The sequence below is a fragment of the Micromys minutus genome, assembly GCF_963924665.1.
Source record: "Micromys minutus genome assembly, chromosome: 2".
Taxonomy (NCBI): domain Eukaryota; kingdom Metazoa; phylum Chordata; class Mammalia; order Rodentia; family Muridae; genus Micromys; species Micromys minutus.
In genome coordinates, this window is record NC_137971.1 from 85,343,315 (window position 1) to 85,415,403 (window position 72,089).

Below are 72,089 nucleotides of genomic sequence, written 5' to 3' on the forward strand. Positions count from 1 at the left end.
CCATTTTGATTAAATGTGTTATGTTTCTTGTTTTTAGACACCTCAACTTGGTCTCAAAACTAATCCACCACTCATCCAGGAAAAGCCTGCCAAGACTAGCAAAAAACCACCACCATCAAAGGAAGAACTACTAAAACTGACTGTAAGTTTTAGAAAGTTATTTATGATGATTTGTAAATGAATCATCTCTGTTGTTGGAAAACATTGAGGGTAGGGAATGCTAATGGAAATTGTATTCTTAGGAAGCCGTTGTGACTGAATATCTGAACAGTGGAAATGCCAACGACGCTGTCAGTGGTGTGAGAGAAATGAGAGCTCCAAAACACTTTCTTCCTGAGATGTTAAGCAAAGTAATCATCCTGTCACTTGATAGAAGTGATGAAGATAAAGAAAAAGCAAGCTCTTTGATCAGTTTACTCAAACAGGAAGGGATAGCCACAAGTGACAACTTTATGCAGGTAGAACATTCAGTTGATAGTGTGGGAAGGTAACTTTTTTCAGTTAAGATTACTGGAAATTAATAAAGCTGTTTTGGCTATTCTTTACAAGGCTTTCCTGAATGTATTGGAGCAGTGCCCCAAACTGGAGGTTGACATCCCCTTGGTGAAATCTTACTTGGCACAGTTTGCAGCTCGTGCTATAATTTCAGAGTTGGTGAGCATTTCAGAACTAGCTCAACCACTGGAGAGTGGCACCCACTTCCCTCTCTTCTTACTTTGTCTTCAACAATTAGCTAAATTACAAGATCGAGAATGGTTAACCGAACTTTTTCAGCAAAGCAAGGTCAATATGCAGAAAATGCTGCCAGGTAAGAGCCAACTTACTTAACACTAAATGGAGATTTGGGTCCTTGAATGGGTTTTTGTTTGCTAAGAAATCATTTGTAAGGCTCTGTCTAGATAAGGCCAACCTGGTAAAATGAGAAATCGCTTTGTGTTTGCAGAAATTGATCAGAATAAGGATCGAATGTTGGAGATTTTGGAAGGAAAGGGACTGAGTTTCTTATTCCCACTCCTTAAATTGGAGAAGGAACTATTGAAGCAAATTAAGCTGGATCCATCCCCTCAAACTATATATAAATGGATTAAAGATAACATCTCTCCCAAACTTCATGTAGATAAAGGATTTGTGAACATCTTAATGACCAGGTAAAATGAGTAGTTCATTTTCTAGAAGTCTAATAGTGTGTTGAACTAGACAACTTTGGGGTTTCTAATACAACTTGCTGTTCAGCTTCTTACAGTACATTTCTAGTGAAGTTAGCCCACCCAGCGATGAAACAGATTCTTCCTCTGCTCCTTCCAAAGAACAGTTAGAGCAGGAAAAACAGCTGCTGCTCTCTTTTAAGCCAGTGATGCAGAAATTTCTTCATGATCATGTGGATCTACAGGTCAGTGCCCTGTATGCTTTGCAGGTGCACTGTTACAACAGCAGCTTCCCAAAAGGTGAGGTGACTGTTCAGGATTCAGGGATTGAGGTGCAGTCTGAATAGCACTTTGAATAATGAATTATATGCTGTGGGTTTTTTTTTTAGGCATGTTACTTCGATTTTTTGTTCATTTCTATGACATGGAAATTATTGAAGAGGAAGCTTTCTTAGCTTGGAAGGAAGACATAACTCAAGAATTTCCAGGAAAAGGCAAGGCTTTGTTCCAGGTAAGTGCTTTAACAGTTTTTTGCTGTTCACTTGGCTTGATTCATGTTTTTTTTTTTGTTTGTTTGTATTTTAAATGGCCCCTTTTCTAACTTGAGTCTGTCCAAAAGTATGCTGGTCATCACTGCTACAGTTAAGTAAACAGACAGCAAAATGAGATGGAACAAAATCATAGTGGGATGTACATAAAGGTGTTAAATTAGGTGACAATTTAGGTGGTAAAGCTATTAACATGGTTAAAGGGTTAATTAAACTTTAGGTGAAAACAGAATATTTTTATGATCTATTTTGTTTTTGTTTTTTTCTGTTATTAATGGTATTAGAGTCCTAACAGTGGAACTTGACATCAAGGTATTTGAGTTTAATAGTAGGATCTCAGTTTGGTACTAAAGGTTCTTATGTATTTAGCACAATTCAGATAGTTCTCCACTAGTCTTTTTAGGCTTTGAATTTGAGAAACCCCTGGTTTTATAGTTTCTAAGGTTTGTAGGCTACTTTGTGAAGATCATTCTTAAGAATTAATCTCTACTCCTAGTTTTGAGACTCTTAAGATAATTCTGGTGTGCATCTTGGCATGTCCTTCCTATCTATTTGGTTTAGAAGAGTTGCTGTTTTGGACTAGTTGATGACTACAGTATTCCTGAAATGCCATTGTAGAGTTGTCAAGCTGAAGTGTAAGACTAGTTTAATTAATTGAAGGGTGGTAGGTGTGGTACGTGACCTTGAAGTCTAGCATTTTGGGAGTAGGACAGTGTGTAGGTTCAGAGTTGTCCTCAATTACAGGATGATTTTAAGGAAAGCCTGGACTGGACTGTGAGGTCTTGTCTGGTAGGCAACTGGGGAAACATCTCAGCAATTCAGAGTACTTGTAGCCCTCAGTTTCCAAAGGTCCAAAGCCCCTTTCTGGCTACTGTGGGCCCTGCATACATGGTACACAGGTATGTCATATTGGTAAAACACTTGTACAGTCTTTTAGAAGGCTATGAAAAAGATTCAGAAGATAAAGACCAATGTTCTGATCCTAGAATCCACTTTCAGTGTATATCCTGAACCAAAGCTTAATTTTTTTATGCTGTACTAAGTCTTACTAAAACAAATGTAATTTACAGGTGAATCAGTGGCTAACCTGGCTAGAAACTGCTGAAGAAGAAGAATCAGAGGAAGAAGCTGACTAAAGAACCAGCCAAAGCCTTAAATTGTGCAAAACATACTGTTGCTATGATGTAACTGCATTTGACCTAACCACTGCGAAAATTCATTCCGCTGTAACGTTTTTCACAATATTTAAAGCAGAAGCACGTCAGTAAGGTTTCCTTCTGCATAAGGTTTTTGTAGTGTGATGTCTTAATCATAGTCTACCATCAAATACTTTAGGAGTATCCTTAATGTTTAGATAGAATATTAGCAGCATGCAATAATTACATCCTAAGTTCTCAAGCAGAGGCAGTCTATTGCAAGGACCTTCTTTGCTGCCAGTTACCATAGGCTGTTTTAAGTTAGAAAACTGAATAGCAACACTGAATACTGTAGAGATGCACTTTGCTCAGTAATACTTGAGTTGTTGCAATATTTGATTATCCATTTGGTTGTTACAGAAAAATTCTTAACTGTAATTGATGGTTGTTGCCGTAATAGTATATTGCCTGTATTTCTACCTCTAGTAATGGGCTTTATGTGCTAGATTTTAATATCCTTGAGCCTGGGCAAGTGCACAAGTCTTTTTAAAAGAAACATGGTTTACTTGCACAAAACTGATCAGTTTGAGAGATCATTAATGCCCTTGAAGTGGTTTTTGTGGGTGTGAAACAAATGGTGAGAATTTGAATTGGTCCCTCTTATTATAGTATTGAAATTAAGTCTACTTAATTTATCAAGTCATGTTCATGCCCTGATTTTATATACTTGTATCTATCAATAAACATTGTGATACTTGATGTAGTTGTACATGACTTCAAATAGTATCTGCAAAGTTATGGAGAATTGTTCGGTTTGTTTTAAGGTATGGCTTTATCTCAGTTTTAAGAACTTGGGAAATTTTAATTTCATATTCTTAATCAGTAGTGATTCAGCCTGTAAAGTAACATTCCTTAATTCAAATCTTAAGTTTTTTTCACCTTAGGACTGTTCCCTATTAGTCTAGTTCTAATGTGAACTATCAACTTAATCTGACCTTTACCATTAGACCTGTGTCAACTCTTTGGCTCTGCTTTCTAAGCACCTAAGGAATAACTTGCCTTATCCACCAATCTCTTTACTGAGGTACCTGTTTAGCCCTTAATCTCCATTTATTCTTCACAACAAAACAACCAGAACAAGAAACTGAAAAGCAGAACTGCTGCATGCTCTAAAACCCAACAGACTTGTAAGTCATCCTAAAATTGACTCCCTCTCACTGCTTTTCGTCGTTCTTACCCTTGTATGTTCACTTACTTCACCTGGGATAGTCAGTGGTCCCCTTACCCTTTAACCTTCAGGTGTGGTGTAAACATCAAAGAACAGCCTTTTTCTGCTGAGACAAGTTTATATCTGTCAAACTGATGCAAAAGAAAAATGTTCTTTGGCATGAAGTCCAGAGAACAGTAGACCACAGAAACAGACTGGGTGGTCAAGTCCTGTGTCCCCTGTCAAATATCTGTTATGGGGTGTCACCATCTACTGGTGACCAGAGCCCACTGTAAGAATAGAAACAGATAAACCCTGCTGCCTCCGAGCAGAACCATGGTTGACTTTGGTGGTTCTTTGTCATCAAGATTTGCAGTAGAGAGACTGGGAAGAGCTGATTGAAGTGGATAGCCGAGGAGATCCGTCCTACATGTAAGCCCAGCCTGTGGTCCACTGCACTCACCCCTTGGTGAAAGCAGAGCTCCAAGGAGTAGTGTGATGTGTCTCCAGTCATAAGGGCTGCAATAATTAAAGATTTAAGAGCAAGTCAAAATAAGGTTCAGGATCCAAATTGTTGTGGATAAAGATTGTCTCTGAGTCTGAAGCTTGATTGACTGCATGGTAACTAAGTTAGGGCTAACAACTAATTAACTGATCTGTGTATTCCCCATTCACTAGACAAACTAGTAATGAATAAATGCTTGGAGAGTGACCTGGGCTTTTCTTCTTTTGTTACACCACTTGATCTTAGCATTACATAATGCCTCCAACCCATTATTTGGCTTTCACAGTGTGGTGGTAATACATAATGTACTATATATTAAATAATTACTATATAATCTTATATGCATATTGAAAAGTGAGTACCTTGAAAGGCACACTATAACTGGACTGCTCATGGTGTGGTAAGAGTCCTTTCACATAACCCCAAAATGAGTATCCTGGTGGATGTTGTGAATCAGCTATAGCTCTCAAATGTTAAGGTAAACCAGGAGACAAAAAAAAAAAAAACAACCTGGTGGACACACTGAAGCAGTGATTAAGTGAGAATTTTGCCCCACCAACGGAATGACTATAAGGCTCAGAAGTAGCAACACCTTAAGGGTAGCTGAAACCTCTGGAATAGATTCTGGTTAACCAGAACACTTAGGGGGTAGCAAATGAAAACACTCGCAAGGATAGAAGGGAGAAAGCTGTAAGTGCTGCCACTTCAAACAGGCCAGGGAATCAAGCCACTACCTATAGGAAGAACCTTCCTTCAGGCAGAAGAAAACAAAAACCACAGGCCCTGAGGTGCTGTTGGATGTTAAACAAGGTTTGGGTGGTTGAGCAGATGAAGGTAGCCTGACACTGAAGAGTCGTTGAATCACTGCTAGAACCAATCTATTCAAAGTAGAATGGGCAGTCAGAATTATTTAGCAGTGATAATACTAAAACATCTTGTGAAATTGGTTATTCTAGTCAACAGCCAACACTCACTGATCATTTAGTATGTCAGATCAGAGTAGATGTGATTCATTTCCATCTAATCTTCCAGATACTGTCCTTTAACTGATGAGGAAACAAACTTTTTTTTTAAATATTTATTTATTATATGTAAGTACACTTTATCTGTCTTCAGACACACCAGAAGAGGGCGTCAGATCCCGTTACAGATGGTTGTGAGCCACCATGTGGTTGCTGGGATTTTGAACTCAGGACCTCTGGAAGAGCAGTCAGTGCTCTTAACCGCTGAGCCATCTCTCCAGCCCACAAACTTTTTTTTAAGTCATATACCTTGTCCAGGAACTTTACATAGTCCCCACACTTGGAGGCTCTTCAATGGTGCATTTAATGAAATTGTAAATTGTGCATTATGGTTCAAGTTACTACTCACTTCTATGTTCAGTCTGAGACACCCCAGCTCAAGGATGATGCCACCACAATCAAGTGGGTCTCCAGTTAAAACTTTCTGGAAATACCCATAGATTTACTTAGGTGGTAATTACAAACTTAATCATGTTTTGGCAAGAAAGGTTAACCATCATATCCAGAGACGATTTGTGCCTGTAGGATGAGCCCTTTTTAAGATTTTGTGGGTAAGTTGTGTGAGGAGGGAAGGTGGGGGCAGGGTATTGGGACTTTTTCAGAAGTCCTTTCTCTTGTTTGGTATTTATGAGGAAGGAGCTCTCTTGTTCTACAGCACAGCAATGAGTTTCAGTCTGATTGTCCTATGTCCACTTTGCATCTCATCGTAGGAGTGCTGGAATTGCAGACCTGAGCCACCACAGCTGGCTTTAAGGCTGGTTCTTAGGATTCAGTTCAGATCATCTGGCTTGAGCAGTGAGTGCCACGCTACCAGCCCTTTTTTCTGTACCGCGTCCTATCACGGGCAGGACTTTATACTGGCTAAGCACTCCAAGCACTCCTGTGTGACTTTTACTGGAATGGAAATGTGAACAAATGTCTGTTCACCCCAGAGAGAACCTCGACGACAAAAAATTTCATCCAAGTCTAATTTTGGGGATTTCTTTTTAAAGATTTATTTGATTATATGAGTACACTGTCACTGTCTTCAGGCACACCAGAGGAGGCATCAGATCCCATTGTTAAGGTTGTGAGCCACCATGTAGTTGCTGGGAATTGAACTCAGGACCTCTGAAGAACATTCAGCCCCTCTTAACCACTGAGCCATCTCTCCAACCTTATTGGGATTTCTTAAAAGCATGAATGAGGTTTCCAACACTTGTCTCTCTCTGCTTCCTGACTGTGTGACCAGTGACCTCACCCTGCTGCCACCATTCCTTCCCTATCATCATGGGCAGAGCATATATGCTCTTGAAGTGTATCCCAAAATTAACCCTTCCCTCCATAAATGGCTTGTTAGCTATTTTGGTCTCATTAACAAGAGTTACTGGTGGTTTGAATGGGAAATGTCCCCTGTACATATATCTGCAAACTTGGTCTCTCGGTGGATTGTATTACTTGGAGAGGTTAGGGGAGGAATTATGTCACTGGGGGCTGGACTTGGACATTTATAGCCTTAACCCACTGCTTCCTATGTGCAGCAGAAATTACATCAGCCAGCTCCCTGCTGGCCACCTGCTGTCATTCCTTCCTCACCATATGGACTTCAACCATAAACCAGAATCAACTCTTGAACGTTGGCATGTATGGTCATGGTATTTTTTCACAGCAACAGAAAAGTGAGACAGTAACTAATGCACTGGACTTGTGTAACTGGGTTGTAGTCACCTCAGGGTTGGACCCTAAGACCGGGGTGCTGCATACTTAGTCTTCTACTGCCCCTGTGAGGGGCCAGAGTGTATACCCACACCTCAGAAAGCTGGGATGTGACCTCGCTTGGGAAAAGTCTTTGCCAATGTGACCAACGAATTCCTGAGGATGACCTGTGGTTCCGTGTGATGATGTCCTCACAAAAAGAAACACAATGTCACTTAATGACAGAGACAGGAAGGATGCCACTAGACATGTAGAGGTGCCCAAGATGGAAGGCAATACTAGAAGAAAAGTGTCTCTTCCTCCGCTAGACAAAAACATTGCTTTTAAGACTCCTAATTACTGCAGCCCTGGGAGCCTATTTCCGCTGGGCTTGCCCCAGCACCTGCTCCTCTCAAGGACCATGCCTTCCAGCTCACTCCCTCCTCCTCCAACTCCAAAGCCGCTTCACTCAGATGCAAAGGGTAAGGGAACAGCAGAGACCAGTGGTAAAGCTGAGCCCCAGTACAGTTCCTCACATGATGACTTCCAACCATAAGGTTACTTTATTGCTACTTCATAATGGTGATTTTACTACTGTTATGAATCAATGCAAATGCCGAAGGGGTCCTGACCCACAACTGGGAAACTGGTGTAGACAAACCGAGAGTATGACGTGAGCACGTGGGCAATGCTGCTCTAGTCTCAAAACTCTGACGAACTTTACAGAAGTCATCCATTCTAGTGATGAAAAACTAGAAAGTAAATCAAAAAGGAGAAGAAAATAAGGTGATTTTACTAACAATTTCTATAATTTGGTGGGGAATGACTTTTTGAGTTTAGGATTTGAGGAGCTTAATGTTTATATAATTTATAATACAAAATTATAAAATCAGATGCAGGGCCTTCAAGGAGGCCTGAGTGAAAATTGTGTGAAAATCCTTAACCATAACAGGCAAATGGCAGCAGGGCAGGGGGTGGGAGGCTGCCAATATGTCTGATTCAAAATGTATAAATTAATGGCATGCTAAGAAATAAAAATCTGCGTATGCTCCTCAGGAGTTGACCACAAACAGCTCTTCAAAACCTCAGGCAGGAAAAAGAATGTTTCAAGCCCTGAGATGGAGATGTTATCTATCCCAATTCAGAAAGTAGGACGGCACAGCTGTTCAAAAGTCACGTCTCTCAAGAGCCTGAACTAAGAATTGAATAGCTCGAAAGCCTGTATTTTCTTCTAATGCAGCAGATAAATTTGGAGCTTATCCCAGGCTGTGGAGGCCCACGCTTTTAATCACAGCACTCAGGAGGCAGAGGCAGGTGGATCTCTCTGAATTAAGACCAGCTTGGTCTACAGAGCGAGTTCCAGGACTAAACAGAGAAACCCCTGCTCCAAAAAATATTGGAGTTTATTTCCAAATACACTGGGGGAACCCCAGATACAGCCATCTGTGCTGACCATTTTGTGGTATTTTGTTTGTTTCCAATGCTGGAGAGGAAACCTAGGGCCTTTCCAGGCTAGGCAAGACTTACTACTAAGATACAGTCTCCTCCTAATTACTCTTCAGAAAAGAATGAAAATCCAGCTCTCCCTGTTTCCAGCCACACAAGGCCCTTCAGTTACTTGTTTTGGACAACTTTTGGGAATGACACATTCTGAAATTGTTCCAACCACTGCTGGTCTGTGATGCTCACAAAGGCCCTTGAAAGAGTTGGTTTTTAAAGAAATTGAAAGACTTTTAAGCACTGTTCTGGGGTCTTGACTGTACAATCTCAAGAGTTATCAGAAGCCAGAACAAGCATTTTAAAGGACTACTTTTTAAATACCTACGTATTTACTTAATTGTGTGTCTGTGTTTTATGTATGATTTTATGTGCGTCATTTGCTTTCAGTACTTGTGGGGGCCAGAGAGGGCATCATCTCCTGGACCTGAAGTTACATGTGGGTATGAGCTGTTACGTGGTGCCAAGAATTGAATTCATGTCCTCTTTACCACTGAGCTATCTTTCCAGCCCAGGACATGTTTCTTTTTTGTCGTTGTTGGTCTTCTTTTTTCGAGACAGGGTCTCTGTCTGTTCTCTGTGTAGCCTTAGCTGAACTGGAATTAGTCTGTAGACCAGGCTGGCCTCAAACTCAGAGTTCACTTGCCTCTGCTTCCTGAGTGCTGGGATTAGAGACACGCACATCACCACTGCCTGGCTATTTTTATTACTTTTAATTATGTTTATATCTGTGTGGGGTTGCACGCATGGGCTAAGGTACCCATGGAGGCAAGCATTAGCAGATCTCCCTGGGGTTGGAATTACAGGAGATTGTGAGCAGCCCAGCATGGGCGCAGGGAACTGAACTTTGCTCCTTTGGAAGAGCAAACTGAGTGAGCCAGCTCCAAGTACTTTTAAAAGCAGTACATAGAATGGAAATAGTACCCACCTACTGGGTAAATGGGAAGGCCAGCCATCCTAATGTGAGGCCTAGAGCTCAGCATGTTTATAGATGTTCAGGGACAAAGATTCCCAAGGCCTGGACTTTAAGCTACACAATGGTGATGTTTGCTCAAAAACCACAGGGCAAGCTGCTCAATGGTAAAAGTTTGGTGCAGAGTTTGAATGAAATTATTTTGTGAAATGTGGACAGAAAGTACCAGTTATTGACATATATTAATGTAATATATGCTTTTAGATGTGCATTTTAACAGAACAATGGTGAGATATTAGTAACTGAACTATTCCACATACCTCTCCCAAAGGCTTACAGATTTGAGTTAATAGAATACTATGTTAATTAATAAAGCGTGCATGTTTGTGCTTATGTATGGGCTCATGCAGGCCATGGTGTGCATGTGGAGACCAGAGGACAACTCTATTCTTCCACCTCTTGAGTCCTGGGGTGAGGGGAAGGCTTGCTGGTAAGCACCTTTACCTGCTAATCCATCTTTCTGGCCCTCAAAACACTTGTGAGCAGAGAGAAGACCTTCACAGTATTACCTCATGACACATGGCTGCTGTCTCACAGTTCCCGTGCCAACGTGACTCCAAACAACTGACCAAAACAGCTAAAAAACTTCCCAGTGGGAGAGAGGATGAAAATACTACACAGACCTCAGTACAAGAGCCAAGAGTCAGATTGCTGTCCAGAGATTCCATCATTAGATAAATGTGTTTGTGTTTGAGGCTGAGTCTCACCAAATGTTTGATCCTTCTGCCTTTTGCTGATAATCCTAGGTGGCTGAGATTAGCCACCATTCCGGTCAAGAAATAGAGCAACAGCAACAACAAAAATAAGTGGGGGTTGGGGATTTAGCCTAGCAAGTGCGAGTCCTCAGCTCTGAAAAAAAAAAAAAAAAACTTTTTTTTTTTTTTGCTAAGTCTTATTAACTGAGAGACCTTGGAAAATAGATATAAGAGATATTAGGTCTATTCTTTGCTGGAGCTGGGACCCTGAAACCTGACTGGGAACAGCTACGGCTTAAGGAAAACAGACTCGAGTCAAAGCTAAGACAACTAACCTCACTTGCCTCGGGATCCCAATGTAATGTTTTTACATAGAGACTGATGCTGAGTCTTAAGATATGTACCTTCCATGCCCCTGCCCCAGTGATGCATGTGTTTGTATGTGTATTATGGTATCATTTGCTGAATGCAGCACTTGGTGCTTGAGTGTTGTCTGGGGCAGCTGGAGTCAGTGACTTAATCCCTTGTAAAACTGTTAAGATTTCTACAAAGTATACTCATTCCTTCCCCATACGATGCTTTCTGTGTATTTCAATTTTAAAAGAGAGCAGAGCCCTTTGTTAGGGACAGACACACAGACAAGGTTAGGCAGATTCAAAAGAGAGAATGTAAGAGGGCACAGATTCAGATTAATACAACAGACAGGGATGACGGAGAGAGCAAAATGGAGAATTCAATCTGGTTTCACTCTTGGTTAAATGACACCAAGTCCAAGTGTCTCAATGCAGTCTGCACTTCTGGTGACTCTGAACTTATCATCTTGTCTTCAAACTGATGAAACTCCACCTTGAAACTAACTCCACCCTGAGACTGCTCCCCTCCAGAGATGCCCTAGTGAGACTAGCTTACTCCCTTCTCTCATGCACTGAGTATGCAGGCTTCTGGCTCACTGCCATCGGAGCACAGGGTCCACCTGATCTCAGCTTTGACTTGAGTCTGTTTTCCTTAAGCAGCTGCTGTTCCCAGTCAGGTTTCAGGGCCCCAGCCCCAGCAAAGAATAGACCTAATATCTTTTCTATTTTCCAAGGTCTCCCAGTTATTAAGACAGAAAAAAGAAAGCTCATTTATTTTTGTTGTTGTTGCTGTTGTTCTTTACATTTCTTGACAGGAGTGGTGGCTAATCCCAGCCACCTAGGATTACCAGCAAAAGGCAGAAGGATCAAACATTTGGTGAGACTCAGCCTCAAACAACACAAACACGTCTATCTAGAGATGGAATCTCTGGACAGCAATCTGACTCTTGGCTCTTGTATTGAGGTCTCTTAAAGGCAGGCTAAACAGGCTGACGACACCGAGGATGTCAGTTTTATGTGACCTCACATCACATTATTAACTCTGGCTGTGGGGTCCAGCAAAAGTTTCAGTATTTTAGATGTAAGAGCTATTTTCAGAATAATCCATCGCACAGAGTGTGAGTAGGATGGGGGTCATCCAGGGTGGGGAAACTGCAGTTGGTACTTTTTAAACTGTCTGTCTTTGCTGAATGTTCATCCTTCTGCTAATATCGGGTCCAGAGGAAGGCCTGGCCATCCCTGTGGGTCTGAGCTATCGGTGCCCTTGATATGACACAAATGCTCATTAATACAGGGGTCCATGCACCCCCGAGTTTTTGAATTCTCTGTCTGCTGGGGACATTTCCATTAGCAGTGTAAGGAGCTATAGGGTCACAACAGAGAGCCCCACATACTGCCAGTGTCTTCGGTCAAATGACAATGACAGTGCCTGAGTCATAACCCTTCACTGGCCCAAGAGTCAGTTTAGGTTTATATCCTGATCACAGAAGTCTGCTGTGGGAGGGTGGTGAGATGGTAAAAGTCCTTGCCACCAAGATGACCTAAGTCTCAGGTTAGGGACTCACAGGGTGGAGGCAGAGAACTAACTTCTGCAAGTTGTCCTCTGACCTGTACATGTGCTCTGTGGTTCACAGGCAGCCTCCACCTCCAGTTCTGTGAGAAATGAGAAAATTGAAATTAAGAGAGCATGTGTGTATGCATGTGTGTGTGTGCACATGTGTGTGTGTGTGTTTGTGATGGTTCAATAGGGCAGGACACCTGCCTGCCACGGTTTTCCTCTGTTCTCTACATGTGTGCTATGGCACACACATTATCCGTCCTTCCCACAGTAGATGATGTAAAACATTTTTCGGAGGGAGTACAGGGAGTAAAAACATGGCTCAGTGATTAAGAGTGATTGCTGTTTTCCCAGAGGACCTGAGCTGGGTTCCCAGCACCCACCTGTGTTGGGTGGCTTGCAACAGCTTGTAACTTCAGCTCCAGGGTGTCTGATGTCTCGGACCCACACACACTTGGGTTCGTGTGGCATATGCCCCACAGAGAAACAGGTACAGGATCAGAAAAAACATATCTTAAAAACAATAAGGACACCTCTGGAGCAGGGCAGATGGAACTGCTTTGAATTTTGTATCATATATTGAACCCTGGGCCTTATTTGTTTAGGAAGGCTGGTTTGGTTTGGTTTGGTTTTGAGATAGAGTCTGACAGCCTACCTCAGGCTCATCTGGACTTCACTATATAAGTCCAGGCTGGCCTTAAACTGGCAGAGACAGAGATCCTTCTGCCTCAGCTCTGGAGTGTACACTCTGCCAGTACACCTAACAATTTTCCTCTCACAGAACTTCCACAAGGGCAGCTCCACTCCCCCAGCACAATTAGTTTAAGCTCTTGGTAAACACCAAAACTTTTACTAATTGTTACAGGACAATAGAAGCCAGCATTTTCACAACTTGCCTGCCAATCTTTATTTTCTTCTTGTTGTTGTTTGTTTTATATCACAAGGTGTGTGTGTGTGTGTGTAGCCATCACTGTGTCCTGGAACTAGCTCAGTAGAGCAGGCTGGTTTTGAACTCACAGAGCTCCCACCTGTCCCTGCCTCCTGAGTGCTGGGATTAAAGATTTTCATCACCATCACCCAGCAAGCAGTCTGTGGACTTCCCAAAGCAGGTTTTGTGTGCCGTGAAGAAGCTTCATTGGTTTAAAGACATTTGAAAGACAAGTCGGATGAGAAGGTGAGCTCAATTCAGCAATTAAACATCTGAAAAATCTGATTTCTGGAAGCCTCGTGCCTACTCAGTGTTCTGTCATTAGTTATTTGTGGCTTTCATGACCAAATGCAGATTAGTCCTTGGAGAGACAGGAGTAGCGAGGCTGGATCAGCTTCAGTACCCACAAGCACACAAAACAGGTACATAATTAAGATAAATTTTTTTGGTTACCTCCAACTTGAAGTCTTTCCCAAGAATTATTATTCAAAAATGGGAAATACTAACCAGAAACATTTCTTCTACAGAGCAGAAGAAAAATCAAGAAACAGAAACCAAATAATATATTTATAGGCAAAACTGTAATGTATTGATATCTATGAAATTTTAGAACTGAAATAGTAAGTACCATTTTCAACTATTTCAAAACATCCCAAACACTGCAGCTGCATTAGAGTACAAACATTTCTCTCAGTGAAAGCTGGTGTTCCCTGGAAAGTGGGTAACATCTAACCACGCCTCCTCAGGTCCTAAGGATGGAGTTCACCTTGGGAAAGTAGCCCGTTCATTGGGCTTATGCAGCATGAAGGAAGTGCTAGGGCCAGGGAGCATGGGGGTCCCCAAAGCAGTCTCACCGGAAGTCTTTACTCAGCTTGGATCGATGGCTTCCCCCTTCAGCTGGCCCTCCACAGCCGATTTACTCTAGCAGCCCCCAAGCCCCTGAGGCCATGTGCAATTAAGGCAGAACAGCCTCCAGATGGCTGAAAGGAGTGGCAATCTCCGGCAAGGGTCTAATGACCCTCTTCACAGCCTCTCTCTATGAGGCATGTTAAGAGTTTACAGGCCCAATAGTGACAGACTAGTGCAAGCAGACACAGCTCATCTGAGGAAGATGGCTGCTGTTTTGTTCAGAGCACTGAGTGGCAGAAGGAAGAAGTTTCAAAAGAATAATCTATGAAGGGGTGTGTGAACTCACCCCATTGGCCCAGACGAAGTGCACAAGAAATAGGAGCATGCACAAACATGATTTTTCTGGGGATTTACATCTTCCCTACTTAATCTGCTCAGAATCATCCCAAGTGACCTGAGAGCTTAGTGCATTCCTCTGCTGTTATGAAAGAGCTGTCTGCTTACTACACTTGACAACAGTAACGTGGGGAGGTAGTTAAGGTTTTGGATTTAGAACAACTATTTTTCTTGCATACATGGTAACAAAGTGTATTTTTCCAGCCCAGCAGTCCTAGTTTTCTAGTTGTGCCTGGTCTAATTCTGACTGACCAACAAAGACAAGGAAAATCCTTTCCTCAAATGAGGATCTCTTGGATCCCACTCTTTGAGAAATGGTTTGTCTCAGATGGGCCAAGAAGCCAGCTGGACATGACTGGGGTCACACAGCTTTTGAGCACTGGGAACCAAGACTGAACTCCTGGCTCCCATGTAACCCAGGCAAACCTTGGCCTTTATGGAGGACAGACACCTAAACTGAACAACTGCATTACATCCCCCCACCCCCACGTCTGAGCTCTTCCCTGACCGGATCTTCTCTCCAGCCTTCTGTGACACTAGTCCCACTAAGGAAGTGGAGCGATGTGTCTGGGAAGCAGGATCCAGCCCTGGGCAATGGAGACAGGCTTCTGTGAGTCAGTCATGGGTCCTGTGTCAGGCTTTCCCACTCTGGTTCACTCCTGTAGTGACTGTCCAGGCATGAAGGAAGCTGTGCCTGAGGAAACCTCACAGTGCCGTCTGAGGCAGGCAGTGTGGCCAGGGCTATAACATTGCTGTTCTGGTAGTCTGGGGACACAGAAACAGGCTGATTCAACAAAAAGCAGATGGGGAGTTACTCAGAGGCACCTCTGAGGCCAAGTCACCACAGAAACACAAATCTACTATGCTAGACACATAGGAACACAATGTCTGAATTTATTGAGTAACAATAAGTTCACAAGGTTTAGTGTTTTAAGTGATAGCAATATAATGTGTCTACTTGGTGGCCTGGCTGAGAAAAATGCAGGTTCTTTTACTTCAGTCTAACTATCATTAATGTTCATATCACATACAACGCAGGAAATGTATCTACATATCTATGTACTGTCTTCTTTTTTTATTTCTTTTCTATTGCTATGTTAAGACTTTATGACTTAGACAATTTATAGAAGAAAGCATTTAATTTGGGGGCTCACAGTTCCAGTGGACAAGTCTATGACCTTCATGGTGGGAAGCATGGCAGTAGGCAGGCAAACATGGTACTGGAGGAGTAGCCCAGAGCTTATATCTGATCACAAGCACAAGGGTGGGAGGGGAAGGAGGCATGGAGGGAGAGAGGAGACACACAGAGGAGGGAGGGAGGGAAGGAGAAGACACGAGACAGAGACACACAGACACAGAACTGAGAATGGTGTAGACTTTCAAAACTCAAAACCCATCTCCAGTGACACAGCAGAGTTTGAGAAGCATTAGGAAAGGACTGGGCACCCACAGTGACAATGACTCAGAGAGAGCCAGGGGGAGCTGCCGGACTCAGGTCTGTGAGCACAGCTGCACAACACAGCTGCTAGGTCAAAGAGGAAACCTGTCTGAAGCAGGATATGGGTCAGGATCGGGAAACAGGTGACCAGGTCCAGAGAGGTAAATGGGGATGGGTGGCAGCCAAGTAGGCCTTGTCAACAGCTGGGGACTGAGGCTAGCTGAAGCTCCAGGTATGCAAAAAATGTTGTGAAAAGATGATGTCCCGGGTTTCAGCATCAATTTTAGGAGAAGGATGAAGAGAGTGGGGGGCATATGACCCATGGAGGTGTGTCGAGGCTTGAGGACAAGGGAGATGCCTCTGGGGGGCTCATGTTGGGAATCCCTTCCCTGAAGGACCAGCCACATGATGGTATAGCACAGAATAGACTTTATTCAGGTCATGGGAGAGTTAAGAGGGTAGTAGAGGCAGGAGAGAGAAGAGGCTGACCATGAGCATGTGGAGGGCGGGGGGGGGGGGAGGGAAGGGGAAGAGAAGGGATGGGGAGAGCAAGAGAGACAAGAGAGAGAGGAGGGGGCAAGCAGCCCCTTTTATAGTGTCAGGTCACTGGGGTGGAGCATACCTGGCTATTGCCAGGTAACTGAGGGGTGGGGCTTACAGATCCCAACAAAAAGTCCTGAGTCCTTGACCCACACATCAGGTATCGGACAATAGGCTGATATGAGACCATGTTCCCTCACTTATGGGGACTGTCTCCTTGGTGTGTCCAATAGTCTTGCACCTGGTTCTTCTGAATTTGAGACGGGGTTTTGTCTTGTAGCCACCTGCCTCTGCCTCCTGATGTAATGTTTTATCCTACATATGCCCCTGCAGTCCTAATTCATGCCAATTCACTTACAGGGTGGTACCCTTTCTATTGTCTGGAGCAAGTCATTTATCAGTCTATGCTGGATGGGTGGTACCAGTCAGACGACATTTATAGGTCTATCAGAAACTGCTGTCATCTCTCCCTCAAAACGGAGTGAAGAACAGTTTATGAAGACCTGGAGAAATGGCTCAGCATTCATGAGTGTTTGCTGCTTCTCGGTTTCCTGCACTCACATAGGTAGCTCATCTCTAACTCCAGTTCAGGGGATCCATGTCTTCTGGCCTTCGCAGGCATCTGCATGGATGTGGGGCACCTATGTACACACAGACACACATACATTTTTTAAAAAGTTGTGTAAGATGGAGTCCTAGAGCAAGGAAGTTCCTGGAATACCATAACCTGACCTTAAGAGAAACCACACCACACTCTACCTGTTCTCTCTGGCTTTCCCAGAGCCTGTCTTCCGATGGGCTTCTTATTGCCTGTAGTAGAGGGAATGGATTCTTGTCACTTGGGGACAGATCTGAGTAGCTAGTGTTCTGCAAAGTGCAGATAGAAGTGACCAGAGCCCTGCCTCCTCATATACAACTCATCCAACTAGCTGTGTGACCTGCACCCATTCAGCAAACCCACTTCCCAGGGGTTACTGGCACCCTTAGCCACTGACGTGCCTCTGCCTGTAGCACCGCAGAGTTCCCCCATGAAGCAGGGCTGCCCAGTGCCTCGCAGTCTCTTTCAGGGAATCTTGACTAGTCTGCTTTCTCCTTGGTGTCGCCACAGTCTGCAGACACAACATTCCACTTCATTCCACAGGGACAAACTTCTGTTCAGTTTTTTTGGAAGAGGGCAATTTACCTCTGCATCCTCAGTTCACTGTCTTAATAATACCTGATTACTAAAGACTTCTTATAATGGTTACAAAAATAATTACTTATTAAAAATAAAAATAGGTGTGGCACATGCCTTTAATCTCAGGACTTGAAAGGCTGTTCTTTGTGAGTTCAGGGACAGCCTAATCTGCATACTGAGTTCCAGGACAGCCAGGACTATGTAAAGATCTTGCCTCAAAAAAGAAACAAAAAACAATAACAACAAAAACAACAATAACAACAAATCCATAGCCTACTTGTGCATTTTTTTTTTTTTTTTAAAGCCTCCAGAAATCTGCCATGAATTAGAAAAGGCTTGAGGAAACTCCCTTTGGTTTGGATAGTTTCCCAAATTTTTGCTTAATATATGTTATTGAGAGAAAAAAAAAAAGACACACAGGTCCCAGCATGATTGGTAAAGGGTTTATTAAGTGGCTGGGGAGGCCTTCCCACTCTAACAGAAAAGCACTTGCCACACCTTCCTCCCCAGTGTTAGCCACTCTGCTTCATGGCTGCAACCTCAGACTGTAAACACCTTCCTTTCAGTTCGGTACACAGACATCTCTTCCTCTAGAAATAAAATTTTCAGTCTCAACTCAAAAGGAAACAAAGGCATATATCGGCTTCTGCAACATTTGGTACAAGTTTGCAACAAAAACTGTACATAGCAGCATGCTGCCTACCGGAGAGGAGATGGGGCTAGCCTGGGCAAGCCTTGCGGGAATGCTTTAGCATCTGAGTTATCACTGCAGTTTTCACATATGGCAGGTGGAGCTGCACCACAATGCAGGAGTCTCACTGTTCCAGTTTCAGACACTGGACTCTCCAGCACAGGAAATGTCTCTTGGAAGTTAGTAAATATACAAGTAGAAAAAAAATTGGCTTAAGAAAAATTTCACAAATGACTAACCATCTGAAATGTTTTTATCACAGCTTTTATATATATATATAAAGCTCCTCCCACCCCCATGGAGTCTTTGATGAAATAAACCTAGTCGCTATCATCTGATCCATGTTCTGAGCCTCGGTCTGAGGCCTCATTGTTTGAGCCCTCTGGTTCTGATTCATTTCCAGAGCCTTGGCCAGAACCCTCATTGTCAGAGCCCTGCTCTGATTCGCGGTCCGACTCTGCACTTGGAGAAACCGGGCGAGAATCGTTCTCATTCTCTGAACCCCCAGAGGGGCTTCTCCCGGACTGCACAGACTCATTGTCCGACTGCTCAGAGCCGGAGCGCCTTCTCTTTCTGGACGGCTGGTCACTGTCGGAATCCTCATCTGACTCCTGTCTACCCAACCTCCGAGGGCTGCCCGCCTCGCTGCCAGACTTGTTCTGGTTGTCATCTGAGTCGCTCTCGGATGAGGCACGTCTGTTGGGCCTCTCGTCATCGTCAGAATCGCTGTTGCTATTCCTGGGATGTCTGGAGGAGAGAGGTGTGGGTGAGACACCAGGACAGCCAACAGCACTTTCTGTTCTGGGTCATGCCTGGTGTTACACAGGAGTGCCTCTGTGATACTTGTTTTGTGTGCTATTCAGTAAACATGGACCCTTCACTGTGGACCAACAATGAGAGAGCACATGATGCCCAGCAGCTAGTTTTCGCATGAACAGAAGGTGATTCGTACCCACCATGTTAGGTTCTGTTTAGCAGGCGTTTTTCAATTTCAAACTCAAAAGGGCTAAGTGTGGGGAGTCTTCAGTTGACCTTATAAAAAATCCTAGGCACGAAGGTAAAATGTGGGCCCTCTGATGGTGGCTTAGACTCAGAAGTCCCAAGACTGGAATAGCAGGACACTTCCTGTCCTAAAACATCCATGTTCATAGATAACTGAAGAAGAGTGACCTGAGTACTGTTCTGAGGTTTGTGAAGGCACCAGGTCGTCACAAGGACAAGGTTATAAGACAAGAAGCCAGGGCTAAGTAAGGGGCTTCATCTTACTAACTTCTTATCAGCTTCCTTTGGGGTCTGCTGACAAGTGTCAGGGAAAGAGAGGTGGCAGCAGCTGGGGATACTGGCCTCCTGACTCAGTAGGTTAGAACCACACCCACAGCCACTGTGAGGCTGCCTCAGACTTGTGCTGAGCAGTTTTGGTTTCTGTGACACGTTCCAACAGGACTCAGACTGGGAAGGGTGAGGGAGAAGGGGAAGCATCCTTACATACTAAAGAAAGGCTCCTCGTGTCTATGTCTGAAAGAAGGAACTACACGTGCCTGACTTAGCACAGGTCATGAGAACATGGAGATGTTACCAAAGGGACCATACAATGACATGTGCTGTGCAGATCCATTCAAAATCAGTGGGTCACTTCATTCCACTTGGCCCAATGCTTATATACATATTATGGTGATTGGGACAAAATTTAATTGATGCAAATGGCACACATAAACTTGGCCTTGGCTATAGGCAGCAGTTCAACCTCACAGACTCCTGCTTTGAAAAGTTGGCATCTCTTCCACTGGCCCTGCAGATGGCTACCAATAACCTGGGGGACACTGAGTAAAAGGCCCTTCAGAGAGAGCAATCCAGACTGTGTCAGCCAGTATCTTCAGAGAAAAAGAAAACGATACCTCTACAGATGGTTCTGTTGCTTCAAGGTCAGTACCTCAGCAGTACCACAGCCACTCAGACTAGCCAGGACTCTTCCTCCTCCCACTGCACTCAAACACCCTTCTCTTACTGAAAACAGAGCCACCACCATCAATTCTGGGGTGGGTGTGCAGAGCAGCAAATGGGAAAGTGAAGAGGACATGTATAGTCTACTGCAAGGTTGTTTGGGTCTGAGGTATTCTCATCACCTGCCAGTCTCCCAGGAGGGACATGAATGTTGGCTGAACGAAGAAGCAATGGTCACAGGGGAATCAGGGAGTGTGGTACAGAAAGTTTGATTCCCACCATCCCTGACCTCAAGCTGTATTACAGATCAATCGAGATAAAAACCATATGGTATTGGTACTGAGACAGGCAGGTAGATCAATGGAATATAATTGAAGACCCAGAAATGAATCCACACACCTATGGTCACTTATCTTTGACAAGGGAGCTGAAAACATTCAATGCAAAAAGGACAGCCTCTTCAACACTCAGTATGCAGAAGAATGCAAATAGATCCTTTCTTATCTCCTTGAACAAAGCTCAAGTGCAAGTGGATCAAAGACCTTCACATTAAACCAAGTAATACTAATCTGAAACTAATAGAACAGAAAGTGGGAAAGAGCTTAGAACACATAGGCACAGGAGAAACTTTTTCCTGAATAGAACACCAATGGCTTATGCTCTAAGATCAAGAATTGACAAATGGGACCTCATAAAATTGCAAAGCTTCTGTAAGGCAAAGGACACTGTCAATAGGACAAAACGGCAACCAACAGATTGGGAAAAGATCTTTGCCAATCCTACATCTGATAAAGGGCTAGTATCTAATATATACAGAGAACTCAAGAAGTTAAGAGTCCAGAGAATCAAATAATCTTATTAAAAAATGGGGTACAGAGCTAAACAAAGAATTCTCAACTGAGGAATAGTGAATGACCAAGAAGCACCTAAAGAAATGCTCAACATCCCTAGTCATCAGGGAAATGCAAATCAAAACAACTATTAGATTCCACCTCACACTAGTCAGAATGGCTAAGATCAAAAACTCAGATGACAATAGACACTGGCGAGGATGTGGAGAAAGAGGAATACTCCTCCATTGTTGATAGGATTGCAGGCTGGTAAAACCACTCTAGAAATCAGTCTGGTGATTCCTCAGAAAACTGGACATAGTACTATCTGACGACTTAGCTAGACCACTCCTGGGCATATTCTCAAGAGATGTTCCAACACATAACAAGGACACAAGCTCTACCATGTTCATAGCAGCCTTATTTATAATAGCCAGAAGCTGGAAAGAACCCAGATGTCTTTCAACAGAGAAATGGATACAGAAATTGTGGTACATTTACACAATTGAGTACTACTCAGCTATTAAAAACCACAACTTCATGAAATTATTAGGCAAATGGATGGAACTAAAAACTAATCATTCTGAGTGAGGTAACCCAGTTACAAAAGAACACACAATGTATGTACTCACTGATAAGCGGATACTAGTCTAAAAGCTTGGAATACCCAAGAAACAATTCACAGACCTTATGAAGCCCAAAAAGAAGTAAAGTCAGAATGTGGACGCTTCAGTCCTTCTTAGAAGGGAGAACAAAATACTCATGGGAGGAAATACAGGGACAAACAGAGGAGCAGAGACTGAAGAAAAGATCATCAGAGACTGCTTCAATTGGGGATCCATCCCATATGCAGCTACCAAACCCAGTCATTATTGCTGATGCCAAGAAGTGCTTACTGGCAGGAACCTGATATGGATGCCTCCTCAGAGGCTCTGCCAGTACCGTACTGATACAGATGAGGATGCTTGCAGCTAACCATCAGACTGAGCACAGGGACCTGGACGGAGGAGCTAGAGAAAGGACTAAAGGAGCTAAAAGGGTCTGCAACCCCAATGGAAAGAACAAAAATATCAACCAACCAAACCCACCACAATTCCCAGGGACTAAAACACCATCCAATGAGTACACATGGAGAGACCCATGGCTCCAGCTGCATGTGTAGCAGAGGACGGCCTTGTCTAGCATCAATGGGAGGAGAGGCCTTTGGTACAGTGAGGGCTTGTTTTCCCTGTGTAGGGTAATGCCAAGGCGCTGAGGTGGGAATGGGTGGTTGGAAGTGGGAGCATCTTTATGGACGCAAGGGGAGGGGGGTAGGGGATGGGAGAAGGGGAGAGGGGGAAAGGGGATAACATTTGAAATGTAAATACAGAGAATATCCAATTAAAAAAAAAAGAAAAAAGAAAAAAAAGAAAACTCGATTCCAGGAGCCTAGGGTGGGCATGTGAGCACCAGAGGCAAGCAGAGTCAGGAGTCCTTCACCAAGGCTATGATCTTAGTGTGGGTAAGCTAAGCCCAAGGAAGGCAGGTGTGTCTCCAGCCTAGCAGGGAAAAAATGAACACTAACTTTCTCATCTCCACAAGGCCAGGGCCAGGCTACTACTAGTACCCGCTGGCCAGTCAGTGTTGGGCAGCAGAATGACACTTGCTTAGGAATGAGGGTGCCATCTAGGATATTAGCCAAGCATTTCAATGACATGTCTGTGTGGTTTCTTCTGGCTATAAGACAGCGAGGCATGGAGTACAAGTCTGAGGCAGGAGGGTCACTAAGAGTGCAGGGCCAGCCTGCAGCTGGTGAGACAACAGCACAATGACTACTCCCAGTTGTCTGGTCTCCAATTTTGTTTTCTCTCTAAAGACAATGACACAGAAGAGGATCCAGATGGCTGGTTAGCAGCCACTGTTGCTTCCCATAATTAGAATGTACCCTGGGATTCCTGCTCCCTATCAAACTGGGACTTACTGACCATTAGAATTTACCAAGGGGGCTTTCTTACCCTTCATCAGCAATTTTCAGTTTATCCTCATCTGAAGAATCATCACTTGATGATATAATGGCTTTGGATTTGATTTTCCCCTTCATTGAAGGAGGCAGGCGTTCTGGCTTGGGCTAGAGAATGTCAAGCATAACCCATTAGGTGGGGTTCTCATACCGGGACATCTTGTCAGACTAGTAACAGAATCAACAACCACCAACAAAAACAAACATTTGTGCTGAAAGAAGCTGCAGAAGAGCACGATGGCACTCCGTCCTACAGGCATGTGCATGCCCACACACACACACACACACACACACACACACACACACACACACACACACACACACACACACACGGCAGGAAGACAGCTCTAGAACTTACAGCCTTCTTCTTCTCAGCTCTCGGTGGACGGCGCTTCTTTGGTTTGGGACCATTTTCTGTTTCGTCGTCATCGGATCCCTCTTCTCCCTTAGGGGGTCTTGAATAGTGAACACCAAGAGGTTGTCAGGAGGTTTACAGCTGCAGGCCTGAGGCTGCACTGTCACCACAGTATGGATACTGACTCAGCTGTACTATGAACTCAAGGGCACAGGATCTACAACCTGCAGGCCACTGGTCTGTATGACAGCTGCCATTAGCCTGTCACCATGCATCTCCCTCCTTCATCTACACTGCCACCTGCACCTGGTGCAGTGCCTGAGTGAGGAACCTATGCTTTGGATTTCCAAGTCTTTCCCCTACTTTTCCTTCTCAGTTGCTACCAAGATCCTCATTACAGCTACACAAGTGATGGTCTGAATGGATCCACAGGTTCTTTCTCAAGGACAGTAAGGGACAGGAAGGACGGGTCTGGATAAAACAGTTAAAAGAAGACTTGTAGGCAGGAAAGCGTAGGGCATCCTGGATCTGATGATAGCTGGCACTGGGTGGTTGAAGGGCATGTTCACAACCACAGCTCAGTGACGGCCAGTACTGCACATGCATGGTCAATGAAGCTGCCACCCAGGCTGCTCACTTCACATCTGTGTCCAGAATCCATCACAAGAAAACCGGCCGTGGTGGAGCACATCACTAACCCCAGTGCTCTGGAGGCAGAGATAAGTAGGTCTCTGTGAGTTTAAGGACAACCTGGGATACACAGTAAATTCAAGGCTACTATGGGAGACATAAACCCTATTTCAAGAAACAAAATGGTAAGAAGAAGGACCATGGTGACTGTCAGCTGTTTCAGTGAATAATCTAGAAATATACATGCAAATTAAACACTCGAGATTCTGAAACAAGCTAAGGCAGGGAGGCAGTTTGGGAAGATGAAGTGTTCATAAACAAAGCAAAAGGTCCCTTGCCTTTGCAGACATTAGAATGGTAATGAGGGCACTACCTTCTCCGCCTCTTCTTCTTCCTCTCTCCACCTTCCTCTTCCTCGCCTTCCTGTTCACTGCCACTACCCTTCCTTTTCTTCTTCTTTTTGGATATAGGGAGGTCGTCGTCAGTGTCATCGTTGACAAACTCATCAAACTCGCCTCCTTTCTTGGAACGCTACGATCCAAGGAGACCACAATCAGTCACTTCCAGGGAGGGAGAACACAGCTAGGGTGCAGGAGGCCGGATAGTGGCTCTTGTGGGTCTCTGACAAGAAAAAAGCTGTTACTAAGTCACATGGAAGAGGGGCCTGGCTAGGCCCACATTTTCTACACTCGTCATGAGAAGTCAGCACAAGGCAAGCACACCATCGAGTAAAAACACAGTTAACCCACCTTAGCTCCAAGAACGCAGAAAGGCGTTGGCTGTTTGCCCCATAACTATGCAGCTGACTGGGAGATATGGGTCTTTGTAGCGTCATATACCAAACGTCATTCCTGATCCTTCAGCTTAGAAGACCAAGATTCAAAGTACCGTTCTCCCTAATGCTCATTTTATACCAGGTAAGTCACACTATCATGGGAGAGGGACTACCTGGCTTGCTGAAGTCGGCAGTACAAGAGCTGTAGAGCACATATGTGCTGAGCCCCTGTTTACCCACGGCACCACACCCATCAAAAAAGCAGGGATCACTACCCACAGGGGACACTGTAATCTGTGTTAGAAGACTATCCTTTGGTAGAAGAAGTCAAAGCTAAGAAGTAAGTACAGAGCCAACTAAACTAAACTCTTTGTTTTAAAAAGAAAGCGCAAAGGCAGCCTCTGAGGTCACTGCAGACAGTGGGCCAGCTCTTACCCGCCCGCCACCTCCACCTCTTTTCTTCTCCTTTGTTGCTTCAGTCTCGCCAGTGAACATGAGGATATTTTTGGTCTTCTCCACATACTGGGCCCGCTGTTCCAAAAGTTTCTTTTGTTCTTCCTTTTCTCTGAGACGTTTCTCTTCCTAGTGGGGGGAGGGGATATATGGGAACTGATCAAAATGTTCTTATAATGAACAAAACAATTGTAGAGTAGACAGAGGACTGGTTCCTACACAGAGTGTGTACACTCCACTCCTGAGTTCTAGTGTAAACGCACCTGCTCTTTGAGAAGTTTCTGTCTTAAGAGCTCCTTCTCCTGCTCCTGCTTGGCCCGCAGCTCCCGTTCTTCCTCATCCTGCTTTCGTGCCCGGGCCACATGGTACTGGGCCTGGCTCAGTAAGTCGGAGCACTGCCTAATATTTCAGACACAAAGACACAAGATCACAGCTAGGAGCACCTGCTTTCCTTAAACTCACTGTGCTACATTCCCCAACTCAGAATTCCTGTCTTGATTCACTGACAAAATGTGAGGAAAGCAGAGAAGTATTTCTCAGCTAGGAGTGGTGGCTCAGGCCTGTACTTCTAGCATGAGAGGAGGATCCTGAGTTCTAGCTTAGCAAGACCCTGCCTCAAAGAGATAACAGAAAGAGGAAGGCCCCTCCCACAACCCAAGTATACTACACCAGTTTCCTCAAAGTCTGAAAAGGTGTTATGGGTGAGGGACTCCCCAAGGAGAGGTAGGCCAGGAACCACTCTGTTATGGTGACACTCTCCTAATCCACACGGATGCTCATACTTCCTCCCAAAGCCACCTTCCGTGAACAGGCATTACCTGGCTTCAGAGGCAGCAAGGGCCAAATCAAATCTCATTTTATCTCCAACTTTACTCAAGTAACTAAAGTATCTAAATGGAAGGAGAAAAGAAAGACATTTCACTCGATCCTCATCATCAAGGTCCTGTTTAATAAACAGAAGTTCATCAAGAAAGGCAAAATATAGTTAATACTGTCAGTAAACTAAAAAAATAATCGTAACAAACAGGTAGTAAACATTAAATTTACTAACTAACTGTGTCAGCATGGTGGGTGGGACAGAAGTCATGAGAGCACTTACACTTCACCAGATGAGGCAAGAAACATTAACAGAGATGAACATAAGCACAGCTGATCATCAGTGATGGGAGCTTTCATTTACTACACACTGAACTGCTAAGTCCTATAAGGTTAAACACATTTGAACTGAGCTGAATCAATCTGTTACGCAGTAAGTGATAAGATCTTTAATCCTAGCTTGATGAAAATCAACATCCCATAGACACACTGGAACAGAACACGAACCAACACAAGTGGAGACGAAAAGGCTCACAAGTGCAAACACTGGCTGGCACTGCTGAGAGATTAATGAAAATCTCCGCAGCCCACAGCCAGCCAGCTCCAGGGATCAGGCTTCCAGAGCCCAGTGTGGCAGGGCTCTGCCTGGAGTATAGCGCCACCGCATGGCAACTATGTGCTTTGACCTTAAACTAAACTGCGCAACCTCTAATGCTTGCTTTCCCCTAATAGTCATTTCTTTATTTTTTATATTTTTGAGGGAAATAATTTTTTTTAAATCTTTTGAGACAGTTTTAAGGAAACAAACTATTGTAAAGCCCCTTTCTTCAAAGTTCTTACCTGTGTGCAAGCTCCAGCTCTTTCACAGCATTGAGGACTTCCTTCAGATTACTTTTCTCATCTTTCAGGACAGAGGTAGCTAATCTTTGCAACACCAAGGCCACATTAAACATTAGAACTGTGTCACTGGGTGCCACGTGTCTGGCCTGTAGACAGAAAGCAATGCACGTAGCTTCTTATGACTGAATGCCACCAAAGGCTTTAACAAGTAAAAGCCGTTCGGGGATGGTGGGCAGTGCAGCCCTGTTACCTTCAGCAGAGTCTGCTTGCACTCCTGTAACTTGCCACACTTGAAGAGGGCCCGGGCCAGGTAGAGCACAACTTCAGTGTTCTGGTGCTTATAGAACTTTCTGAGGCAGTTCTCATACTACGAAAGGGAAATGTTAGTTAGAACACAGCAGAGCTGGGAAGTGGTGGTGCTTTCCCTTAATCCCTGCTCTTGGGAGGCAGAGGCAAGCCAATCTCTGAGTTCCAGGACAGCCAGAGTAGTTACTCAGAGAAACTGTCTCAAAAACAAACAAGCAAGCAAGCAAACAACCAACCAACAGAACACAGCAGGGAGGTACTATCTTGTTGTGTCAGGAAAACACTCCATTCTGGCTAATTTCAGAGTCTGATCTGGAATTGACTTCTTCTTCTTATTTTTCCTTGGGAACAGCTAGGTTAATTATTAATATACCATCGATAGACATTAAGAGCTAACAGCCCCCTGCCCCAACAACATTGAAAAAACATTTACATAAAGAGCATATGCTAGACATGCTAGGGAGTCAGAAATCCTGTGACATGCCATCCCTGCTTTGGTACCCAGAAGAGAGTGTGAGACTCTCCAGGGTTTCTAAAGTGTTGGGCAGTCCAGGGTTATTTTGGGAGGACTCCTCGGGGTTCTGCTTGGTTGATCCAATGGGCATGGAGTAACCTCCACAAACCATGTGCTGACAGAATGTTAAATAGATTAGGCTACACTTTAACCTATAGCTTGTGACAAACTGAGGCTGAAAAGTATGTTTCCTTGACTCCAGCTCAGATGTGTGGGCCTTGGACAACTGCGGTCGATGCAGGAACCAAATCCTGATCTGTTCTTTTGACAGATTAAGTGCATCAGCCAAGGCCTCCAGAGTCTCCTCGTTAGGGTTGAGGTCTGTCTCAAAGTGCTTTTTTAGCAGCGCACAGACTCGGAGTTGTCTCCATCTCAGTCCCTTCTATCATGGCTGTAGCTCACTTGGTTCCCTTCTTCAGTTTTGGAACTGGCTTCTGACATTAGTCACTTTACATATTTACAACATAAAGATCTGATCACAGAAAAACTAGGCTCAAATTTTTTTTTCACTTGGAATTTGGACCAGTAAATTCCAAGTGAAATTTAAAGATTTAAGACTGACTGCCTGCCTCAACCTTAGCTCAGAAACCCCTTCTCCTATCTTTAGGACACTATCTAGAATCAATTCACTGGCTGACATGCCGTGTCACACTCCGGGACCCTGTACCAGGGGTCAGTGAGCATACAAGTATCATGCTTTAGCTAATGCGCTGGTCAGACTGACAAATGAACATCTAAGTTCAGTTTTCACTTCTTACTCTAGTGTGGTTACGTTTATTTCATTTTGCTACCCCAGTAATTCTCCTGTCTCCATTCTGACAGCACCAAGAAAATACGCACATTTTACACAGGTACTAGGAATTTGAACTTAGTCCTCATGACTATGCAGCAAGTACTCCTACACACAGAGCCATCGCCCTAGGGCCCAGAGTTAATTTTTATATAAACAACATTTTCCGACCACAAGCATATACACATCCTGTTCTAGGTAACAGACAAGGTGAGTTCCTGGACTATCCCCTATGGCTAATTTGCATTTCTAGAAGGCAGTGCAGCTGTTCTGCAGATTGGGATGGCTTATCTCCAAAAACACAACTCTAGGTTGTGCACTTAATCTGAGTTCTGCAAGTCTCTGTGCTCAGTTTAGTTCCCGAAGCCGGGACTAACTACTCTCACCCTCTTTGCTCAGAGCCTCTTTTTTCTGACCACAGACACCAACAGCACTGTTACCCTGGTGTCCTGAAAACAGTGAGTATAAGTTTTCCTTACATTGAAGCACTCAGCAAACATGAGAAACTAACAAGATCTACAGGTATAAACCTTGTTTCCATTTTGTATTTCGTCTTCAAAGATAAACAGTGAGGCAGGGCAGAAAGCTCCGTGATGAAGAGTACTTCCTGCTCTTCCAGCACTTAAGCTTGGCTCCCAGCACCCATGTCAGGTGATTCACAGCAGCCTCAACTCCAGCTCCAGTAAAGCCTTCTGTGGCCTCCTGAGGCACCCTAATCCACATGGCTTTCATATGTTGCTTTCATACAACATATGAAAAATAAATTCGAAGATAAGCCATTTAAAGTAAGGGCTGTCATATAGGAGGCTGATGTGGAAGGATACTTTAACACAAGTACTTAAGGTCAGCCAGGGCAATACAGACTGAACACGAACAGCATCACTTAACATTACTAAAACATGGTTCACTTTAGAAACTGAAGAAATAAATACTACACCTTCCACTTAGTGGGCACTTGTTCTACAGGTTAGTGCCTAGTTCTTTTCATACTAGATCCTCTCAAAATTCTCTGAGGTTAAGAGACCTTTACAGACAGAGAAGTGAGTCAAAGAGGGTCTTCTCTGCCTGTGGCATGAATCTGCGGAACTGCGATCATGTCTACCTGGCCTTGTCATTACATGGTTTAAATTTCTCAACAGACAGCATCAGAGATGACATGACTGTCCATGATGGGACCAGAAGTAAAAGGAAGCAATGGCTCCACATGACACATGGATATCTGGAGAGGCAAAGATGTTACCATCTGAACGGCGCTGATATACTGCTTCTGCTCCACGTAGATGTGAGCCAAGTTGAGCCACACATCACTGATATCTGCCGTTGCTTCTCTCACTTGGGCAAATACATCACGAGCTTCACGGAAGTATCCTTTGTGGGCCAAGACAGCTCCTAAAGTTACACAAAGGCTGACAGTGAGAAAGGCCTGACTGCTGCTCTAACTGAAAGTCTCATACTAAATGCTGCGCTTAACAGGAAAACCAAATCTACTAATAACTCCAAAAGTATTAACTTCACTAACTGTTATGGACCCAAGGCTTCTGGTTACCTATGCCATTTGCAGCATACAGGTTCTTGGCATCATTTCTGAGGACTTGTTTGTAGATGGCCAGGGCACGGTCTTGATGGCGTTTTTCCTACAGGAAAAGAGAATTACTGAAAAATTCAACAAGGATAAAGACATCAATCTTGCTGAAGGAGACAGGAGATTACCTTTTCTCGGTCTCGGGTTGGTTGATGCAAAGTCTGGAGCCATACATTGCCAAGGGCCAGCATGGAGTAGGTGTCACTCTGTGTGGCTGGCTGTTTTAATATCCTCTCGAACTTCTTCTGACCTGGGCCCCATTCTTGTTTTGCCAGATGGAGGTTACCAATCAGAGACCAGGCATCTGGATGATCCTATGAACATATAAAGAAGTAAATGTTGCAGTCTGGGATCTAAGAAATCAGTCATCTTTCCCAAAATGACTGATAGCTGAAGAGGTTTATGGCTACAACACAATGGTGGTTTTCAGACTGAGATTCGGTGTCTGTATCAGCATACAAGGTGCAACAGAATGGAATGAAGTAACAACAGTGTACTGCCCATCAGGAAGAGTAACTAATGACTTGTAAACATGTCCTCCAATGTGCAGTCTTCCAACTGTGAGCCACAATCAGAAGCTCAGATGACCTACAAATGGTAAGACACTGACTCTGGAAGCTGCTCTCGGCAGGCTACAGGGCTGAGGACAGGGGACAGGAGGCAGACAAGGAAGAGAAAAAAAATAGAAGGAAATAGTTTTATGTATTTTAAAAAGTGATTCTGATTATGAGATGACTAGTCATACAAACTATTATACTCTTTAAAGTCTTTAACAAGTGAGACAAAGATAAAACAAGTCACTAAACTCAGAGATGCCATAGTTATGGGAAACATCAGAGCCATTAAGTGGACAGATTGATTTTGAAAGGTAAAAGGAGAAAATTTCCAAAACCAGGTCAATACCACTAACCTGATTTATCTGAAGGGCTTCCTTAAACCAATCCGAAGCTTCATAGAAGTTTCCTTTATCTCTGGCCATGGCCCCTAGGCGCAGATAGCCTGAAAGTGCACATTTAATTAATCTTCAAAATCTCATGTCTAAAGGTTTCTAACACTAAAATCTGACGTTTGGAACAGCTGTTTGGTTAATACTTTCAGATAGAAGAGAAAAGCCCCACACATGGAGACACATCACTCTAGCTAGGAAAGAGAGAAACTGTATCACTAGGTTAATCTTTCTTGTTTTCTTTCTCTATTTTAAGACAGGGCCTTACTATGTCTGAGCTTTGGCTGTAATTCGGTTTGTAGACCAGGATGCCCTGGAACTCAGAGAACCCCCTGCTTTTTGCCTCTGAAGTGCTGGGATCACTATAAATACAATAAAGACCACTGCACACGAACACTGATGGCCTATAGTCAAGCTGCTCTCTGAAGTGACCCAGCCACCGACAGTACTGGGATAACTCACATCCTGCGCTGCTGGAGTGCAGAAGCAAGAGGTCTCATCACCACACTCAATGTACAATTTAGGAATTGTGTATAGAATTTTTCATATAATAGCTCGAGAGCAGAGTTGAGTATAGGCAAATGAAACTACAGAGACTGAAGCCCTGGAAGAGAAGGAACTCCTGCAGAGCACATAGGTTAATTTTAAAATGCCAATAATTTATAGTTTCTTGGTTGTAAAAACACAAAATAGGACATTTTAGTAATAATTGTTTCAAGGGAGAAAAAAAAACAATAGTCAAGGAAGAGCACTTACAGACTACACCCACTAGTCAAGCTTGCCAGGGAGTAGCTCAGCAGCTGACCACTGCTCAACGTGACTCAAGTGACTTCTGTTGATCCTTAATTTCCCAGCATAAGTAAACGAAACTTCAATTTTATTGTATTTCATCTACTTAAAAAAAAAAATGTGCACTGGTGTTTTGCCTGTATGTGTGTCTGTGTGAGGGAGTCAGGTCCCTTGGAACTGGAGTTACAGACAGTTGTGAACTGCTATGTGGGTGCTGGGAATTGAACCTGGATCCTTCAGAAGAAAGGCCAGTGCTCTTAAACTGCCGAGCCAAGTCCTTAGCCCCTTATTTCAGTTTCTGAGACAGGGTGCCATATACAGCCAGTGTTTCCTCAAATCTGCTAGGTAGGGAGGCTGGCCTTGAACTCCGGATCTGTTCTGCCTCTACCTCTCCAGTCCTAGCATTGTAGATGAAGGCTACCACTCCAGGCTGCATCTTTAACAGAGACTTTCTTTCCTAAATAAGTTTTTGCTGTTATTATGGGAATTTAGGAATTTAATACCCCCCCATGGTCTAAAATTCTTACAATCGACATAGTTAGGATGCTCTCGTAAAATGTTTTTGTACAGTTTCTCTGCTTCGTGAAATTCACACATGGCCTCGTAGAGCCTGGCTAAATTGTAGGATGTGGTAACAGAGATGGCGTTGTAATAGTGTTCGTCATGCTCAGCCTCCGCCTTTGCTCGGTCCAGTGAGGCCAGGAAGTATTTCTGTGAGGAAGAGAAGTCCCCGAGTTACTGGATATGGCTGAGCAAGTGCCTGCAGCCTGGCCAAGCATAGAGAAAAGGAAGGCTTCCGTTTTCTCACCTTTGCTTCACCTAGGTTTCCAAGTCTAAAATGGAGGGCTCCAACATTATTCAGAATCTCAGGAGGGACATCGGCCTGTACCTTCTCCTGCAGGATACGTGTGGCTGTTCCATAGGCTGAAAGGGCACCCTGCATTTTTACAGTGCACAGAGTAAGATTTACTCACAGATCAATAGAAACACTACACCAGCTTATTAAACGCATCGCTTAGGATATGAAGAGCAGACATTAATACCTGTATGTCAGTCTGTTCTAAGATCTGGGCCAACTCAATCCAAGCTTCCACGTCATCAGGATACTGTTCTGTGACCTTCTTCAAATGGCCCTGGGATAAACGAGATCATTAAAACAACATCAACAATAAACAAGGCTACCGAGTCTAAGAAGCCTAAGGTTTGGCACTCTGCTAACCATACGCTGCTCACAGCTGTCATGCCACAGCTGGAGACTCAGGCACCTAAGACTAGAACACACCTTGGCTATGTCTCGTTTCTCCTGGTCTTCTGAAGCAGCATAGAGAGAGCCAAGGATTTTCATAGTTTCATAATTGTTCGGATAAGCCTTCAAAACTTTCTCAAAGCACTGAGATGCATTCTCTTTGTCACCTCGATAAATATACATTTGTCCCAAACCAAAAAATGGCAGGACAAAGGACGACGAAGCAAACTGCGTGGCTTGATAGTAGTACTGAAAGGCCTGGTCATAGTCTTCCTGAGAAACAAGAATAAACAATAACCAGCACGCCGACGAGGTCAGAAGCCTGAACCGTAAGGGAAAGAACTACTTAGGGAGGTGCTAACGCTCTCACCTGAACATGGAAGGACCGAGCCAGCTGGTAACAGCTTTCCGCTTGCATGGCCTCCACCTCCGTGTTGTGGAATGCGTGGAGAGCCAGGTGCTGCACTTTACTATAATCCTGAATTTACACCAGAAAAAACAGTTGAGTGATCTCAGAAGGTTGCTTGAACAGCAATTCACTTTAACTGGCCACATTTCACTTAGCTGTAAGGTATATTTTCATCTTTCCCCTAAACAGTTGAACTTTAGCACTGTAACAGTTATAACCTTAATGAATCATCACTACACAATAATGACTGCAACAAGTAAAGCAGCAATCAGAATGATGCAACACCAAGCTCTAAGCTATTAACTGCCTCAATTTACTCATCAAGAAAATGGGCACAGGCCGGACAGCCGGCTCAGGTGGAAAGAGCTATGATGTCAGGAGGACTTGTATGCAGATCCCCAGCACTCACACAAAAGGGGCCATGCATCTGTAATCTTAGCACTGGGGGCAGAGAAAGGGAAAGCTCAAAGGCCGATGCTCGGTCTAACTAAATCAATGAACTCTAGAGTCAGTGAGAGTCAACCTCACAAAATCTGGTGAGAGGGATTAAAGAAATGACACAGCAGGCAAGAGCTGCTGCTCCTGCACAAGACCCAGGCTCGGTTCTCAGCACCTACATGGTGGCTCACAATCTTCTGTAACTCCAGTTCCAGGGCATCCAATGCTCTCTTCTCATCTCCTGAAGCATTAGACACCATGTGGCGCACATACAGACATGCAGGCAAAACACTCATAAACACAAAAAATAAAAGTAAAGCCCTTTTTTAAAAAAGGTAAAGGGTGATTGAGGAAGGTACCTAACACCGACCTTTTGCCTCAACTTGCACAACTGTGTACTCATAAGTGCACGTGGACACACACACACATGCACACGCACACTGCCTCTCAAGAAAGAAAGGAAAAAAGGCTCAACCTACTTACCTCACAGGTTAGATGTGAGCATAACAGAAGTGAGTACTGGGCATGCACTTGTAACAGTGCTTGGGACTTAGTAAGCACTGAGTACGAGTAACAACAGGGACAGCACAGTAGCTCATATTAGTAAGGCTGATACGCTCCACCAACTTTTACCTAAATTGTTACCCAAGTATTTTAAAGTTTATAAAACAATTTAGTCCCTGGTACTAATATAGCAGGCTAAACTCTCCTATTTATTGTATAAAAGTTGTCATTGGTGAGTGAGAGAGACATTTTCTTAAGCAGTGTAGCCTCTGGTAAGCTGCCCATAGCTTATAAACAACCCCTCACCCAAGCTGCTACAAGCAGTCCTCATTAGACCCACTGGTCACCAAATACGATAAAAAAGCACATCCTCTCCACTGAGGCCCAACCAGGCAGTTCAGTTAGGGGAAGGGGACCCAACAGCAGGAACAGAGTCAGGGACAGAGTGGTATGTAAAGTGAATAAATAAATTAGTGAAAAAAACCAAAAAATGGACTAATTGGAAAGAGGAAAGAAAGAATCAGGAGTGGGGATGAGAGGAAAATGGAGGGATATGATCAAGGTACATTATATATATGAAAATGTCACAGTACAATTCATTATGTAGGATTAACATATGCTAATAAAAACTTTAAAAATGAAAAACTTTTATCTATGGAACTTTGGGTTTGGTATGTTAAGAAATCTAAAATACTGTTGCTTCCACAAAAACAGTGGAATTAACAGGCAAGATCAATGTGTGAAAATAAATAGAACCACCACGAACTCTGACACCTGTACACCTACAGTCAAAGTCTATGAAGTAAGTGCTCCTAACTGGGCCACACGTTGCACCTGACTTCTCCACGGGCCGAGATTTTCTCCAGCCCACGCCCATCCTCTTCCAACTGCAGGCTTAGCAGTGCCTGCACTGTGGTGACTCCCCCACCACTATCACCCACTCATGTCTGTATGTGCAAAGGCCTTTACTTGAGTGCAGAGAGCAGGTTTCCTCAGCTCCCACCCCAGGCTGCACGGAGTGCAGTGCCAATGCCTATCAAGTTAGTGAATGAATGAATGAATGAATGAGTGAATGAATGAATGTGCTCATTCTCAGGCAACTAATACAAGCTCGAATTTGGGAGTAAAACAAAATCAAATGACATTTTCAGGTTTCTTTCCAAGTTAAACAAAAATCACGTACAGACTATATTCAGAAAAAAAGATTTCAAAATAAATACATAAATAAAAGTATTTTTACCTTCTTGAAGAAAAAGTGGTTTGCCAAATGGTTCAGTACCATAGGGTTGCTAGGATCAATAGTGTAGGCTCTGGAGAGAAGCTGCACACCATTTTTGATGGAATCAGCCTAAAAAAAAACAACGTGACATCAATCAGCACTGTCCAGAAATAAGGTTCTATATCTACAGTTCAACACCGTAAAGACCAGCTGCCATTCTTCTAAATGACATGAAGTTACAAATAAGGAAATATCAAATTGTTACAAAATAGTTTCCTTAACAAAAGTGTACTTGGTATCAGTCTTAACTTATGCTGACTCTGAGAACAAAAAATAGAACACTATTTCTAAGACTTATTTTTATTGATATGTATGAGCATTTTGCCTGTATACATGTATGCCATGTGTGTACAGTGACTGTGGAGACCAGAAAAAGCATCAGATCCTCTGGAGCTGTGGCTATAGACAGCTGTGATACACTGTAGGTGTCCAATTCAGGTCTTCTGCAAGAGCAGCAAGTGCTCTTAACTGATGAGTTATCTTACAATTTTTTAATATTCATTTGTAACGAAATTCCCATTTTCATTTCAGTATTTGATTTTGTGTGTGTCATGGTTCAAATATGCTTAGCCCGGGGGTTGGTACTATTTGGAGGTATGGCGTTTTGGAATAGGTGTGTCACTGTGTACATGGGCTTTAAGACCCTCATCCTAGTTGTCTAGAAGTCAGTGTTCTGCTAGCAGCCTTCAGATGAGGATGTAGAACTCTCAGCTCCAGCTGTACCATGCCTGCCTGGATACCGCCATGCTCCTGCCTTGATGATAATGGACTGAACCTGTAAGCCAGCCCCAATTAAATGCTGTCCTTACAAGAGTTGCCAAGGTCATAGTGTCTGTTCACAGCAGTAAAACCCTAACTAAGACTCTGTGTGTGTGTGTGTGTGTGCGTGTGTGTGTGTGTGCCACTTTCCTTATCTTATTCTTATTCAGTTCTGGCTTGAGGTTGTCTACTTATCAGCCCTGCCTCAGCTGCCTTCATGGTGTGGCAGCCATTTAACCTTGCTAAAGAAACACAGCTTCACTCCTTCCATTCCTCCTTTATAACAGATGGCCTTACCATGTGCTCTGGCCTGGAGCCCTCTATGTAGACCAAAACTGGCCTCAGACTCACAGATCTGCCTGTATTTGTCTCCTGAGTTGGATTAAAACCATGCCTCACCATGCCTGGCCTCAGAACAGAGTTTGTGTAATCTGAGACATTTTGATTCCTGCAAATTCTCTTCCTTTTTTCCATTCCTAGGTGACAAATCATGTTTGAGGAACTAGTCAAGATAATCTATTCTCCTCCTCTAGATATTGGCCTAAGGAAGAAATTCTCACGGGGGACCACATCAGGTTTTGTCATTACTGCTATGGAGATGATGTTGGCATTTACTTAATGGTAAAGTCTAGAGAGGCTGGTAAACACTCAGCAAAGAGGACAGTTACTAAAGACAACTCAAGGCTCAACTGTCAACAATGCTGATACAAAGAAACACTGGCAGCCTTTGAACAATTAAATATAGAAGCAGGACAGTAACTGCCTTTACACATTAGCTGGAACTTCTGAGGAAAAGCCCTACAGGGAAGCCTCTTGCTTCCTTTCTGTAAGACTAATGGAACAAGCAGCAACCATCTAATGACTGTAAGGTGACAGATACAGGGGAAAGTCACACATGAAGGAGGTGTCAACATAGAGTTATTGAAAATCACTGAATCTGATAACATTGTGGTGTAAAGTGTAAGATCTGAGACACTTTGTTTAGTGAACTATAAAAATGTTAATGTTTAAATTGTGGAGTGTGGATTTGTTACTTTGTCAGATACATGTTAGACACATCTATGGGTCCACAATCTCTCATCTGAGATTCTAAACTTCAGAAAGTTGTAAAAACATTTTTGAGGGGTGTGTGTGGTCTGTGTGCTGCTCTTAAAGCAGATGTCAGGGACGTCTTACCTAAGCTGTGAGGCTCTCTCCATCTGACTACAACACAGAAATGTTTGCTTCTGGGATTGTGCCTCAGTCCAGACACCACATTCCCTGTCTGTAACCTAGAATCTAGATTGCTAAAGCATGACTCATTCTAGGAGTTCTAGAGAAGGGACAGCAGGCCTGATAAACCTGAAGCTAGAGGTCCTCTTTCTTCCCATACCTCTTTATTGTTGAGTTCTAGAACAGCCAGTCCAACCAGTGCTCCCACACATTTAGAGTTGAGTTCCAGGGCTCTGCTGAATGCTAGTCGAGCCTTTTCCAGTTTGTTAAGTTTGACAAAGCAGTGGCCCATTCCTAAACGAACTTCGGCTAAAAAATAAATAAAATCAAGTCATTTGTCGTGTCAATCTAGGACACTTTAAGAGTTCAATTTCCAGTGTCTGGACTCTTTAAGACCTGTCGGCCTATCACAAACTTGATTTCATTGGCAGTTAGATTATGTCATTCTAATCTTTCTCCCCTCTTATGGGTACAAAGAACATCTATAATAATGGCATTTTTCTTATCTGTAGCACCTGCTGCAGCAAACCACCACTACTAGCTCCATTTCTACTTAAAAATTACTATGTATATATGTATGTACACACACGAATGTGAGTGCATACATTCTGGTACATGCATGAATAACCCTCACAAACCGAGTATCAAGATCTCCAGTCTATGTCTGAATACAGAGCTGGTGTCCTTCATTTCTGAGCTATGCTCATATAACCTACCTCACTTCAGGGTCATAGCAGAACACAAACATGTCCTCCCTAAGGCTATACTCCAGTGGTCATGGAATCCTCTCTCATCTATTTGAAGACACCATGACAGCATCGTCTCTCATTTTTCCTGCATTATAATATTTTCCTCTCTGGACCATTCTCAGCTGTATTCAAACATTCTACCATCTTACAGAAAAGTCTCTGGATTCCATTTCCTTTCTGACTGTCATTCCTGTTCTTCCAGACAACAGACTCCTCAACTGATAAAGCACGTGCTGCCTCTAATTCCTTTCTTCTGTTTCCTCTGGCAACCACTCTAGTGACATATTATGCTCACCACTCCAGTAAACTATCTAATCATGGTCACAAGTGATTTGTATTCTGCTCATCAATTCTGCCTGTTTCACTGGCCTAACCATATGAGACAGAGTGTATAACCCTTGCAAAATGTTTCACATTTGGCTTCAAGGACATTACTTTGAGGCTTGCTTCTTTGTTTTTTGTTTCCTTATCTCTGGCTACTCCTTAGGCTGCTTTTCCAAGTCTTCCATTTTCCTAACCTTTCTCCTTTAGAACAGCTGTTCTCAACCTGTGTCCTGGTCCCTTTGAAGTCAGACGACCCTTTCCCAGGGGTCACCAAAGACTATCAGAAAACACAGATATTTAAATTACAATTCATTAACAGTAGCAAAATTAGTTATGAAGTAGCAACAAAAATAATGTTATGGTTGGGGTCATCACAACATGAGGAACTGTATTAAAGAGTGGCACTATTAGAAAGATTGAGGACCACTGCTCTAGAGTGTCCCAGGGCACTTTCCTGTCTACACTTACTTCCCTCCTGTCTTCATGCACTCACTCCTGGCTTTAGTGCCGTCAATACATTGGTTTTCAAGTTAATCTGTTCATCACAGACTTCTTTCATGAACTCTTAAGATAAGTCTTCCCTTCAGTACCTCAGACAGGTATTCAATCTTTTCATGTCTAAACAAGCTTCTCTTGTACTGTTTTCCAAATGTAGTAAAATGTAGTTCCACTCTTAAAATTTATTCAGCTTTTGATTCTTGCTCTTTTTGCTTCACATATCACATCGACTCTCCTTCCAAATTACTAGACCATGACCACATACATGTACCACCCACCATTACCTCGTCAATTGTGAACTTTAATCATCTGTGACCTGCACGATTCCAAGAACCTTCTCCCCAGTTCACACTGCCTCTGCCCTTACCTATGCACTCACGCCCTACTCTAGACTCTAACACAATGTTTTTCTCTCTTAACATTTTATGTGCATTGTTTTATCTGCATGTGTGTCTGTGTGAGGGAGTCAGGGCCTCCAAATAAACTGCTATTTGGTTGTAGGGAATTTAGTTCTCTGGAAGAGCAGCCAGTGCTCCTAACTGCTGACCCTTCCCTCCAGCCCTTCAATAGTACTCTTAAGTTCAAGTCAGATCATACATCCTCTGCCCAAAGCCCTCCAAGGGTTCCCATTTCTGTCACATGCTTGAAGTATCTAATATAAACTCAGGTGCTCAACATGAAAAGCATTGAGCTTTTAATCTTTGATCTCATTTCTTACGACCTTCCATCCATTTCTGTTCTAGATACACTCCTCTAAGGTATTTCGAAAATTTGCCAAACAGTTTTCTGAAGACCTTTGTACCTGTTGTGCCTTCTCCAGGATGACACTCTCCCATATGTCTGCATGACCTTTGGTTATTCTAGCACTTTATATCCCTGGTAAATTTCCCTGGCCACCCTTTGTAAGTAACCCTCAATGCTTTTTATAGCCAGATTTACTTCAAGTTCTCAACCTTTTATAGTACCTGGCACATAGTTGATATACAATGAAAATATACTAAATGAAAAATATTTGGGAAGAAAAGTAACACAGGTCAAAAATATAATATGATCGGCATCAAATAAACACCAAGGAAAGATAATGGGGGGGGGGCTGCAGTAGGGCAAGGTTGATATTGGGTGTCTCCCTCCATTCTTTTTCACCTTATTTATCCATGCAGAGTCTCAACCAAACCAGAGCTCACTAATTCTGGTGAGTGTGGCTAGCTGGCTTATGTAGGCCTCCCATCTCTGCCTTCTGAGTGCTGGGATTACAGAGGGCTATCACATTTGCCTGACTTCAGTAAGAGCAGGGAATCCAAATTCCAGGCCTCACTCTGGGGCAGTAAGCATTTTATCCACTGAACCATTTCCCCAACCCCAGGACAAAATAACCTAGATCATGTCATTTTATTATTCCTAAAGTATCTTTTTAAAACCAGTTTTCAACATTTTAAGTTGGATCATAAACAGCTTAGAATTAAAAATTCTCCTACCTGGACATCCTGGGTTAGTGCGCAATGCTTTTTTATAGTAAGCGAGAGCCCCTCTGTAATCCTTCTTGTTGAATGAGATACAAGCTTTCCCTGTGTTATTTAAAGAAACACCATTGTTGATTAAAGAACACAAATTTATTATATTTGACACTAATTTATATCTCAGTGAGAAATACTAGAAAACAGTGAATTGTCATATTAAAATGTGTTTTCCATAGGTAGTGCAATAGTTTAGTCCTAAAAGTCTTTATGTAAAACAACAAAATAAATAACTATCTTGTAATTGTTTTACAAAGAGAGATTATTTGTTGATTCATTGGAAGCAAACTTATTCCACTTAGCTTCTGATTGCTGTGATAAACACTGGGAATATAACAACTTTGGGAGGAAAGGACATATTTTAACTTACAGTTTAGTCAATCATAAAGGCAAGTCAGGGAAGGAACTCAAGCAGAAACCTGGAGGCAGAAACTGAAGCAGATGCCACAGAGGAATGCTGCTTCCTGGCTTGCTCCTTCTGACTTGCTCAGCTTGCTTTTTTTATACCACCCAAAACTGTCTCCCCAGGGGAGGCACTGTTCTAGTGGGCTAGACCCTCTTTTATCAATTATCAATCAAGAAAATGCTCTGCAGACTTGCCTACAGGTAATCTGACAGAAGTTCCTTTTCCCACTTCACTCTACCTTCAATCAAGTTGATAAAAAAAAAAAAAAAAAAAAATTAACCAGGACTCTCCATACAGACATATACGCACATACTAGTTTATTACATTTATACATATTATAATATACATTTATACACTATACATACCAGCCCCCCAACACACCCTGTCAATGACGACCAACCAGAATCTAAGAATCTAAGGTCACTCACCAAGAAGGGCTGGAATATTGTTTGGAGACTGGTTAAGTACAAAATGAAACTGTGCGTCAGCTTGATCCATTTTGTCACCCTCGAGCAGGCAGAAGCAGGCTCTTCCCAACAAATGGTTCTGTAATGTACAGACTCTACTAAGACTAGAGACAAATACCAACCACAGAAGGTAGAAGCTCAGCACTCCTCTGTGAGTGACCAGAGTAGCTGGCTACCAGTAAGAATCTTTAAGTACAAACGAGAAGCTTCCCCTGCAATGCAAGTCTGTACCTAAAACAGCAACAAGACAAAGGTCACAATCCTTAAAACCTGCTTGAAATTCACCCTTGATACTGGGGTTATGGACTCAACATGTACATATACACTAAATTTGCCCAACAGTTTAAGGACTAATGCAATTCTAATTTCAATAAATTCTTCTTTTTGACTGTATCAACAATTATTTTAGTAAAAACTCTTTCACAAAGAATCTGCTGTACACATATTTTGCTTTCATGTAGTATTCTGAGCCCTTGTAAATTGTAACAAATTTGATTTACCTGATCATACATAATAATCTTATCAGCCATTGTATATAACAGCGTTGCCTGAGTAATAAGGTCCTTCTTATTGTCTTTGTTCTTTTCTTTCCGAGCCTGTTGCACATAGTAGGCTGCCAATGTATCCAAGCAAGTCATCTGGTCCTTCTCGTGGTCTCGATAATCCAAATTGCCATCTATCCGTGCTGCCTCCAGCAGCTTTACAAACTCTTCTGTTTTCCCTTGCTTGTAGTACTCCAGCTTTAGCAAAGGATGAAATGAAAACACTAAACATGTGTCTACACACAAACAACACAAATGCTTATAGAACCTTTATTTGTAACAGCAAAAACAGGAAGCAAAGTTAACAAGTGAATCAATAAAACAGCTGTGATGTATTTCTGTGATGCAAAGAGGTGAACTATTGACAGTAGTTACAAAATAAATCTCAAATTAATTATGCTTAAAGAAGCCTGTCTACCATAAGAATATACACGGTGTAATTCCACTTCTGTAAGGATCTAGAAAACGCTAAACAGCAAAAATGCAAGTAGTGTAGACTAGTGCTGGCTGGAAACAGAAAGGCTGAGAAAGAACATGAAAGGAACAGATGGATCTCTATGAGTTTGAGGCCAGCCTGGTCTACATAGTAAGTTCCAGGCCAGACAGGGCTTGAGACCCTATCTCCAAGAAAAAAAATGGGTAGCTAATGTTGGCCTCTGGCCTCCACATGTATACACAAGGGCAACATACAAACAGATGCATATAGCATATATACTAACCCCCACAACAGAGAATAAATAGAATCCTAGCATGCTACAAGAGACCCTGTCTCAAAAACAACAAAACTCACTCGGGCTCTGGGTTTGCCTTTACCAAAACTTATCAGTGACTTTGGGACAGATTATTAACTTTCCTAGGCATATGTTTCATAGATAATAGAATACTGACTATAGGCCACATACCATGTTAGGAGCTACACATATTTTCTCTGATCCTTATAACAACCTAATAAAGTGAGTACTAACATCTTCACAGTTTTGAGGAAACCGCCTCAGAAATTAGAGTATTGTTTAAGGACAAACAACAGTCATGTTGGAACTTGAACAAGGTCTTCTTTAAACCCGAGACTACAGTTTCTCCAAGAGTAGCCCAATATACAAAGCTTTATCAGTTTATTCCACCACTAATACCAATTCTACTAATTAGTAACAGGATCAATGGTTTGATAGGAAAAGTTGACTGTTCTAGCCCAAATGGCAAAGTCTGTTAATAGAAATACTTTTTGTATAACCACATGTGAATGGAAGTTTTTTTTTTTTGGGGGGGGGGGGTTTGGAAACAGTTTCAATATGGAACCTAGACTAGCTTCAAACTTGCACTCCCCCTGCCTCAGACTCTGAAATGGTGGCTTTTAGAAATATGCCACTGCACCCAACTGGGAAGACTCTCTTAGAGTAGATATTTCAGAAAACAGACACACAGAACTACAATAAACTAAGTGTCTGCAGAGCAAAGGAGTCAATAGAGTGTAGGAGACCACTTACAGAATAATCCATCTCTAGACTACATGAAAAACTCAAAAACAAACGATCCAACACACACACACAAACAAACAAGGCGATCAACAAACAGGCCAATGACATGACAGATGCTTCCCAAAAGGCTAAGTACAAACTACTAAGTCCATAAAAAATGTCAGTATCTTTAGTCATTAGGCAAGTGTGCATGAAAAGTACCCTGTAAACTGGGAATGGAGGCATAAACCTCCTACCACTTGGGAGGTGAAGGCAGGAAGATCAAGAGTTCAAGGCTAGCCTCTGACAAATAGCTAGTTTGAGGCCAGCCTGGGCTACATGAAATTCTGTTTCAAACAACAAATAAACCAGAGGATAGAAAGATGGTGGCTTAGCAGTTAAGAGCAGCAAGGATGGGGTTTGGTTCCCAGCACCTGAATGGCATCTAACAACTGTCTATATCTCTAGCTCCAGGGGGTCCAATACCCTGAAGGCATCAGGCATGCATGTGGCATACAAGAATACAAACAAGCAAAGCACTCATATACATAAAATATGAATAAATCTTTAAAAACAAAAAATTCCAAAAAAAACCCCCCAAATTAAAAAAAGTTGAGATTCTACCTTGCCCTAGTAAAAATGGCTATCACCAATAACAGCAACAATAACAAGTGTTGGCAAGGATGAGGAAAATCAGTAGGGAAGTTCCTCACAGTGTAAAAAGTAGGACTACCACATCACATACTATACATGTGAGAGAGTTTTATCTAGCCATAAAGAATGAACATGTCAGTTTTGGGAAAAGGAATGGAACAATGGACATATACAAAACTCTAAGCATGGTATAGATTTTTTTTTTAATGTGAGCTGAAATTGAGAAAAGAAAAACAAATACCGCTCAAAGTAGATGGATTATAGCAGGTATGGGGGTTAGGAAAGTGGATATGACCAACACACAATACATGCATATAGAGAAATGTCTCAGAGAAATCCATTAATATGTACAATGTGTACTAACAATTATATGTTTTTTTTTTTTTTTAAATGAATCCTAGAAGGCTGAGTAGGAAGACTAAATAAAGGTCAAGGCCAGTCTGGAGAACTTGGTGAGACTCTGCCTCATAATAAAAGGTAAAACCAAGGCTTGGGATACAGCTTAGTAGATGAGTTGTTTGCTCAGCATGTTCAAGGACCTAGATTCAATCCATAGTATATTTGAGCAGAAAATGTGCCCAATTCCAAATTCCTATTTATTTAAAAATATTTGTGTGCACATATATATTGTTTCTTTTTAAAAAAAAGATTTATTTATTATATATAAGTACACTGTAACTGTCGTCACACACCAGAAGAGGGCATCAGATCTCATTACAGATGGTTGTGAGCCACCATGTGGTTGTTGGGATTTGAATGTAGGACCTGTGGAAGAGCAGTCAGTGCTCTTAACCATAGAGCCATCTCTCCAGCCCAATTCCTATTTTTCTGATCATCAAGGTAATACATGTGGCATACAATGTATCTTTATATGAACACAACTTGTGGCGAACCAGTTTAGGAATAATGAGTATAGTTTATCTTACTAATTCTCATGAAAGGAAACATGGTGCTAGGAAGTAGAGAGTCTAAAGTTATAGGCTCCCAGACTGGATTTGCTGAGAATTTCTAGTAGCATTCATATTGTGGAGGCAGGAACAAACATGACAAAAACGTGATGCCATGATAAATTTCACTGAGAAAAGACCTCTTTATGCATTAGCTTGGACCCTAATCACCTTCCAGAATGTTTTAGAAGAAATGTTATGGAAAGCAACATTTATTCTGACTAAGCTAAGCTTCAATGAATTACCACTAAGTAATTAAAACCTCAATATAGGGAACTATTTACCCTAGATGAATCTTGCGCCTTTATCAACAGACAATAATTTACCAGTAGAGTTGTAGTTAGGTAACTGCTCTTATTGTTCCATAAATAATAATATAATCATTGTGTGTGTGTGTGTGTGTGTGTGTGTGTGTGTGTGTGTGTGTGAGAGAGAGAGAGAGAGAGAGAGAGAGAGAGAGAGCGCGTGTGCGCGCATACGTAGCCCTCACTGTCCTGGAAATAGACCAGGCTGACTTTAAACTCAGAGATCGACCTGCCTCTGCTGCTACCATGCCAGGCATAATTAATTTTCATACAGATGACTTAATCATGCACAACTGACTTAATCATGGACTATCACTGGACTTGAAAACCAATATCACATATTTTTCCAGTCGACAGAAAAATCTGCTATAGGAATACTGACCGCCAAAGCAATCCATATGTGCAGTTGTGTGTGCTCCTGCTTCAAAATACTGATAACTTCATCTCCCTCCGGTAACTGATCGAAGTCAAGTTCAATGACCTAAAACACAGAATAAACGTTTTGCTTCCTTTTTAACTTCACAGTTTCATCAGTGCCCATACACAAAGGCTATGTCCTCACTTTCAGTGGGGTGAACCAATACATGTTTCTATTTAGGAAACACGGCAAATAGGTTGTAGTCTGGTTTGGTCAAAAGCATAGAAAAGCAGCAGACAAATCCCGCTCGTCGTCTTCACATAGCTAAAACTTTAAATTTCCCAATGACTGGCTTACTCACAACCAAAATGAAACATTGTATAACCTATAAGCCAATGAAACACTGATGCCATAGGTCTGAGATCTTGAGAAACACGATCCCAGGGGTCAGGCAAAGTTAATGCCAACGTACACTTAAATCACGGAGGCAGTATCGTGTGCCACATACATGCCTAAAATATGGGCACCAGAAACTAGAAGAAAAATATTCTGGAATATACCCAAGACCACCAGATTTTAGAAATGAATTCTATCTCGATCTAAAATAAAAGTGTGAAGAATCCAGTAAGACTAAAGCAAAGCTGGAGCTCTATTCAGACAAACCGCACGCCACCCAAGGATTAAAGTGGGTCGGTCGTCGCCACCAGCACACAGGAGCGGCTAAATCTCTAGCCCCGTATCTCGTCGAGAGAGTGTTAACAGTGTGCCTTGACAGACTTTTCTTCCAAGGCATTAAGAGCCACCTCTCAGATCCCCAGGATAAGGAGATAAGGAGGGAAAAAAAAATCCCAAGTTGGAGTAGCAGGTAGCTCAGGGAGCATCGAGCCCCCTCTGTAATCCGTGAGGTTTACTCGGTGCTCACACCCCTGCGCCCCGGAAGACAGCCGACTGTCAACAAAAAGCAGGCTGCAGGGGAACTTTCCCGAAGTCCCTGCAGCTAGAAAGGTGATCGGCTGAATGGAGCCTGGGCCGAGAAGCTCGACTGCGGCTCTCCCCTCAAAAAACCAAGCGGAGCCAAGTCGGCGCTGGGATCGTCCAAGTTCATAGCCCTCCCCCCCGCTCCACACTCGGCACCCACCTCGTCAGTATCCCGGAGGGGAATCTCGATGGAGCCCCGCGACATGGCGAGCTCTGAAAGCAGGCGCTTCTCACTCCGCCGCTCTGCAGCCCGTAGTCCCGGCTTCCAGCCTTGCAGAGGTTACCACACCTCACACCCAGCGGAGCTGCCTAGGCTCCAGCTTCTTTCCTGTCGGCCGCTGAAACAACGAGCTTCAGACCGCGACAGGCCACTTCCGGAGGCCCCGCCCCCTGTCCCGGAAGCACTACCAGAAGGGCGTGTTCTACGTGAGCTCCGCCTGGCGGCTCTGGGGTAGCCTTCTTTGGAAAGGCTGATAAGTCTCGAGGTTGTCCTTGTCCCAGCCGGAGGTGACCGAGCGCCTTCGGGAACGCGGTATCTGTTGCTAAGTAGTCCAAACTGGGTTCCTCACAGGCCCGCGCCGGGGCGGGCCTGGCGGTGAGGCGAAACCACGCCCTTGTGGGCGGGACCTCTGGTGACGAATTCTTTGGGCGGGGCCTGTTCGGCCACCAGGGCTTCTTGGGGATAACTTAATTTTTTATCATCTCTGTAGTCGTTTTGTCTTCTCCCAGCCAGTTTAAGTCACACTGGTGATATCTTTGTGACTAGTTTAAGTCAGTGAATTCTGAAGTTATTGGGGATAATGCACGGATTATTATTTTGTTGCATTATTTATTTGTACATGGATACACGCGAGCGATAGTGTGGGGAATGGAGGTCAGGGGACATCTTGTGAGAATTTGTTTTCTCCTACACTGAAGGTCGTAGGGATTGAACTCAGGTAGTTAGCATTGGAACCAGGCGACTTTATCTGCTGAATCTTCTTGCCAGCCTTATTTTATATTTTGAGGTATTCTGTACCCCAGGTTGATCTGAAACTCTCGACCTCAGCCTTCTGACTGCTGTGGTTCTGGGCATAAGCTTGGACACCTGGCTTTTATATATTCCTTTATGTACTTACATTTCTTTGGGAGCACAATGAAAAGGAACCGCTAGATTCGATTTAAATAAAATTAGAAGATTTGATTAAACCTAAATAATAAAATTATAGAATTTTAAACATTTTAGCTAATGATTTCATTATAGAAGAGTATTAATAGTCTTTGTGTGTGTGTGTTTGGAATAGATAAGGGAAGGATCTTAATAAATAAGCAAATAAGGCTGAGTTTAGCTGAGCATGATAGCACATGCCTTTAATCTCAACTCTCGGGAGGGGCAGGTGGATCTCTCTGAAGTTTAGGCCACTTTGCTCTATACATGGAGTTCCAGGGTAATCTGGGGTTACAGAACAGAGAGATTCTGTCTCAAAGCAGTGAACAGAGTCTCCTCCACCCCTATTAGCACGTGTTTTTAGAGATATTCCCTGCTCTTCCTGCCCATTTCTTCTGCTGAGCCAAAGCTACTATTATCCCTTATGTCATCTTTACTTGATTCTTCATCTTCTCTGACTCCAAGCTCAAGCCTAGTTTAAGAGATATTACATTCTTAAATGCAAAAAAATTACCAGTTTATTTATGATCTTCTTCTTGACTCCCTTAAAACCCTTGAGGAGAAACTGAATTAAATTTATGTTTTGACTTAATGGTTGTGTAACTATTTAAATGTTTGGCTCAATGCTTGTCAGTATAAATAGAGTGCTAACTACATATGTAATTAATTTTTTTTTTTTTAGACAGGATCTCACTATGTAGCCTGTAACTATGAAGATCAGGTTGGTCTTGAACTCACAGAGATCTGTCTGGCTCTGCCTGTGCAGTTCTGGGTGAGCCAAGATGCCCATCATAACTTAAAAAATGTTAGCAGCCACATTAAAATATAAAAGCCAGATGAAAATAATTTTAGTAATATATTTTATTTAACTCACTAAGACCAGGATACTGTCATTTCAACTAATGGTCAATATTAAAGTTGAGTTGTAATTTACATTTTTCTTATTAGGTCTTGGAAATCCAGCATGTATTTTAAATGTATATACTTGATTTAGTTGTTTAACTTTTAAAAAATTATTTATTCACATGCATTGGTATTCTGCTTGGACGAGTGTGCTGAATCCACTAGAGCTGGAATTACAGATCGCTGTGAGCTATCATGTGGTTGCTGAGAATTGAACCTGGGCCCTCTGGAAAAGCAGCCAGTGTTCCTAACTGCTGAGCCATCTCTTCATCCCTAGTTGTTTAACTTTATTTGGGACAATATTTAGATATCCTAAGATTTACTGTTGGAAAAGGAGTCACATACCTTAGTTTTCCATAATTTCAATTAATTACAATTAAAGCCAATCTTCCATTTGGATAAGCTGTATTTCAAATGTCCTCATATGCAGTTAGTGGATATTGTTTTGTGTTTGAAGTCTGCTTAGTACCTGACAAAGCTTATAAAGAATCACAGTAAGACACACACACTGTGGTGGGTTATTCTGTGTGGGTGGTGGTTATTCTACATGCCCCAGAGCCTCCCTGGTATAAAAGTCCCTGTCAGACGTCTTTTGTTTACAGGTAACCAGAGATATTCTGATAATGTAGAATTCACTGGTTGGTTAATAGGGGAACTTAATTCAGATTGGGATTTGGAAGAAGTGGTAATTAATGAGAAAATTAGTATGACTTGTGTGGGTGTGTACTAAAAAGAGGAGCTTCATGAATCCAGAAGGCAGCCATGAAACTGGAATGTAAAACGTGGAGAGTAGGGGAGAGTGGAAGATTCCAACCTCAAATATGCTGAGTAAGCCCCAGTAGAACAAAGCTCAGGGTGTCAGCGGTGATATCCCGCAGCACACAGCAGGAAACACAGAGCGTGGTGTACTCTGAAAGAAACCAGTATAGGACAATGTTTAACTACCTACTGTCTCCAAGAAGGAAAACACTTAACAGTTCTCCAATGACTCTGATTCTCTGTCCGAACAATTGAAGACTTTAAATGTGTAAGTTTGGAGATATGAGATAATGTGAGAAAATAGCGCCTTTCCCATCATGAACTGACCGATTATAAAACTGGAAACTCTGGTGTATATACATTTGATGAAGCAGTCCTTTTAAGTCTAAATTCACTTAAAAACTCCTCCAAGTGTTTTATTTTTAATTTAAAAATTGTATTTATTATTGTGTGTGTGAAGAACAGAAGACAACTTTCAGGTGTCTCTTCTTTCTTTCCATCAAGGATTAAGGGACCAACCTCCAGTGTCAGGCTTTCGAATCAAGGGCTTTTACCCATGAGCCATCTCACTAGCCCACAGATGTTACTGTGATTGCTCTAGATACAGCTCTGCTTTGGGTGCCCCTCCCCCTCCACTTCCTCCTTCCAACTTATTTTTATTTAAGCAGGTATCTGTCTGTCTGTCTCTGGTGTGTGTGTGTGTGGTGTGGTGTGTATGTGTGTTATACCACATGTCTTCAGGTGCCTGTGGAGACTAGAGGAAAGTGTTGGATACCCTGGACAAGGAGTTGCAGACAGTTGGAATTGTGAGTTGCTCAGTGTGGCTGCTTGGTTGTCTGGAAGCACAGAACATACTTGTAACCACTGAACCATCTCTAGTCCCCCAACTCCCACTCCCTGAGTTTAGGTTTTTTACTTAGGTCCACTGTGATCGAAAAGTTTTAGAAGATGTGTATACATCAGTGAGAGAAATCGAATGAGAAAACATTCTCTACGGCTTTAGATTGTCCGGTGTGCTCGAAAATGGGTTAGAAGGTGAAAGAATGTGGCTAGACTGTTGAGGAGACTCCGGTCCTAGTGGCGTGCTGCGTCCCGGAGGGAGTGGAGGAGGACTGAGTGGTCGAAGGTGTGTCAGTCTAGCCAGTGATCCAGCACCTGCTGTGTCTGAGACAGTCAAAGACAGGCATCACGGCTGGATGTGAGTTCCCGACTTGGAGAAGGAAGCCTTTGAGCTACCGGCGTACAAATGAAATTTAAAACAATATATGGGACTGAGGGTGGGCACTAGAGTTGGAGAGTGGCAGCAGCAGCAGCGGCAGATCTGAGCTTGAGGCCAGCCTGGTGTATTAGAGTGAGTTCCAGGACAGTCCTAGCTACACAGAGAAACCCTGTCTTGAAAAGCCAGAAACAAAACAAAATGAAAAACAACAACAAAAACCAAACAATGGTATCTCTGGATACCCTAGAGAGAATGGAACAAGAGCAGAGAAGGGTCCAGGCCCTGAGGCCCGTTGGCACAGAAGGCAGGAAGACAGGGTAGTCAGTAATCACAGAGAGGAACGGTAGGCAGAGGACGCCTGCTGCAGTCCTGACCTCCTGCAACCAGCCCTTTGTTTTTCCCTGACTGTAGCAGACACTAATTAGATCAGATGTTTTGAAGCTGTGGGTCCAGTTTCAGAAGGATTTCAATTCAGTTAGCTTGATCGAGTAAGGCCTGCTCACAAAATGCTGAGCTCCGCTGGATGTAGCGGCCCATGCCTTGAATCCTAGCTTTCGGGAGGCAGAGGCAAGTGGATCTCTGAGTTTGGCAACTAGCCTGGTCTACAGTTTTAGATCAGCCAAGGCTCACCAGGGAGACCTCATCCGAAACTACAAATAAACAATGACATCAATTCTGAGCTCCATGCTGGGCCTCTGGGTTCCGGGTCTGGGTAAAGCACCTCCTTGCTGTGAGGCTGTTCTCTGTTGTTGACATTGTAGTTGGTGGCCATGTTAAACACATAATGAGCCAACCTGGAAAAACAGGCTACTTCATATGTTGATAAAATATCTTTTAAAAGCCATAAAGGAATCTTTTATCTTAACAAAGAATACTCTAGTTTTTCAAGTAGATATCTTTTGAGAATCGGCACACTAAAGGAAATACTTTAGGCAGTTTGTACACAATGTTAAGAAGGTTTGAGAAGCTATTCATAGTTTGCTGTGGCTTGAGTAATAAATACCTAAGTCTGGAGGACCAAACAGAAATCAATTTTCTCCCAGCTCTGAGAGGCTGAGAGTTAGAGATCAGGATGTTGGCCGGGAAGTTTATCTTTTCTTCTCTGAGGCTTCTTTTCTAGGCTTGTTTTTCTCCCAGTTACAGACTCACTCCCTCTGTGTGTCTCAGTCCTTCCTGCCTCTGCTTATGAGGACCTCACTTATGTTGGTGAGGAGTACCTTATGGCCTCATTTGAATATAATTACGTTGTCAGTGCTTCTGTGTTTAAATACTTTCTAAGTACTGGAACTCAAGACTTTCATTTGTTTCAGAAGATTACAATAATCAGAAATCTTTCTTGCTAAAAATAGTCTAGATTTGCTGAATTAAAAAAAGAATGCACAACCTCCAAAAAACAAAAACCAACCAACCAAACAAAGAAAACCACTTGGCTGAGTCATCTGAGGGTTTGGTGTTTAAGCCTTCACCAGGGCTCGCATAGATTGACAGGGAAAGCAGGGCAGTGTCCCCATAGTCCAGGGATCTGCGTTTTGATATTTGTAAAGACACAGGCTTGGGGCCTCAGGCATCCCTTAAAAGAACAAGAAAAAGGAAAGGCCGAAAAGCCCTACCAATACAGGCGACAGTCTGACTTAAAGGTATAAAACTTAAGTATAGGGGCTGGAGATATGGCTCCACGGTCAAAAGCATTTGCTCCTCTTGCAGAGGAGCTGAGCACTCCAGCTCTAGGGGATCAGATACCCTTTTCTGGCTTCCAAAAGCATGCACACACAATGGGGGGGGGGCAGAGAAACAGGGAGGGTTGATATTTTAAAAATGAAAAGATCTTTTAAAATATTATAGGATAGTGTTTGCCCAGGTCTGTATCTCAGGTTTGTTTGCCTGGTCTGGGACTCCTCAAGCCAAGGATAAATACAGAAGTGATCCCTTAGTGTGTGCTATCCTTTGAGTGCCTGGGAAGGTTACCTTACCTCTTTAGTTACTCCTTATGTCTTCTGGTAATAACTGAATAGTAATAACTACCAGGCTATGAATTTGTGCAAGCACATTTATTCCGAAAGTCATTTAATATTTTTCAGAACAACCCATGGCATGCGTAGTCAGTGGTGCAGGCGGTGGGAGGGAGGCAGCCGTCAGATCTGTCTCCTGCAGCTGATGGGAGCAGGAGATGAAATAGACCATTTTGGGTGGAAACTGTTTCTACATCACCCACCATCTATGCGTCCTTTGTGTTTTCTCTCTCTTATCTCTCCTCTCCAGGCTTTTCCAGTCCCCAAAGATCCACTAGATTTCCCTCTTCTTTTAAAGACTTCACCACTGGTGGTTTTTGAAGGAGGGAAGTAAGTAAGTTAAATTAGGCCTTAACAGATTTCAAGCAGAATAGAATTTTGACAAGTTTCTGGGTGACATGCGAGTCCATGACTAAAACGTAAAGGGCTTTAGTATCTGCTGTGATTCCCTGCGCTCTCAAAGCCTTCTGTTAAAATTCCGCTAAAATGGCTCAAAAGTGTGGTTCCCAGTGTGGTGGGCACCCGCATGGCTGCTCCGCAACCATCTGTACCTCCAGATTCAGGGTATCTGATGTCCACTTCTGGCCTCTGTGGGCAACAGGCATGCATGTATAGATTATACATGAAGGCAAAGGCCCAAGCACACAAAAACAGAAACAAAAGACAGACCACTGAGTTCTGGAACTTATGGCAGAGAAAAACACCAAAACAAGACAAAACAAAAGGGAGACTCTTTTTGCTTATCCCGTATGTGATTTTATGCCTAAAGAACCATGGAACAATTTAAGAAATTCTTTCCCAACTGTTGTACCTGTTTATCCCAATTACGTGGAAAGTCAACTTGACTATGGTGTTGTGGCTGGTGAAATCAGTGGCTTAAGCAGAGCAGTAGACTTTGCCAACTTGTCAGTGAGAGAGTTCAAGTCCCGGTCATACTGACATGCCTTTGCCACAGGGCAGGCTGCTCTCATGTAGCGGACCTGTTTACAGAGATAATTGAAAAAGGCATTGGAATTAAAATGTCAGCACTGTTTTTATTTCAAGTCTTTTTGTTTTGTTTGGAAAGATTCTCTTCCAACATTAATAGCATTTAAAAATAACTCTCTGCAATGATGAGATAGATGGAAGGAGAGCTCTTTGTTTTTGAGACAGGCTGTCTCTTCATAGTACAGGCTATTCTGGTACTCCATATGTAGACCAGGCTGGCCTTGAAATTTGCCTGCCTCGGTTTTCCCAGGGCTGGGATTAAAGGCATATGCCATTAAACTAGCTAGTCTAGAAAGAGAGCTTTTTAAGGTTTGGAGAGATCTGTTTGTATTCCAGAGACAAGCCTGTCCCCACGAGCTCTGATGCTCTATCTTGTCCATGCAACAGGCTTACCCTGGGGAAGAGTTAAACTCAGAGTTCTGGGCAGCTCCCCGGTGTCTGATTCTTAGGAGTGGATAACATTTGTTTTTATTGAGTCTCCAGCTGATACTGACGCTGCTGGTCCATCATACTTTGAGAACCTGGGGCTGGAGGGTTGTTGAGTCAGACAGTAGAAAGACAAGTTACCGGTCCCTAAATACTGATGCTGTGGCAGGTATTCAGTGCGCGGTATGTCCAGTAGTGCAAGAACTCCACAAGTGCAAGTGTGTCTCTGCTTCAGGTGAAGGGCCCGGAGCTTAGGAAGTTCACAGTATTGTCCAAGAGCACACAGTAACAAAAGGATTTTTCTGTCTTCAGATCCAAGCTGTATCCATTAAAATAAGTTTATCTAGATGAAACTTTGTCTAGTTCTCTCTGCTTTCAGGGATACTCTTTTATTTGTGTTAGTTTTTCCTTTATTTCTTTTGCTCGCCCACCCTCAGACAAGGTTTCCCCTGGCTGTCCAGAAACTCACAGAGATCTGTCTGCCTCTGCTTCCCAAGTGCTGGTATTAAAGGTGTGAACCACAACACCCAGTTGTGTTTGTTTCTTGAGGGAGGGGTTTTTCACAGGTTAGACTGGTCTCAGCTTTGCTATGTAGCCCAGGCTGGCCTCAGAGTTCAGCTCCTCCCTTTCAGCCTCCTAAGTGCTGGATTATTGATAAGATCGACCACAGCTGCACAACTGAAGAAGACCTTAAATTCCTGATCCCCCCTCTGCTGACAGGTCCTGTGATCTCACTCGGTTTGAGCACTGTCTAGTGGGGATAGAACGATAGCCCACAGATCAAGGCTCACTACCTAGAGGCTGTCACTTCTTTCAGTGGCAGATCTTAAGATCTAAGTTGGAAACCAATACTTCCAACTTCAGCTATGAAATGGGGGTTCCAGTGATACAGTCCTCCAATGACTTTCTCTTTTCTAAATGATTTATTTATTTACTTATATGAGTTCTGTAGCTGTTTTCAGACAACCACAAGACAACATCTGATCCCATTACAGATGGTTGTGAACCATCATGTGGGTGCTGGGAATTGAACTCAGGACCTCTGGAAGAGCAGTCGGTGCTCTTAACCACTGAGCCATCTATCTCTACAGCCCCCTTGGCATGGCTTTCTATTGGCTTTCTTTAAAAAAAATACTTATTTGTACCAGTTCTGTTTACCTTAAGGAAAGAACTCTTTGACAAGTCTGTTCTAAGATATATTGTCTCTGGTTTGGAAGTTAGTCTTTTGAGTGAACTTCTCTTTTTAAACCCAAATAATATTGGCATTTGTGAAACTTTATTGGCTTTCCTCTTTAAGGTCCCTGGGTTTTATAGTCATCTCAGAAGAGCCTTTACTTTTCTTAGATTGGTAATAAAATAATTTTCATTTTGAGCGACTTTACGAGTTAGCGTTTACATCTGAACATTCTTTCATCTGGAGTGATTGTGGGTTAATGAGTGAGACAGAACTTATGTCTCAAAGGTGGCAGGCTGTGCCTCATTTTGAACAGTGGAGGCCATCTAAGGGCTGAGCTGGGCTTTGGAGATGGCACCTCAACCCTATTTAGCCCTGTTTAGTATTATACTTTCCCTGTATAATACAGTACATCACCTGCTTTGAGTTGATTTCTGATTTTTCTTTGGCTTCGTACTTTCTTCCTGTAGACTGTTTATTGGTTGGAATTCAAAACCCATCTTGGTGTGGGAAGACACTTAGAGGGGAGACAGAGGAGGTCTTGTTAACTAGGTGAGTAAGATGTAGTCAGCTTCGTAAGGAGCCAACAGGATGATTCTGGGCAAAGGAAGTGGCATGACTGAAGAGAAGGTAGGGAACAGCCTGGCCTGTCTGAAGGACCTAGGAAAGACCCGTGTCGTGAGCACGGTAAACGGGGCATAAAGGATGTGGTAGTTTGGAGAGATGATCAGATTAAAACACATTTTTTAGGTTTATTTATTTTATGTGCATGAGTATTTTCCCTGCATGTGTGTTTGTGCACAATCACCAGGTGATTGTGATTTGTTGTGTGGATGGTACAATCCAAACCCAGGTCCTCAGCAAGAGCCACAAGGGCTCTTAGTAGCTGAGCCATATCTCTAGCAATGTGGCCAGATTTAGTAAAACCTCTAGATTTAAAGCTGGTGCGTGCATGCATGTGTGCGCGTGCACATGCGTGTGAAATGAGGCCATGAGAGGAGAGGAGGGAGGTGGGAAGAGGATCATGGACTATAGTATAGTGTCGTGAAAACAGAATAAGGACCTTGTGGGAAGGAAAGGGACCAGCAAATGGGACTTTGTGCATGGGGGGAGGGGGCAGTGTATGTGGGGCAGAGAGACAAGGAATGATGGAGTATGTACGAATTTGTCACATGCAACTCCTCTCTGTGTGCTACCCAAAAAAGTCAAAGAGGGTGGGAGTGGAGTTGAGGAGATCAGCATTAAAGGCAGAGGGCAGGCTGGAGATGTTAAGGGGGCGCCTAGTGTTCAGAGAGGTCTACATGGAGACACCAGCCCACATACAGATGTTCCTTAGAATCACGACAAAGGGGCAAGAGAGTGTAGACAGAGCAGGAGACAGACCCTGAGGGATGCCCTCCAGGAACCTGGAGAGGTCAGCCAAGGGCGGGGCAGAAAGTGGGACGGGCACCGTCTCCCAATCTTGCTTTGTAGCCTTCTCTGGCTTCCATTGATTTTACAGGACATGCTGGCCCCCATGTGCTTCTGGCTTTGTCTCTCCTGATTCCTGCTCTTCCTGTCCAGGGCCCCTTTATCCTCCCACCCCACAGCAGTTTGTGTGGGTTTTTTCGTTTGTTTGTTTTTGTTTTTGTTTTTAATTTTCAGCCTGACTCAATGCTGTGTTGATTCAGGGTAAGAAGCCTCAGGGGATTGTTTCTTTTTTGTTTCTTTTCTTATCCTTAGTTCTGACATAGTACCTAGCAAATAGCAGGCATACAATAAGCTTGATTCAGGAAGGAATAAGCTCTTTTAACCAGACTGTGACTCTGTAAAGTAGCCTTAACCCCCTTTGGCTTTTTAACAAATCAAGGATAGGATCCCTGGAACAAGAAGGTGACTTTTCACAGGTTCCAGCATACTGAGTAGTGATGGGTGGGTGAGCCTGTTTTAGGGTGGATGAATGGGTTGCTGGGGGACCAGAGGCTGTGTAGTCCAGGACCCAGCAGGGGGCAGCAGAGGACCATGCAAAGCTGGACTCCGGGCCGCTTCCTGGCCTCTAGTTCTCTGCTGAACCTGGTGCCTGCAGAGTCAAGCTGTGTTAAAATCTGCCGATACAGCACTGAGTGCCAATGTCTTCCTGGGTGTACTGGCTGGTTTTGTGTCAACTTGACACAAGCTGGAGTTATCACAGAGAAAGGAGCCTCAGTTAAGGAAATGCCTCTAATGAGATCCAGCTGTAAGGCATTTTCTCAACTAGTAATCAAGTGGGGAGGGCCCAGCCTGGGTTTTATAAGAAAGCAAGCTGGACAGATGGCTCAGTGGTTAAGAGCACTGACTGCTCTTCTAGAGGTCCTGAGTTCAATTCCCAGCAACCACATGGTGGCTCACAACCGTCTGTAGTGGGATCTGTCATCCTTTTCTGCAGCTACAGTGTACTGATATATATATATATATATATATATATATATATATATATATATATATATATATATATATATATATATAGCAAATAAATATTTGAAAATTTAAAAAAAGTAGAAAAGAAAAGAAAGCAAGCTGAGCAAGCCAGTAAGTAACATCCCTCCATGGCCTCTGCATCAGCTCCTGCTTCCTGACCTGCTTGAGTTCCAGTCCTGACTCCCTTTGGTGATGAACAGCGATATGGAAGTGTAAGCTGAATAAACCTCTTCCTCCCCAACTTGCTTCTTGGTCATGATGTTTGTGCAGGAATAGAAGCCCTGACGAAGACACTGGGGGTCCCTGGAAAAGGGAAAAATGAGGTGGGAGGACGGGTGGAGGTGACGGCGGGGCTGCCTCACACCCAGGTGAACTAGTGACAACAGGTGGGATTTGGGGTCCTTTTTGCTTCATCCAGGCAGGGAGCTGGGTGTGTGTGTGAAAGTGCTGGTCCTAGGACTTACACGGTGAGAAATAACTTCCTTTCTTTTGTTCTCTAATCTAGTTTTCATTCTGTCCTCCTTTTTGTTGGTAAGGGGCTTTGTGTTTGTTTTAAATGTCCAACCTATCACAGGAGCTGCTGGGGAAATGAATTTTGCAGCGGGTCATTGGGAGTCATCAAGGTCACAGCAGCGGTGACCAGAGTGCAAGGTCTTGCGTGGAAATTGATTAGTTCAGGATTTTGGTTTCTCAGCTTATACACTCTGTATAAATGCAAACCACACATAAATCCACAAGCCACATGCACACACTTATGTGCATACATCACCCATGTAACATACATTCATGTGCTCAAAGGCATACATACTGACATATAGTCTAACATACCATGGGGGGCTTCTGTCATGGGTTTTATGGATACATTCTAGTTCCTCTTCCTCACCTCCAGGTCCCTGTGCAGAGAGAGCAACAGTGTGATTTAAGTCTAGGACCAAACCAGCTCTTAGTCCCTTTCACCTAATGCCACCAGCATAACCCCAGCCCCTCGACATCACCTTGGTGACTTCAACCGTTTTAAAGTGAACGAGGGAGAAAATGGCTGTGGAAGCTGTTGGCTGATGTTCTGTAACCCCAGAGGCCAAACCAGACAAAGCTATGGGGATGCGCAGACAAGAGCTCACGGACAGCTGGCAATGGTTTCTCCCCACCCCCGATATTTGGAACCTCAGAACAGCCTGTGTCATTCTGGACTTTAGGGTCTGATATTACATTGCCATGGGTCACATTGGGCTTTTCTGTTACTTATATCCAGGATTCTCAGTGAGGAGCAACTTCTGTCAGAACTCTTTTTGGGAAGACCAGGAACAGGCCCAGCTGCTGCTTTCTCTTCTTTCCTTCTTTTGGCCTTCTGATCCTTCGTGTGACCATAAGGCACTGTGTGCAGTTCTTGGAACTTGATATAGGAGAAGGCGCTTGTACTTAAACCAGGATGGATGGCAGCCTCTCTTTCTTCTAAACAAAGTGACACAACTCAAACCCAGAGAAGAATGGCTCTCCACATGGATCTTAATTTTTTTGTAGAGGCTGAGATGAGATTCAGGCCAGTGTCTTTGGATTAGGTCAGAAAATCTTTGCCAGCCCTTCTCCCTCCAATCTCTCTAACTATTCTGAGGGTGAACATTACTTATCCTATTTTGAAGATGGGTTATGAAGATGTCTCAGAGAGGATGTCTTCTGATTAGCCTCCCATCTAGGGTTCTTTGGCTCAAAAGCTTGTGAGTGTCTCTCTAGGAGGAGACGGCCCTAATTGAAGTCGGACTGTTCACATGATCTTCTCTTTGGAGAAGAAAAAGGTAGTAAACAGCTAAGACCTCAAATGTTCTTGTACATTTATCTGACTTTTACTAGAGGGATGGAGAAAACAGGGAAGAGGCCTTATAGTAGGTTCTCATTATGGTAGACAAGGTGGACCTTAGAAAGTCAGTTCTAGGCTGGGCCATGGCTCAGTGGGTAAAGTGCTCAAAGCATGAGGACCTGAGGCCTAGGCCACTAGGCCAGCCCCAGGTCTTGGTGAAAGACCTAGACTTAAAAATCATGAAGGCCAGAGAAATGACTTAGTGCCTCAGAGGATCTGGTTTGATTTCCAGCTCCTATATGGAGCTCACAGCTGCCTGCCTGTGACTTCAGTTCCAGGAGGTTCAGCCTCCTCTTCTTGCTGTCTTAGATACTGCAAACACCTGGTCACTCATACACATAAAATACAAATGGACAAATATTCAAAACAAAAAACTGATGGTTCTCCCTAAGAAACGACACCTGAGATTGTACTTTGACCTACACATTCATGTGCACACATTTGTACAGTCATATGAATCTACACTTACATGAACACCTACCCACCCAGATGAACACCCTCCTACATGAACACCTACCCACATGAACACCCTCCAACATGAACACACATACACACATAAATATACACATACATGAACATAACATAGTAACACGTGAGCATATACATGAACACCCACCTTCACAAACACCCACCATATGCATGAACATAACACAGGAACACCCACCTACATGAACATCTACCAACCTGAACACCTACCACATGAGCGCACACACACTCACAAGGAAGGAGAAAAGAAAACAGATTCTTTGGGGAGTGGGCTCTGCAGCACAGGAACTGGCCACCTAGACTTAGACCCAACTGTGGTCTCAAGTTCTAAGGCCATGATGTATTTGCTTTAGGATGCTGGAGTACAGCAAACTATCAAGTTTGAAGTCTGAACATGAGAGCTACCTCCTTTGGTCTTGGTGTAGCTTCAACCAAAACCTACAAGTAAAGCACTTAGCTCTGGGCTCCCTGAAGAACACACAGTTTGCAAACACCCTGGAGTCCTTTCTCATAAAAAAATTGCCAGGTTCAGTCTGGGAGGTGGCATGGAGGAAGTGCATGGTAATGCTTCCTTTTTAACCCTGTGAGCAGTGTGGGTGGGGGCAGGTTGGTGGGCAATGAAGCAGGCTGAGCCACAGGCTGCCTCTGATACCGAGTGCTGTGAAAGAAGGGGAGTTCCTCAGTGCATGAACACAGTGGACCCATGGAGGCATGGGAGAAGGTTTCTGAATCCAGAGAACCAGATGTTAATCCTTACTGTCAACTCAACTGGATTTAGAGTCATCTAGGATACACCTCTGGGGTGCCTGGTGTTTCCAGAGAGGTTTAACTGTGGAGGGTCATCCTGGTGTCTTCACTATCACGATGAAACTCTCAAACCATGAGCCTGGACAAGCCCTTCCTTCCTTAAGCTGTTTTTGTCAAGAATTCTGTCACAGCAGTGAGACCAGTAACTAACGAATACACCTTGCATAAAAGAGGTTGGTCCTCAGAGTCCAAGCCTTTCTCACATGGTGCCTGGGAATCAGACTGGATGTGGCAAGAAGCCTGGTCACCATGCCTAGCCAGGGGGATGGCAAGACTCAGGTAGTAGTGTATGTTAGGTCTGCCCTTGGAGCAAGTGAGAGAGAAAGAAGTGGGAAGGTATACCGGGCACACATTTAAGGAGACATTGGTTTTCTTGGCAACCTGATCTCGTGTGAGCCTGACAGGGGCATCTCTTATAATTTAGGGTGTGAGACACATTCTTTGCCTCACTCTCACCTTGTCCCCACATAGGGAAGTCGTCTTTCCATCACTGTCCCTGTTATAGAGCAAGGGAGATGGCATCTGCTAAGTGATGTGTGTGTGTGTGTGTGTGTGTGTGTGTGCTTGTGTGTGTGTATGTGCCTGTGTGTGTATATGTGCCTTTGTATGTGTTCCTGTGTACCTCTCTGTGTGTGCCTATGTGCCTTCTCTCTCTCTCTCTCTCTCTCTCTCTCTCTCTCTCTCTCTCTCTCTCTCTGTGTGTGTGTGTGTGTGTGTTTTCCACATCTTAAGGATGAGTCCTCAGCTGGATACATTACTTTTTAGGCAGACCAGGAGACATGACTCAGGTCCATATTCTCTTGGGCAGAAGGTCTGATGTCAAGGAACTACATAAGAAAACCATGCTTCTTTCTCCTGTTCCCTCACAGGGACAGCTGTGTACCAGATGTGGAGTTGAATATCCTGTGAAGGTTCCTCAGAATCTATTGCAGTGTGGCAAAGATGCTCAGAGCTTTCATGTTTGTAGCCCAGGACTCCAGCTTGGCTCTCCTGGTCCTATTTCAGATTTTCCACAGGAAGAATCAAGATGTCACCTATGGCTTAGTCATGAGGTGACTGGGAGCATATCTAAGCTCACACACATGTACTGGTAGGCTTTGATTCCTTCCAGGATGGTGCCTGGAAGCTTTCTTTAGTTTGTGTCATCCAGGTTTCTACAACATAGCAAAGAAAGGAAAACAAAACTCCACAATTTCAAGAATTCCATGCAGGTGGGACACACATCGGGTCTCTGAAGCACTGTGGGAGAACAGAGGCCACACCTCTTGACTGACCTTTCTCTGGAAGTGCAGGCAGACACCCTTCAGCCACCAACTTGGACATTGGGAAGCAAGGGGTGTGCATTTAGTTGGGTTCCTATAGCAATATTGACTCTGGAGAAGGTAGGGTCCTGGTCAGAGGGCCTGTGCTGCCTGCTCAGTGGCCTAGGTTTTCTGGGAGCCTTACTGAAAGCTCAGTCTAAACTGTTTTTTAAATCCCTTCTGGTGATCTGGTGATCCCGTAAGATGCTTAATCCCCTGTCATAAAGCTGGGCTGGCTGACTCCAGCCAGAGAGGACTTTACTCTCTTCAGCTGAGCAGTCCAAAGGGGATGGAGAGACTGTGATTTCTGGATTGTTCTCAGAGAATGTGTGTGTACCTGCATGTCTCCCCCAACCCCTGTGTGTGTGTGTGTGTGTGTGTGTGTGTATGTGTATGAGTGTGTGTGTGCATGTGTGTAAAGGATGCATTGAGATGTGCCTGGAGAGAGGTGCACAGAACACATATAGCCTTCAACATTCCTCCAAGCCACCTTCCCAACGGTCACTTGGTAAACGTTTATAGGTTAAGAGAGTGCAAACTGGAATGCATAGACACTGTGGGTCTTAGCCACAGGAGGCTTGCTGGGATAGTCTTGTCGACATCTCTGTAGGTGGACATGCTCTGAATGGGGCAGCATGGAGGACACACTACAAGCTGCACTATTTGGCTGAGATTATTGTTAAATTCATTCTAAAACCAGACACTGATGGTGAGTTAGCCACTCATCCTATGAGCTGTAGGGTGCTGTGGGTTCTCAGCCTGCATGGAAACTGGTGTAAAAAGATGGGTTTGACCAACACCTATGGTCACTTGATCTTTGACAAAGGAGCCAAAACCATCCAGTGGAAAAAAGCATTTTCAACAAATGGTGCTGGTTCAACTGGAGGTCAGCATGTAGAAGAATGCAAACTGACCCATTCTTATCTCCTTGTACAAAGCTCAAGTCCAAGTAGATCAAGGACCTCCACATAAAACCAGATATATGAATCTAATAGAAGAGAAAGTGGGAAAGAACCTTGAACACATTGGCACAGGGGGAAATCTCCTGAACAGAACACCAGTGGCTTATGCTCTAAGATCAAGAATTGACAAATGTGACCTCGTAAAATTGCAAAGCTGCTGTAAGGTGAAGGACACTGCCAATAGGACAAAATGGCAACCAACAGATTGGGAAAAGATCTTTACCAACCCTACATCTGATAGAGGGCTAATATCCAAATTATACAAAGAACTCAAGAAGTTAGACTCCAGAGAACCAAATAATCCTATTAAAATGAGGTACAGAATTCTCAACTGAGGAATCTCAAATGGCTGAGAAGGACTTAAATGCTCAACATCCCTAGTCATCAGGGAAAGCAAATCAAAACAACCCTGAGATTCCACCTCACACCAGTAAAAATGGTTAAGATCAAAAACTCAAGTAACAGCAGATGCTGGAGAGAATGTGGAGAAAGAGGAACACTCCTTTATTGTTGGTGGGATTGCAAGCTGGTACAACCACTCTGGAAATCAGTCTGGTGGTTCCTCAGAAAATTAGAACTAGTTCTACCTGAGGACCCAGCTATACTACTCCTGGGCATATACCCAAAAGATGCTCCAACATATAACAAGAACACATGCTCCACCATGTTTATAGCAGCTTTATTTATAATAGCCAGAAGCTGGAAAGAACCCAGATGTCCCTCACCAGAGGAATGGATACAGAAAATGTGGTACATATACACAATGGAGTACCACTCAGCTATTAAAAACAACGATTTCATGATATTCACAGGCAAATGGATGGAACTTGAAAAACACCAACCTGAATGAGGTAATCCAGTCACAAAAGAACACACACTGATAAGTGAATATTAGTCAAAACGAAGCTCAGAATACTCATGATATAACTCACAGACCATATGAAACCCAAGAAGAAAGAAGATCGCTATAGTCCTACTCAGTAATGAGAAGAGAATAATCTCTGGTAAGTAGAGGGGAAGAGGGATCTGGGAGGGAGAGAATGGGGGAGGGGAGAAAGGGGAGCCATTCGAGATATGAGAGTAGATGGGGGGGGGAAGTACAGAGGGTCAGGGATTTGTATGTTGTAGCTTCTCTGGGGTATATGCCCAGAAGTGGAATAACTGGGTCTTCAGGTAATACTATGTCCAATTTTCTGAGGAACAGCCAGACTGATTTCCAGAGTGGTTGTACCAGTTTACAACCCCACCAACAGGGGAGAAGTGTTCCTCTTTCTCCGCATCCTCGCCAGCATCTGCTGTCATCTGAATTTTTGATCTTAACCAAAAACTCAGTAGTCTTAAACACTGAACAAATCACTTTGTGGAGATATGATTTTTTTAATTTTATGTGTATGAATATTTAGTCTCTATGTATGTCTGTATATGACATGTGTGCCTGAGAAGCCAGAAGAGGGTATCAGATCCTTTGGAACTGGAGTTACACAGACGTGTTAACAGCCACAAAGGTGCTGAGAACCAAACCCAGATCCTCCGTGAGAACAGAAAACACTCTTAACTGAGCCACCTCTCCAGCTCATGATAGGACTTTTCAAGCTGTATGTGGTAGATGTGTATGCATACGTAGGTACATCCACCCATACATGCAGTTGTAGAAGCCAGAGGTCAAAATGGGTACCTCCCTCTAGCACTGTCCCCTTATGAGATCTGCCTTTCACGGAAGCTGGAGCTCACTGCTTTGGTTGGACCAGAAGGCTAGCTAGCCCTGAAGGCTTTCTTGTCCCTTCTTCTAGCACAGTGATTACAGGCACACACTACTACACCTGGCCTTATATGGATGCTAGGAATTCAAACCCAGATTCTCACACTTGTGTAGCAAGCACTTTACTGGATTGAGCAGGCTCTTCAGCTCATAATTTGTAAGTCTCCCATTGGTGTGTACTCATTGTACAAAGTCATGGTTTCATCACATTTTGTTCAAAATATCATGAACTATGACCCCATTCACCCAGTAGCCTCTCCTGTCCTTATCCTGCTTCCCCCTTTCCCCAGCAGCGCTCTTCTTATGTGTACCCAGGGAGCCCAGGTTCCATGTATGAGAGAAAGATGTGACATTGTCCCTCTGGATTTTGTTCATTTGACACAATATGATTTCCAATTCCACCCATTTTTCCTGCAAGTGATACTATTTCTTTCTTCTCTTCAGTTGAGTAATCTCATGAGCATATGTGCCACCTTTTCATTACCCATTCATCTTTTGATGGACAGCTAGATTGGTTCCGTTTCCTTGCTGTTGTGAATGGAGCAGTAATAAACATGGATGTGCATGTATCTGTACAGTAGGATCTAGAGTCCTTTGGTGTGGGGACAGGACGGAGGATGCGGGACAAGAGATGAGTCATATGATGAGGGAGTCAGGCTCTAGAGACCAGCATCAGAGTGCAGGTCTGAGTTTACTGAGCAGCACATAAGCTTGTATACAGTGTTTGAGCCAGTCCCAAGCACTGAAATCCTCAGCCACACCATCACCATCCCCCAATGAAAGAAGGAGCAGGGGTCATACACAAACGTGTCATCACTTGCTAGGACTTCCCTGAAGATGGGGGAAGCAACCACAACCCTGGCCTGGTTCCTTTTTGCTGTCTCATGGGTGTGCCAGGGACCATCTTTGATCTAATGTCTTGTGCTGCAATTCGAAACTCTTTGAGGAGTCGCAGGAGCTTGAGGAACCTCGCTCTCCATCCCACTTTTTCCTTCACAGGGTTGACCTCCACATCCCTCACACTTTGGGCCTTTGCCCAGGAGTTAGCTGGGTCATATGGCAGTCCCATTTTTAAGTTTCTGAATGTCAAGAATGGCCATATCTAGAGGCTACCTTAGAGTCTCAATATCATGTTCCAGGGAGCCATTGCTAACCAGAGCTAGATATCCAATGTGTCATTTTCTTTTTCTTTTTTAAAATTAGATACTCTCTGTATTTGCATTTTAAATGTTATTCCCTCCACTCACCCCCTCCCATTCCCCCTCCCCCTCCACTTGTCTCCATAAAGGTACACCCTCTCCCAATCACCCTCTCCACCTCAGTGTCTTAGCATTTCTCTACATTGGGAAAACGTGCCTTCACTGGACCAAAGGCCTCTTCTCACATTGAGCCAATGTGTCATTTTCTAACATGTTTTTCTACTGTGCTATAGGCTTGGCTTAAAATGAGATTCATAAATTTTGCTTTTTTTCTGGTAAGTTTATTTTTCATGCTGAACATGTAGACTACTTAACACTTAAAATGTTTACCCATGCTTATCCAAAGCAGGCACACACACTAGAGAAAATGTCAGTGTGTTGGCAAGATGGATGAGCAGAGTTCAGAGGAGGAATACATTCCCCACCACCAACTTTCTGCAGGCTGGCCTTGGCCCCATCTAGTGAACCCATAAGCTCATATCTGAGACCTCAGACACTCAGGGAAGCAACTGTGGCCAGCTGATAGCAGCTAGAACACCCCCTCTCCCAGGAAGTGGCTGGGACATATCCTCTGGACTTGTCAGTATGTTCTCTGGCCTATTTCTACTTTCAGAGGAAAACCAAAGGGGTTGTGTTTTGGCAAGATGCTGGGTTTAAACTTGAGCCAGGGATGCATTAATGTAAGCTCATTATGTGATTTTCGGGGGGGGGGGGTCACTGGGCACAGGCATCCCTCCAGGTTTTTATTTGTAAAGGTTGTTATTTCCTGTTTGACTGCACTTCATCCCCACCCAAACTAAGCTCCGAGAAGGTCAGCCCCTGAGACCAGTCACTTCTGACCGGAGGCATCATCTTCCTTGAGGGTTGCTCCTCACTTGACCTTCTGGCCAGCCACAAAATCATTCTTTCCAACAACTGCAGCTTTTCTGCCCTCCTGCATCCTGGAGGTTCCATTTCTGCAGCCCCTTTAGCCCCCACAGCCCTATGCTCCATTCTACCCAACTGCCCATCTGTTTTCTGCCCATCTTTTAAAACATTTCGCACTCTGGATCCTTATGGCCTTCTCCTCATACCTAGCTCACTCTGTGCAGCTTAGACCTAGCCTATCAGGCCCATAAACACGGGTTTACTGTTAGCAGCTAAGTAAGACAGGCAACCTGGTTGGGAAGGAGGCAAACTTCCTATATTAACTCATTTTCCAAGTACCCCCTTTTTTGGCTGCAGTTGAAATCTTTCTGAGACACCAGCAAGGACATTCCTAGCCCTAACTTAAGGTCTGCATTCAGCAGACTGCTCTTAGAAGTGCCCAGGCCACCAGCCGCAGGCCCAGCACCAAGGTAACTGTTATCTTTTTGACATAAGCTAAGAATACCAAGGGGTGTTTCCATCTCCCGTTTTCCTTTTCACGTTACGACCTTGAACTGAGCACATATCTTAGTCATGCTCAGGAATGTGCCAGACTCCATAAATATTTGTAGGTTCAGATAAAATCCCCACACCTCCTTTATTGGGGGTGGTATCATTTTACATGGTTTTCCTAGCCCACCTCACCTGTGCAGGTAACACAGCTCTTACCACTCCTCCCTATCCTTTATTTTCTTCTTTTTTTTCTCCCAAGTATGCTTTGATCTCGTGACACAAGTCTGTTATGCTTGCTTGTATCTTCTTCCAGGCTCCTGTTGGCAGCCTGGCCTCCACTGCTATCCCTTACTGACCTGCTGGCCAACCCAGCTCTTGTGTGACCATCTTGGACTGTCCCACATGCTGAATGTCCCCATCGGCATGAGCAGAAAGCCTGTTTGTGTGGACAGCAACAGTTCTTGAGCATGTTATATGAAGGCTATGGTGTGTGTGTGTGTGTGTGTGTGTGTACCTGTGCACAAGTGAGTGCAATTGCCCTCAGCTCTGGAACTAGCCTAAGCTTTTGAGCTTTAGGACACAAGAGATTACTCAGAAGGAATCTCTTCCACAACAGCAGTGTGTGACAAAGAGGGAAGAACAGGGTTCCAGAGACAGGCAACAGAGTTCAATAATGAATGACTCGGCAACCTTTACCCCAGATACTTCTTAACCTTTCAGAATTTTGGAGTCATTTGGACAAGCAGAATAAATATAAGTACCCAATTCTTTGAGTTAATGTAAAGATAAAGATAACTAACATCAATAAGTCTCATTTACAGTGAGAATAAAAATGTAATGTAGCACTAATTTGCTAAGATTACTGTAACAAATTGCCACAGGCTGACTGGCTTAAAGAGCAGAAATTCATTATCCTGTGGCTGAAATGAAAGTATTCTGGGGTTGGATCCTTGTGAGGGAAGGTCCTGATTCAGACAGCTTCTCTTTATGTCTCTCTTTGAGGTGCTGCTATCCCTGTGAGGGACTCTTAATGTCCAAATATCCCTTTCTTTTTAAACTAATAGTCATATTGAACTAGGGCCCACTCTAATGATCTCATCTTAACTAATTACATCTACAACTACAACAACCTTATTCCCAAATAAGGTCACATTCTGAGTTACTGGGGACTAGGACTTACACATGTGAATTTTGGGGTAACAGCACAACTCACACCAGTAATTAACACTCTCAGAAGCTTTTCTAAAGCTTTGGTTACTGATGGGACTTTTGGTGGAACCTCTCAAGGAACCCTTCTGTATGCTAGTCATGCCCAAGGAGGAGCAGCTCACACGTGGAAGCTAAATCTGGAAAGGGTCTTTTGTTCTGTTCTGTTTTTCTCCTTGCCCAAACAGTGGCAGCAGAGAATGAGGTAGCGTTCGAGGGCCATACAGGCCACATGTGAGCCAGGTTGGACCTCTGGGCAGTAGGCCACTATGCTCAATTTATGCTGTGATAGGTATTGAACCAGAACTCCATGCATGCGAAATGAGCTCCCTACCACCCAAGCTACATCCTTGACCCCTTAATCTTGTCATGGTTGCTCTCCAAGGGAAGCCACATTTGGGGAAGCTCCACTCTGAAAGGCAGGGATGAGAGTGGGCCATTTAAATATTTGGGGTATCCACTGGTGCACCCAGGTGGCCTGTCCTTTGGACAGTTGTCATTTCTGCCTCTCATCAGGTCAGGAATCTGTGAACATGACAGCAATGTCCTGGCCATCCTGACTCCTGGCTGGTGGCCCCTGGAGATTGGTGGTGACCCCTTGGGTGTAGTCCAGCCTGAGATGCTGTGACTTGGCCCCCATCTTCCCCACCTTCACTCTGGAGTTGGTGCTGCCTCTGTGGAGGACCTGGAACCAGGTTCTATCCTTTAGAAACTACCCCCGATCCACTAATTTATCTTCTAGCCCAGCTCAGATTCAGCAGGAATTTATCGGTTATCCATGTTATGTTGGCAGTTATGAATAGGCAGGATCTTACAGATGATCCTGAACTAAGAGTTTACATTCTCCAGGGTGAAAAGTGATGGGGGGGGGGGGCAAGCGCATGGAAACACAGGCAGAGAGTGATGTGAGGCTTTCCTTCACAGTACATGCAGGAAAGTCGGTACTGAGAAGCAGAGAGAAGAGCTGGTGCCCGCTGTATAAGCATGAAGACCTGAGTTCGTCCCCAGAACCCGAGCATGATGGCACACACTTGAAATCCCTATGCTGGGAGGCAGACACAAGCAGTTCACCGGGGCTCGAAGGATAGCCAGCCTAGCTGAATAGGTGAGCCCCAAGCCAATGCAAGACCCAGGCTCAAAACCAGGATGAACAGCTCCTGAGGCATAATGCTTTAAATTGATTGTTGGCCTCCTTTTATACACACATACATGTGCACCTGCACATATATGTACATGAACATATATACACACACACCCACATGCATGCACAAAAGGCAGCAAGAATAGATAGTCTGATCCACATTGTGTCTTAAGGGGGCTGGAGAGATGGTACAGTGGTTAAGAGTCTTGTAGAGGACCCAGGTTTGATTTCTAGCACCCATATCGGGCCTGCACAAAACTACCTGTAGGTAACTCTAGCTCTAGAGGGATCTGGTGCCTGGTGTGATCTTTTCTTTGGCACCAGCACTCACCACATATGCATAACCAAACAAAACAAAACTAATTAAAATCCTGTATTTTTAAGTTTAATCAGGGCAAGGGAGATGGCTCAGTTGGTAAGAGAGCTTGCTGTGCAAACAGAAGGGCCTGTGTTCAGATGCCTATCAGGCCTGGCCACATGTGATTACAACCCTGGCACTGAGGATGAGGATAGAGAATGAAGGACCACCATATGGCCTGGGCAAGAAGAAGTCAAGCTTCAGGCTCAGTGAAAGACTATATCTTAAGGGGATAAGGTAGAAAGCAATAGAACAGGATACCTGAGGCACACACACACACACACACACACACACACACACACACACTCACATACACACTCGTACACTCATAAACACACATACAGACCCCTAAACACTCACACACATATTTGCACATGCACACACACACTCGTACACTCATAAACACACATACAGACCCCTAAACACTCACACACATATTTGCACATGCACACACACACTCGTACACTCATAAACACACATACAGACCCCTAAACACTCACACACATTTTTGCGTGTGTGTACATGTACACACACACACACACACACACACACACATAGTCATACTCATACACTTACAAACACAATACAGACCCCTGAACACACACACACACACTCTCTCTCTCTCTCTCATGGCTTGTTTCTCTCAAAGCTTATTAGAGATGACGAACTTCCATGTCACCTTCCAGCCTACAGTCTGAAGTAGAATCCCAGAATGAGTGTGCATCACAGTAGACACACGTGGCACACACTTGTTGCTGTAGAAGACACGAAACCTTTAAGCCTGACTTGACAGATTCGGGGAGAGCAGAACATCAGTGTGACCTATAACCTAGAGCTTCAAGAGACATTTTGTGTTTAATTTGTTTATAGCTCAGCGAGGAAGAAGCATCATCCCACCCCCTTTAGCTTGTCTTCTTCATCTGTTCTGAGACAATAGTTGCTGCTTATTTGTCAAATGCCAAGTTCCAAGCTGCCTAAGGTCTAGCAGTCTGAGCTGATAAAGGACCTGGGTACTTGTGCCTCAGCGCTTTAAAGATCTGGAGTTGGTCTTTGCTTAATAGCTTCACTTCCTGCAGAAATGGGGCCCTCTTCTGTGAACAAGGCCACGTTAGTGTTACACCACTCACTCTGGGCTCTGCTTCTGGGAATTTACTCCTTCTTCCTCTTTTCTAGCCATGCTGGAAGCCTAGTGTGTGTGCGTGCGTGCGTTTGCATATGTATGTGTGTGTTTGTGTGTGTGTGTGTGTGTGTGTGTGTGTGTGTGTGTGTGTAGACCTCAGTCGTGGTCCGCTTGTAAACAGATTCCATCTTTAACAGCTCAGCTGTGCTTCTTGCAAGAGTACACCTTTTAAAGCTGTGGACTGTTGACACCTCCTCAGAAGGAAGGGGTGCGAAGGGTCATCGATCCTTCTTCTGAGATCCCAACTGCTCCTCTTAGCCTTTTGTACACAGTTCTGACCTAATTGAACATGGCATCTCAATTGTGGAGAGGGCTTCCTTTATGCGGCTTTGAGAGAAGCCATCATCCATGTGGAATGAAGATTTCTAGTGTGGCTGCTCCCCTCCCCCATTCTTTCCAGTAGCCCCTCACCCTATTCTTTAAGAAAGACCAATTAATTCATTTGAGGCCCAATTGTGATTTGGTTTGTTACTGG

At 43.6% G+C, this 72,089-nt stretch overlaps 2 protein-coding genes across 2 annotated transcripts in view; one reads left to right on the forward strand and one right to left on the reverse strand.

The window, feature by feature from the left end:
• EIF4G2 (eukaryotic translation initiation factor 4 gamma 2) overlaps positions 1-4,748 on the forward strand; it is a gene marked incomplete at its 5' end in the record, with an annotated part of 12,406 nt that extends 7,658 nt beyond the window's left edge. The window contains 7 exons of the mRNA XM_080913020.1: positions 38-142; positions 243-458; positions 550-808; positions 944-1,148; positions 1,234-1,445; positions 1,535-1,656; positions 2,764-4,748. Coding sequence (XP_080769146.1) covers positions 38-142; positions 243-458; positions 550-808; positions 944-1,148; positions 1,234-1,445; positions 1,535-1,656; positions 2,764-2,829 — 1,185 coding nt within the window. The 3' untranslated portion in view covers positions 2,830-4,748. The remainder of the gene's footprint in view (positions 1-37; positions 143-242; positions 459-549; positions 809-943; positions 1,149-1,233; positions 1,446-1,534; positions 1,657-2,763) is intronic.
• A 13,370-nt stretch (positions 4,749-18,118) lies between these two features.
• On the reverse strand, positions 18,119-47,271 carry CTR9 (CTR9 homolog, Paf1/RNA polymerase II complex component). The gene is made up of 25 exons (XM_080912119.1): positions 47,102-47,271; positions 45,988-46,086; positions 42,204-42,443; positions 41,665-41,782; positions 40,792-40,881; positions 37,906-38,054; positions 35,736-35,843; positions 33,515-33,622; positions 33,181-33,417; positions 32,942-33,031; positions 32,707-32,835; positions 32,426-32,609; positions 31,074-31,162; positions 30,292-30,477; positions 30,128-30,215; positions 29,822-29,970; positions 27,222-27,338; positions 26,972-27,117; positions 26,134-26,205; positions 25,579-25,714; positions 25,298-25,444; positions 24,461-24,618; positions 23,461-23,557; positions 23,098-23,210; positions 18,119-19,079 (listed from the first exon to the last, which is right to left on the reverse strand). The coding sequence occupies exons 1-25, from the start codon at positions 47,144-47,146 to the stop codon at positions 18,653-18,655; spliced, it is 3,522 nt and encodes a 1,173-aa protein (XP_080768245.1). The 5' UTR covers positions 47,147-47,271; the 3' UTR covers positions 18,119-18,652.
• Positions 47,272-72,089: the final 24,818 nt, after the last annotated feature.

Excerpts from the sequence above, each read along its gene's own strand:
- CTR9 (XM_080912119.1), bottom strand. The coding sequence starts at position 47,146 with ATGTCGCGGGGCTCCATCGAGATTCCCCTCCGGGATACTGACGAG. Across the intron at positions 29,971-30,127 it reads GTATGCTGCAAATGGCATAG|GAGCTGTCTTGGCCCACAAA; the intron begins GTAACCAGAAGC and ends GTGTAACTTTAG. Across the intron at positions 19,080-23,097 it reads CTGAAAATTGCTGATGAAGG|ACATCCCAGGAATAGCAACA; the intron begins GTAAGAAAGCCC and ends TCTCTCCTCCAG.